We start from the raw sequence: 72,089 nt of genomic DNA, 5'->3' as shown, positions 1-72,089 counted from the left end.
ATAACTAACAATTTTAGGAATTCTTTCGTTGAATTAAAAGCAGATAAAACAACAATGGATGAAACGCTTAAAACTGCTTATAATATAATTAAAAGGAAACGGTACACACACCATTTTTGTGAAAACATTGCCTTCACTACAGCACAAGAAAAGTACATGATAAAATTAATCAGAGACGGGCTTGAATTACCAACAGCAGTTATTGACCATATTTCTGACGGTGGCTGTAACGAAAGGTTTCATATTCTAAATGAAGAATACGGCTGTTCATGTGGGTACATCATAAAGAAGACAGAGCACCACGATCATTGTCGATGCACAGAAGATCATATGATTAATAATGATCTGAAGTGTTACCATGGAAACGTATATTTTCCTGTCGACCTTTGGGTAAACCCCTTTGGAGAATTTCAGCCAGAGGAAATCCCGAATAAGAAAAACGTCGAAAAATTCTATGAAATAATGGAAGAGAAACGGAAGAGTTTTCTCAAATCTGAAGTTCCTGCATCTGACATGTGCAAATATACCACTTATTCCGACAGGCATCTAATCAAATTAATAACTGAAGATGCTGATATAACAGAAGAGATCATGAACCATGTTGCTGGCCGTTGTGATCTAAATATTCATACATTAGACGAGAAGTTTTTGTGCGCCTATGGGTTTGTCATCAAAAGAAGCGAATTACCACCGACACATGACTTCAGACGTTGTGATCGTGATCATATGATTAGCAATGTACTGCTCTGTCGTAAAGGAAAAATAGCATATTCGAATGAGGAATATAAAAAATATTCTTCTGGCCGCTCATTGTTCTTTTATCAACGTAATGATTTTTTCTCATTACGCGATTATAATATTTCCAACTTAAATTGGCAAAGACGCAGGCGCAAAGACATGATGGACGGATCAAAACTTAAAAAGAATCATGAGAGGAAGCCATATGAAAGTCCAACTGCTACGAAACTACCACAGGAAGAATACCTTTCACAATTACTCCGTGATGGACAAAACATCACCATCGAAATAACGTCACATGTAATATATGGTTGTCATATAAGGGCACATATATTGGATGAAAACTACGGCTGTTGTTATGGCTACATTCTAACAAAAGAAGAATTCTTATCACATGATTTTTCAAAATGTAATTCAAAACACAGAATCAACGAATGGCTTCAATGCTGCCATGGTACAATTGATATCTTGAGCATATGTGTAAAGAAGCCGGGGGTTCCGATGAAGCCGATGATGCGGCCGATGGTACCGACTATGCATCGTTCAAATCCTTCAAAACGGCCGAATTTGCCAGATGATGAAGAAGAACAACCAAGAATAATCGTCCCTGCTCAGATCCTTTAGATTAACGTGTGCACAAGAAGTGTACTGTAAATCGAATTACATTCCTTTGATCTTTATATCGCGAATTCCCGCACCCTGAATTATTTCGCGGATTTATGCATTCGCGACTGGAGGGTCAGAAATTTAAATTCGCGAAGGTTCTTATCTAATATTAGCGAATTTCCAATTTCGGAAGTCGTGATTACATTTAATTTTAATGTCCATTCATTTGTACCGTACAAAACTTATTCACGCCAAATACTCCTTAAATATACATGGCCATTAACGGTTTTCGTATTAGTATTTTATTCACACAAATTGCTTTTCCTCGAGTTAAATTGATTGAATAGGGCTTTTTAATCTTTTATTCAATTTACATTCGATTATTCTTATTACATTTAATAACTGATAAAAAATGTTCAAAGTTTGTTACAGTCTTTTTATAAATAATTGTAACGTACAAGTATATATTACAATGGTGTGATAAATTGTCCACTAATCCCTATTGTTATCTAAACATAGATAAATGATACGGATCAAACAAAGTGCATCAAGGAGATATTCTAGCGTAACCTGTTAAAAACGAAGCTGTCATGTTATATACATCCCTGCCAGCAGCTGCATGTAAATCCAACCTCTAAACCTTAGCGTTAATTCTGTCTTTAAGCGGTATATTATACATGAAATGTAGGTTCGAGAACTTTTATTATACTTATTCACAACATATTTAAATAAATTAGAATTCATTCAATAAACATCGTGTATAGGCGGCTTGTCTTCATTGCTGAACTTGACCGTATTTCGGACATTATTTTCCGGATATGTCGGTATGGAAGGAAACTTACGCGGATTAATGAATTCGCGATGCACCCGATTCGCGAAAATTAAAACACCGCAAATAATACCAGATTTAAAGTACTCTGCGTTAGACTTGTACATAGTTTTTGTCATAAATAAATATTTCGTTGCCTTGATGAAACGATGCTTCATCTTCCATTTAACTGTTTGATTTAACGAATCCCATAAGTTTAGTGTGTGATCATTTCTCTTGTTCTTTTTGGCAAAATGATAAATGTATGTATCTGTTCCTGTGATTTGGTGAATGACATGTACGTTTTTGTAAACTTTCATATTTTGTTACTCTGGGGATATAGCGACCAATTTCAAAAAAGGGCAATTGTTAAATACATACAGCTAAAAGGTCTATTGGAAGACATAATTGGCGTATCTGCATCATTCTCTTTCAAAAGACTCGAACATTCTCTATTTAAGCAATATATCAGCATTAGTTTTATCATTACAGTGTTCTAATTCCTTAAGATAAAGTTATTTAATTGTTCAAACAGATTTTTTTAGGCTTAAACGTCACACCAATAAAATTATAGGTCATACGGTGATATTCCAGCATTTAATGTTGGAAGAAGACCCACGGAGCCCCTTTCGTACATTACTTTAGACACGAGCTTACTCCCTTGAGTAGAACAACGGACACTCCGTAATGCATCCGATGGAGGTGGCAATTGCTTCTAAATCAGCGACCTTCACTACCGGGCTACAGAAGATATATTGAGCAAAACAGTACCTGAAATCTTCCATAATGATGTCACAGTTTGTGTGTTTGCTATGAAGCCATACGGTAGAGCTCGTCAAAACCAACGAAAATATATCAAAATCTCATACTCAAAATGAGACAGAGCACTGTAAGATTCAGGCGATGGGTTGTCTTGGTCAAAACGTAAAAAAATCTACAGAAACTTCTATGTTTGATATTCCGTTAGGGCCATTGTCTCCGTTTTAGATAATGGCTGTGCGCAAAGCGCGAGGTCACGACGGCAAAGTGCGATACCACGATGGCGATGCGTGCGTTGAAGATAGTGAAGCAGGAACTATTTTACACAGTTTCGACATTGGGCTCTCTCGCGATTCGCTATCTTACTTCAACGCTTTGCGTTTTATAATTGTAAAACTCTCGCTTCATGTATCGCTTGATCTAGCGACACTCGAAGCGTGAGATTATGATGGCAAAGGAAGAAATGTTTGTAATTAATAACGTGATATCTTAATATACCTTAATATCGTGACCTCTACAAGTTACATTCGTGACAGAAAATTAATAATATTATGTATATAATTAATGTTGATGTTTTCAAAAATATAGGAGTACTTTCTTATCGCACCAATGTACAAAAAACTGTTTAAGAAATACTTCTAAGCAGGAAATGCGAGGGATGTTAATTATAGTCCAACTCGTCATTTCATTTCAGTCTGGGTACCATATTGAATGTGAAAACTGAAGAAGGCTATATTAATATAATGTAACCGAAAAATAAAGGGACTTGTTTAAAAAAAAGTTCTGTTTCTGTAGTTTTGATTACTTTTAATACCTATATATAATACATGTACATTTTGTATTACAAATTTCAGAACAAGAACATCATTTAATTATTTAGTGTTTCTAAGGCAACATCGCTACCACAACGCTGTCATATCTCTGGACGCTTTTTGGGGTACGAATAAATTTTATTTTAAATAGCCACTTGTATATCATTTCATTTTCTGATGTTGCCGAGATAATAATAACATTTTAAGATACACAAGGCAGTTGAAACATTATTTTCATTTCTCTAATTTTTTTTGTTCAAGATACATTGTTTAACACATGTTTTTTTTTTCTTTTTTTTTCTTTTTTGTTGTTGTTGTTATTTTTTCATTTTGAAATACGTGTTGCATGTACATATCACCAAATGTGTTAGGACCCAATTTTAGGTGGCCTATAGCCTATTGTATCCTCTTTGAATAATTTGTTATAATAATTATTGTTGTTGTTGTTGTTGTTTTTGTTTATTTTTAAAGTAGCAAATTAAATAAACCTGATTTTTAGTACACGATTGTTTTTGCCTACTTGTATGGGTGCGTTTGTACGCTTGTGAGTCTAAAACGGTGCCGTACTGTGTGCCGTACTGTTTTCTTGTATCTCACTTGTTCGTTTTTCTATGTTATTTTTGTGGATGTTGTTATGTGTTTATCTTTGGTACATGTGTGTCTGCGCTATTGTGGAACGTAGCATCCCCTCTGTATATTCATCCTTGTTCTAGTTTCCCCACCAAATCCCCCCACTACCTGTAATGTAACACTTGTGTACCTGAAGTTTGTCTTGAAACACAACACGATAATGACAGTTGTAACATTTTTATTTCCTACGAGGAGCAGTGCACAGTTACTTATAAATGCTCAGTATAATTTCACAGATATTATCAATGTTCAATTGTGTCATAGCTCGGTGTTTTTCCTTAACAAATTTGATACAGGTAAATCGTATACACTGAGTACAGGTTGTGGTAACTAAAAGTGTGCAGGTATTTAATACCCGCACGCTAGTTACCGCACTGTTGGATAGGAAAGTATGCCAGCGTGTCTGGAACAGTAGACAGCGAAGTGTATCTTATTGATTTTCTGCTCTCGCATTGGTTTATTTTACATGGGCTTTACACATTTGTATAGCAAGGATTTTAATTACTCACTGAACTGCTGTATATGGCAATGTTGAACGCCTACAACTACCATATATGGATGACTATGATACAAAACAGAAAGAACATTAAAACTCTCGGGTAAACGAGTTATACTCAGGGGCTACGCCCCCTCGTACAAATCGTTTACCCGAGAGTTTCAATGGTCTTTCTATTACTTGGCCCTCTAAAACAGTTCTGTTAACAATTCTAATAACACATTTGTATCATAGCTCGGTGTTTTTTTTTCTTAAGAAATTTGGTGCAGGTAATTCGTATACACTGAGTACAGTGTGCGGTAACTAAAAAAATGTGCAGGTATTTAATACCCGCACGCTAGTTACCGCACTGTTGGATAGGAAAGTATGCCAGCGTGTCTGGAACAGTAGACAGCGAAGTGTATTTTATTGATTTTCTGCTTTAGCATTGGTTTATTTTACCTGGGCTTTACACATTTGTATAGCAAGGATTTTAAGTACTCAATGAACTGCTGTATATGGCAATGTTGAACGCCTACAACTACTATATATGGATGACTGTGATACAAAACAGAAAGAACATTAAAACTCTCGGGTAAAAACAGGTAGGTGGGAACCTCCTCCCGCTGGTGGGGGTATGGAGGCCTCCCCCAGAAATTGTTTTAATCAAGAAGTCATTTCGTGCGATTTGGCATGTATTTGAAAGCTTACTGATTGGTAGATATGTGACTCAGTTTTTCGCTTTTTTTCTGTACATAATTTATTAGTAAGCAGTAAGTTTAGATAACGATAATAATACAAAATAAAGTAATATCAAGAAATACACAATATGTTTTAAAAATATTTGACAATTGTGATTTGCATAGAATAACGTCATTGTTGTTTATGAAACAAAGTTTACATTGTGTCATTTATTAGAAAATCAATGTATATTTAAACTGTCGTGAAAAGGTATATAGCTATACATAATCATTTTCGCATAAAAGTACAGATCTGGGCTTTCTGAAATCATAGTCTATGATACAAAGAATAATTACATGTATATGTACACAGCTGAGAATATTTGGCAAGTAATGCCTAGTTCACTTTTTGCCTGCGATGCGTCTGCAGAGCGGAGCCCGTGGACTGCCCGTATCCTCCCGGTTTCCGTGCAGAAGGCAGCAGTGTGTGGATTCACTTGCTCTGCAGCCCATACAATTTTGTTTAGTGAAAATTGTACAAATTAGAAAAAAATATAGCCCGTAACTCGTAGACGTGTCGCAGATTGCATTGTACCATCCCTGCACGGGCATCTTGCCCAAAAGAAATCGTACGAAGATTGTAGACTTGTGGGACCTCTGCACGGCCCTCTCACAGCTGCCGTAAGCTTGCCACTTACTGTCGTGCGGTACCCGTGAAAACGCACGGATATTAAGCAGTCATCACGCGGAAATCCTACAGCAGCCACATCATTGTCGCAAACATTTTTCAGATGGTTATATATATTGGCCACCTCAAACATGTTTTCATTATTTCGTCGCCTTATTTCCACAATGCACCAAGTGCCATTTTTACAATTTTGGGAAACCCACGCAGTTTCGAGTGGGTCGCTACGCGACGCAATCAAGTGGATGCCGTTCTGTGTCTTATTTGCGAAGTCTTATCCGTTTTTAAAAGTCATTAAAGTCTGAACATTAAAAGCTAAAGCCGTATTTATTCGTAACGTTGCTTTATTTCTATACTAAAACTATTGATGTATAGCATTTTGAATAACAGTAAAAAGTTATGCATACATATATTTTTTCAGTCATGTGCACTGTAGCTTATCTTCGTTAAACTGACTAAGAATCAGTATCTATTTTTAACACATCAGTTAGAATGAACAAGATTGAAAACGTAGACATCTTCCTAACAGGGATGACTTGCTTATTTACAGTCTTTCTTGTGATAACGATGCTCTGTGGTTATATTTGTTTCTACATTTTTTTTTGGCACTCATAAAGTTCAAGTTGTCTGTGCACACACAACATGTTTTTCTTTTATAAATCGTTTCTGTTTGAATTTTCCCATAAATTTCATATTCACAATGCATGTTTAGTCCGCATGACGTGATGTGTTCATTTCTAAAGATGTATAGAGTGCTTGGAACATTTGTCGCACTTCTTTTTCTCTTCATGAACTTAAGAATATTTCCTCAGAGCTGATGACGTTAAGTGTTCATGTGAAATTTGCTTGAGGAAATGTGGTGCAGCCATGACTGCATCCCGACAGGAAATATATCTTGAATAAAATTTCATAAAGAAATGATTTGAGAATGAATAGGTTGTTATAATTACGTCCTATTATATATCAAATTGGCAACGTCATGATAGGTCAAGCGACAGCTCAGGCGTAGGATCAAACTTTTCAGGCAGGAGGCCTAGGGCCTGCTGGAGTCTTCCACGGTGGGCCCGAAGATCCTAGAGGCCGGAGGCGATTCGAGGCCTCCTTGAACTCCTGGGTGTTAGCAACCACTGTTTGTTCGTTTCTAAACTACAAATATATTGTTAGGAAAAGACAAGTACTTTTTTCAGTACTTTTTCAGTTATAAGCATTTACAATTTCTGACGGAAGGACGCACGGACCAAAAGCCGGACAGACAAACAAACCCTTTGAAGTGAAATAAAAACAATGGTGGTACATTTGGAAAATTCTTCCCTCCAAAAGGCATTCACAGTACTTCGCGCTTTAATGGTCAGCCAAAGTAGTATAGGGGCCGGTTTGCAGGCAAACAAACGGGCGCCATCTTGGATGACCTAGTTACTATAAATAGTAACTCATTTGCATATAAGAAATGAATTCACTGCACATGCGCGGCGGCCATTTTGAATTTTATTTTTAGAATGACATCATCTTCCTATGTTAAGAATGACCTCACTCTGCTATTTATATCTCCCAGAAGTATATAGAGCTGACTTATATACCTATCTAGGGCATGTTCGCGCACATTGAGGGTCAGGTGCTCAGCCCTAGACGGGGAGATAACTTTAAAACAAAATATTTCAAGAAAATCAAATACATATTAATTATGTTTGATCATATAGATTTTTCTATAACGTAAATGAATAAATATATTGTATGGTATACAAAGAGCTTATTAAAATAATTTAATGCAAAATATTCATTATATTTGTAATTAAAACCATTAAGCTTTATTTAAAAAAGATTTGAAACATTAAGCTTTCTTTCAAAAAGTCACGTTAGAAATAGCATTAACTGAAAATAAAGTATTACATTTTTGTCGACGATGTTTCCTCCTTGGCGTCCACTGACAAAATGACTCCAATCATAAGCGTATTATTCCTAAATGCGCATGCTCGGACCTATTTTTCATAATGACTTCATAAGCTATATTTAGTTAAGATCATGAGTGAATCAAACGTGATCAGGGTCAGAACGTCTAGCGTGTGTTGATTTAAGGCCGGATAGACGGACAATAAAAAGTAAACATGTCAAAGTTAATCCCTTTAAAGTCGCCACAAAGTCTGGCGTGTATTTATTTAAGAGCGGATACATGAACAATAGCGTATTCAACTGTCAAAGTTAATCCCATTAAAGTCGCCACAATGTCTAGCGTCTGTTGACTTATGGACGGATGCATTAACAAAGGCCTATTGATCTGTCCGAGTTAATCCGTGTATTGAGTACGGGAAGGGAGGCGACATCAGGTCTGGGTCGCATATGGACCGAAGTGCCCCTTTCATACCATCAATGATATGATGTTAAAGAACATTTTTCTTAAACAATTGCCAACATTTTTAATGACCATCCAGAGTTTTAGAACCAGTAAAGGGCTTTTTTAAGAAGGTTGCTAAAATCATCAAAATAAGACGTTTTAGGGTCCATTTTTACATTTTGGGTATCTGACATTTTTGAAAAGCCCAAAGGGTGTACTTTACCATAAACTAGGTGCCAACCGGAAATGAAGTCATTAAAATTTCAAAGTCATTGTACAGACTCGGGACCGGTACCTTTAGAAAGATCTTTTCGAGTAGGTTCAGAAAATATGTACAATTACGGGTCTATCTCTATCCGTTTTCCAGATATTGAGGTTTAAACCAGAATCATTCATCCGGAAACACCCGGCTTCATGCCTTTATTATTAAAGATAACCTAGGCATATTGGGTATCTAACCGAAGGTCTCGACTAGTACTATAAGTTGGTACACTCAAACCGGAAGTGAAATCAATCACGCGTAAAATTCACATTTTCTGCGCGTCCCTAGACTCGAACCTGGTCAAGTAAGGTACCATGGGAAAGGTCTTTACAAGACGATTCGACACACAAGTACGCACACACACACGCACACACACGCACACACACACAAGCACACACACACCACACACACAAGTAAACACGCGCGCGCACACACACACACACACACACATACATGCACGCACGCACACACGTACGCGCCATTAAACAATATATGTAACATCATCAAAATATTCAAAATTATTAAAATCATTCGGGCCTATTACCCTAGTACACAGATTGTGTCTGCAACTTCATTAACAGGTATCACAATAATATCTTCCTTTGTAACTTTACATTTGTCATCTATAGTTATTACAACAACATCATAGTCTCAGAAATTGAACATGCCAGTTCCACTACGGTGTAGATACTCCAACACATCACACAATATTTCATATATATAATTTGGAACATTTTTCCAGAATTTTGAATTAACAGAGTGTACACTTCAATATAATCGTACAAGTCTATGCATGAAATTCAACCTTCAGCGGATATTAAGTATTAAAATTTTTCGGCGACGCCGTCTAAATTCGTTTTCGTTACACATGCCACGTGACTTCAGTTTGCAAATCAAACTGCTTGATAACGCATAAAAGATAATTTATCAAAATGGAAGATTTATGCAACACTCCGCCTGATTGGACGAGAGTGTCAGTTTCTTTCACTCTGCTGATTGTGCTACGCTGAGATAACTTTGGCTCAGTATATTTAGCAAGAATATTGATATATCTCAAAATGATAAGTAAGTTTAATAAATATGATAAAAACCTGTTCAAATACCAACATATATCAAATTAAAGAAAGAGCTGAACACGGTCTGCGTATCACATGAATAAGGGTGTGATAAGAGTCTTTTATGTAGAGAAGTGCTTTTTAAAAGATTTTCCTTGTTACAATTGTCGTCTGTATATGAAAAGGTTTCTTGCTTTTGTGACTTATTCAGATTGCATATTAAAATGAGTACTTGTTTGCTTTGATATATTTGTTATAAATCATTTAACTGATTTATTATATGAATATTTTTCTTTAGTATGGTATGCAAATATTGAACTCAGTTGAAATCTGTTTCATTATATATATGCTATATAATGACTGAATCTCATTACACTGAAATGAAGGTACGCTGCATACAGTTTATCTATGTGATATGACTACGGTCAAACTTTGCTTATGAAACAGAAATATTGAAATAATTACAATTGTATGTTTTGCTTGACCTTAACTTTTTTATAGGTGTGACGTCATTGTCCAAAGATTCATGAATAGCGAATATGCATTTGTTAAAGCGGGATCAGTTGGCCTATTTTAGAAATAAATAAAAATAATAAATAAAAAAATCCTTTAATTGATTTTTTCTCACGTATTCTGATCAAACTTGATTTGTAGCATCTTTATTAGGCCCGCAGCCAACTTTGTTCAGCTGTGATATTTGACCCTTTTAGGGGCTGCTAGAGCTAAAACTAGAAATGCCTTTATACAGCGTCTCATGAACAGCTTGGTGGATCTTTGTCATAATTGGTCTGGAGCATCATTATAAGGTCCTCTTCCAAATTTATTTATATAGGAACTTGGGCCCTATTAGGGACCACTATAGCTAAAAGTAGATATGCCTTTCTTCGCATTAATGGATTTTTATCAAACTCGATGTGTAACAAAATCGTAAGGTCTCCTGCTATTTTGTTACAAATGGGGATAGGGACCAATTTAGCTAAAAATATAAACACGTTTAATGACCTCTTCTCATGAACCGCTTCATGAATCTTCATCAAACTACTGCTGTAATTATTCGTCTAAGGATAAACGAAACAAAATTGCAACCCTACGAAACCTTTGCGGAAAATTAAAAGAGAACCATTTAAATTGTTAAAGTGCGGTGTTTAGTTTGCAATTTGAAAAATGTTAGATGAAAGATGAATGTTAGATGAAAAATTCATAAACTTCTTTCCTTATTACAATTCGCCGACCATCATTTTGAAAGATATTTCTTGTTTGACTTGAGATCGGCTTAAGATAATGTAAGAAAGAGAACTGGCCAATGTTGACACTAATACTTTGAAAACTGTAAAAGCGGATTAAATTTCGGTCAATTTTATGACTTTTAGGAGAAACTTATAGAAACGAGTATTTTGTGTTATAAAACTTTTATAGTCCTTTAGGATACTGTCTTAAGTACAGATAGGTTCTAGAAAGCCTATTTCGACCATTCTAGGAAATCGTCAAGAGTTTCAATGAACAGAAATACAGTTAACATTGAACAATCAGTTTTCCCCATTTCGTGACACACTTTCTATTCATCAATTCTGAGATGTTAATTTCATGTGATAGAATTCATAAAAATCTTTCATTTACATCCCCCATTCTCGATTCGATTTTCAACCGTTATCGAGTTATGACGTAACAGCGATTTTTAAACCTTCTTTCTTAAACTTTGCAATAAACTCTTGAAACAGGTAGCATTGGAAAGATCTCCTCGTATAGGTTCAGAAAATGTATATATATTTAACTCAATCTTGATCCGTTCTCAAGATATTGGCGTTTTAAGATTGAAGTGACGTCACCTTTTGGCGGTAAATTCAAATTTCGCAACCAAAATTTTCAAAATGTAATTTCTCCTCTATTTGTGGACCGATTTTGATGATCTTGGTGTCAAACCAAAACGCTTGGCGAGACCTAAGTGTTGGTAGAATACAACCGGAAATGAAATCACTCGTGCGTAAAATATCGATTTTCTCCTTAATTACTCAACCGACTATACCCGTGTTTGGTATCCTACGAAAGGTTTTGACTAGTACTATTCCATTGTTTGCACTAAAACAATATTGGGTCACTCACGCGTAAAATGCGTCAAAGTAAGCTTACCTGATCCATACACTTTGAGATCAAAAATGACAATGAACGAATTCACAGGGTAAAGTAAAATAAATAGAGCCAAAGCAACGTACTGATTAGTCAGTATAACTTATAGCAATGCTCTGATTGGCTAATGATATGACGCATTCTGATTAATCACTCAGGGATCACACGTCATATATAAGTCGTAAAGTAAATTTAACCATGATTGAAGGTGTTACGAGTTACTGTATATACCAACAACTCCTCCTCCACATCTCCTCCTCCTCCTCCTCTTCCTCCACTCCTCCTCCTCCTCCACCTTCTCCACCTCTCCTCCTCCTCCACTTCTCCTCCTCCACTCCTCCTCCACCTCCTCCACTCCTGCTCCTCCTCCTCCTCCTCCACATATCCTCCTCCTCCACTCCTCCTCCTCCTCCACTCCTCCTCCTCCTCCTCTTCTCCTCCTCCTCCACCTCCTCCACTCCTCCTCCTCCACCTCCTCCTCCTCCTCCTCCTCCTCCTCCACCACCATCAACACCACCTCCACCACCACCACCACCACCTCCACCACCACCACCACCTCCACCGCCACCTCCACCACCACCACCACCACCTCCACCACCACCTCCACCACCACCTCCACCACGTCCTCCACCACCACCACACCACCACCATTACTGACAATAATTCTGACAGCAAAATATGTTTAATAAGCGTAAGAAGGGCATTTAAAATTTGTAAGAACACAAAGCAGTGTCTTGTTGTATGAAAATAATTTTAAATCTACTTCACAAATGAATAAGTGCCCTCTATGTCACCAGTCATTCTCTAGGCGCGACGCCATGCTGAGACATCAACGAAATAAGCATTGGAGTGACGACCACACTGACAATTTTTCACCGCCATTACAAACATGGGACATCTCAAGAGAGACGACGTTTCAACATCCATTTTCTATGGTCGTTTCAGGACCAAGTGGTAGTGGAAAAACTGAATGGACAAGAAAACTGCTATCATCAAATCTTGTAAGACCTCAGCCTCAGCGAATCATATGGTGTTTTGGACAATGGCAACCATTGTATGATGAACTCAGCGTGAAATCCCCGGTGTCGAATTTGTACAAGGTATTCCAGACTACTTGGATGATTCCCAATATATAAATGTTAGTCAAAGGAACCTGCTGGTCTTTGACGACTTGATGACTGAAGCTAAATGCGATCAAAGAATTGCTGATCTCTTTACCAAGGGCAGTCACCACAGGAACATATCTGTCGTATATCTCACCCAAAATTTGTTTCCTCAAGGTAAAGCCTGCAGAGATATCGCTTTGAATACGCAGTATCTGGTGCTATTTAATAATCCTATTGATAGACAGCAAGTAGCTACATTGGCAAGAAGAATATATCCTTCGTCTAGTAACATCTTTATGAAACGGTTTGAACGAGCGACATCAAGACCTCACGGTTATTTAGTAATAGACTTAAAATCGAGCACCCCAGAACAACACCGTTTACGTGAAAACATTTTTGAGGCAAACACTCCAGAAAAGAGAAAACGAACAGATGATGAATATAAACAAGAAGACTATTTCAGTGGTGAAGGATACTTATCTGATAAAAATGATGACAAGGTTGAAGATGAGGAGGAAGATTCTGATGACCATGATGATGATGATAGTTATGATGAAACAGAAAATAGAAATAATGATACTTTTGTAAAGAAACGATCTTTGATTAAGGGACCTCCAGGTAAACGTAGAAAAGTTGAGATTATAGAACAGCGATCACGCCGTGAGATATGGGATAAGCGTTTTCAGGATCCTCTCAGACAATCTATTAAAGAACAATTTAAAGCTAACGTTAACAACTATACAGAACAAGGGCTCTCTTTTAAAGAAGCGTACCGTCGCACTGCTAATGATGAATTGCCTCAATTAAGAAAGAGACTGAGACAAAATTATGCCCAATTTCTAATTGACTTTTATGAGCTGCAAAACGACCCTACTCAGCAGCAGATTCTACAGTCGGCTAAGAAACTAAGAAGTCAGCACGGCATGACTGTTAAAGAATCTGTTCGGCAAGCCATTGCCCTTAGAAAAGACCTATTTGATGAGTTGTGGCCCGATCATAAAAGCAAAGAAGAATATTCAATGGATGATAATAAAGATAGTGATGACGATCAAGAATAGGATGATGATGAATGAAAGCTGTAAGAAGGATTGGCGTGCTTTACCTTTCATCATGTCAAAATGGGTTCCATAGAGGTATACGATTATAAACAAGAAAAATGGGTACCGGATAAACCGGACCCGGAAAAATGGATACAACACTTCAAAAACTTGAGGGACGGATATGTGTATCCTGATCATATGGGCCGTTACATCGTGGGTAGCGGTGCTCATCTTAGAAAAATGGCTGAACTAAAAGAGAAACAAGAAAGGGAAGATCTTCCCGTAGTAAAACTTGTGACACCCGTAGCCCAAGCGGTTGATATTGCTAGGTCGGAAATAAGACGGTCAAGAAAGCATAGTGATCTAAAGCGACATAGGGATACATTGGACACACCTTTGAGTCGTGATTTAGACAGACCACGACGTAAGAAATATCGCCAAAATATGACCCAAGATACTCTGGATTGGAACACCTATACATTTTAAAATGAATAACTATGAACTCGAGGAAATGTTAAAAGAGTACCCTGTGACAATATGTGCTGCGGATCAACTTCAGATACGTAGAGGACAATACGTCATCTCAAATACAGACACGAGCCAGGGATCGGGAAAACATTGGGTGGCCTTTTATTTTCCAAAAAGGGGACACGACGAATTTTTCGATTCACTAGGTAATAGACCAGAGCACTACAAAGTTCATTTTGAGCACGTGTTAAAGAAGCGTTACTGGATGAACTTCAGTCAAATACAGGATACAGATTCAAACATATGCGGGCTGTATTGCGTATATTACATTATGAACCGATGTTCCGGGCGAAAAATGAAGGACATTGTAAAACCGTTTGATGTGTATTGCAAGAAGTTGAATGATAACTTTATTTTGTCTTATTTTAATTGATACATGTAACCTGTATTAGTGATACAAGCTTTGACAATAAAAGATTGAAAGAACAATATGTCTTTGTTATTTATAACCCATACGTTTGAATTTGATTTGAAAGAAAAGAAGAAGCGTCAGTAGGTGTTGTGGTGTACACAAATAAAACAACATATTCCTTTATTGTATTTTATTTCTCCTACATCGCTTCACAAATTGATATCATGCTTCGCAATAAGCGTTTCTAGCAGTTCTAAATGAAGAATTGCATCAATAATATCTACAGATTTCGTAAGTAAAATAAGATTATGTTTATTAGTCTTCTCTTGGACTGGAAACCAATCGTATAGAAATTCTTGGCCACCACCTCGTATCGCATCGTTGACATAAAGCACTATTTCCTCGTTCTCAGGAATATAAGTCATCCAGTTACTTTCACTGATCGCCTCAATACTCAAATTCATCTTATGAAATCGAATCATGTCGATCAAAGTGTCTTTAAAAGATATAAAAGTGCTCTTTTGCTTTAACCACTGTTTTGTGCCTTCTTGGGGAAACTTTTGTGCTGTTATTTTACTAAGAACCATTCTATACGGCTCATAGTCCAACATGTAATATAACGGTATGTAGGGTGTTTCTGCACAGTCGGAAAATATTTTTCTACAGAGATCCGATGATAACACATCCATCCTTTATTCGTTATAAAACTGTCTCTTTAGCCTGTCCTTCATACACATTTTGATCAACACAAATCAGCAAAAGATCTGTAAATATCTATACATTTTCTGAACCTATACGAGGAGATCTTTCCAATGCTACCTGTTTCAAGAGTTTATTGCAAAGTTTAAGAAAGAAGGTTTAAAAATCGCTGTTACGTCATAACTCGATAACGGTTGAAAATCGAATCGAGAATGGGGGATGTAAATGAAAGATTTTTATGAATTCTATCACATGAAATTAACATCTCAGAATTGATGAATAGAAAGTGTGTCACGAAATGGGGAAAACTGATTGTTCAATGTTAACTGTATTTCTGTTCATTGAAACTCTTGACGATTTCCTAGAATGGTCGAAATAGGCTTTCTAGAACCTATCTGTACTTAAGACAGTATCCTAAAGGACTATAAAAGTTTTATAACACAAAATACTCGTTTCTATAAGTTTCTCCTAAAAGTCATAAAATTGACCGAAATTTAATCCGCTTTTACAGTTTTCAAAGTATTAGTGTCAACATTGGCCAGTTCTCTTTCTTACATTATCTTAAGCCGATCTCAAGTCAAAAAATATTAATACTTAATATCCGCTGAAGGTTGAATTTCATGCATAGACTTGTACGATTATATTGAAGTGTACACTCTGTTAATTCAAAATTCTGGAAAAATGTTCCAAATTATATATATGAAATATTGTGTGATGTGTTGGAGTATCTACACCGTAGTGGAACTGGCATGTTCAATTTCTGAGACTATGATGTTGTTGTAATAACTATAGATGACAAATGTAAAGTTACAAAGGAAGATATTATTGTGATACCTGTTAATGAAGTTGCAGACACAATCTGTGTACTAGGGTAATAGGCCCGAATGATTTTAATAATTTTGAATATTTTGATGATGATACATATATTGTTTAATGGCGCGTACGTTTGTGCGTGCGTGCATGTATGTGTGTGTGTGTGTGTGTGTGTGTGTGTGTGTGCGCGCGCGTGTGTGTGTGTGTTTACTTGCGTGGACTTGTTTGTGGTGGAATGTCGCTACATTTGAGCGCATGCACACCAACAACCTCGCTACAATTTGGACACTCGCTACGTTTTTTCTGTAGCGACTTTTAGAAACCTGGCAAAATACTTCTTTTCATCAAAACTTTCATTAAAAATAAAATTCAGCTCATGTGTCATTTGCCGGAGTGTGTCGAAAAATTTTGCGCACAGATTTTGGGTCATTTTTAAGCCAAACACACTTTACTCCATTTCCGGTATGACGCATGCGCAGTAGACCCGTAATAAAAACATGGCGGCGATTGTTGTTAGAGACCAAGGTCAGGTCAGTACACATCGTAACAATTACTACAACATATAACAGAGAAAAATCACTGTGAAAATTAAAAAAAAATATGTTTACAAGGGCAGATGTACATGCACAGTGTTTGAATCCGCAGTACACTACAACATGTTTTACAAATGATGATTCAAAGAAAACTGAACACAACAAATACAGTATTCTGTTTCGAGCTTAAGAGTAGCCATTGATGATTTCAACTTCATTTTATTTACAAACGGATTTGCCAAAGGGTGTTGCTTTTTTCAAGGAACACAACGACTTGAAAAATTAATGATTAAATAGATTTAATACAGAAAAAAAAACGCACGGTATACCGGATTGATAACATGTTATGATGTTCATTAGAAAGCTCTGATGTTAACGAAAAAGAAACCTGATAAACGATTCTGTTACTGCTTTAGAAACAACATCACTCTGAGCAAAGAATATTTTATTACAAGTTGAAGCAACAGTGAAGGAGTATAGTGTCCAGCAACCTGTGATGACAACGATATAGTACACAAGTCAGTGCAGTCAAAAGCGGAAATGATACGGACACATCTTGGCAGACATGTTTAAATTTGGATATGGCCTAACTAAACTAAAGGAACCAGCGTGGGAGCCATCTGGTCTAGTCGCGTAATGGCTGCCAGGTATTTGAACACTAATTTTTCACTTGGCATGGCAACAGAGGTCTAAATTGAGGCTAGTTTTTGTTTAAATTTCATTGTGGATGTATTGTTGACATTTTGGTAGGAAAAATGTGAGAGCAGGTTGTATTTGGTGAAATCAAGCTCAATTTTAGTATGAGTAGTACTTCCAGTTCTCAGCAGTGTGATTTTGATGTCAGTTTACAGTAAGTAAATGTGACAAGAGAAATCTCTCTTAGAAGATACATGACCCCTACTTTTCTCTTCATTTTATATCAGTTTTATCATAACTCTTTAAAATGAGGTAAGGATTTGTTTTCTGAAATGGGTCTAGCTATGTTTGGTAGCTCTTTGAAAAAGGTCAGTTTTATATAGAATATATAGGGAAAACTATTTAGGCTATTGTGACCTATAAGAAAATGTGGGCAAAAATTGAGATTTGTCCAGATATTGATATAAATGAACTAGTTTGGTCAGATTTTGGTTAAAAATGAGCATTTCATTGAAATTTTGCTGCAAAAATTGATAAAAACCCAAAAAAATCACATTTTCACTGTTTTGGGGGTATTTTTTTTTAAAAAAATGCAAATTTGCACTCTAAATTATGCCCATCTATACCTTTCAGAGGGGACATTTGGTATATTTCAAAGTGTTAATGTGTAATTTGCTTGCACATTATGGTGAAAATTTATGAAATAGGGCAAAAACCAGCTCTGGCTAGAAGAACTGGTTAAAAATTATGTCGCGACAGCAGTTTTGAAGGAAAATTGGCGCAGGGACCCGCGTTACTGAAAATGCCATAAAACCTGGAAAACTGATTTAATCAAGCTGAAACTTGGTATTTTTCATGCAGATGTGTTACTGGTACTATACAAATGAAATTGAGACTATTACAGAAAAACAGTTTTTCTTATAAGAAAATGTGGGCAAAAATTGAGATTTGTCCAGATATTGATATAAATGAACTAGTTTGGTCAGATTTTGGTTAAAAATGAGCATTTCATTGAAATTTTGCTGCAAAAATTGATAAAACCCCCCAAAAATCACATTTTCACTGTTTTGGGGGTATTTTTTTTTTAAAAAATGCAAATTTGCACTCTAAATTATGCCCATCTATACCTTTCAGAGGGGACATTTGGTATATTTCAAAGTGTTAATGTGTAATTTGCTTGCACATTATGGTGAAAATTTATGAAATAGGGCAAAAACCAGCTCTGGCTAGAAGAACTGGTTAAAAATTATGTCGCGACAGCAGTTTTGAAGGAAAATTGGCGCAGGGACCCGCGTTACTGAAAATGCCATAAAACCTGGAAAACTGATTTAATCAAGCTGAAACTTGGTATTTTTCATGCAGATGTGTTACTGGTACTATACAAATGAAATTGAGACTATTACAGAAAAACAGTTTTTCTTATAGGCCTAACTAAACTAAAGGAACCAGCGTGGGAGCCATCTGGTCTAGTCGCGTAATGGCTGCCAGGTATTTGAACACTAATTTTTCACTTGGCATGGCAACAGAGGTCTAAAATTGAGGCTAGTTTTTGTTAAAATTTCATTGTGGATGTATTGTTGACATTTTGGTAGGAAAAATGTGAGAGCAGGTTGTATTTGGTGAAGTCAAGCTCAATTTTAGTATGAGTAGTACTTCCAGGTCTCAGCAGTGTGATTTTGATGTCAGTTTACAGTAAGTAAATGTGACAAGAGAAATCTCTCTTAGAAGATACATGACCCCTACTTTTCTCTTCATTTTATATCAGTTTTATCATAACTCTTTAAAATGAGGTAAGGATTTGTTTTCTGAAATGGGTCTAGCTATGTTTGGTAGCTCTTTGAAAAAGGTCAGTTTTATATAGAATATATAGGGAAAACTATTTAGGCTATTGTGACCATATCAAAACTTTGACAAGGAGAAACGAATCATTTATGATTTTCTTTTTATTAATATTGGAACATAGATGTGAGATTCTGGGAGGTAGTAGTACACTTCAAGCAATAAGTCTACAGTAGGCATGTTAACTGTTGTGCCTTCCGTTTCGGATAATGGTCATTGTGGACATGGTACAGTATAATTCACTTGCTTATATTTATTAGATAAAAAAACTTGCACAGCATCAAGTTTATATTGTTCAGATGTTATTCTGCTTACTTCTATCAAAGAGCTATAAAAAAATATGAAGTGGCTATAGGTAGCTAGCCAAATATATTCAACTCGGAGATGTTTATAATATTCTCAATACCGACATTACCAGGCTGGTAACATTGCCCGATCGGGCTTTCGACAATAAAACTAATATTTCTTGAAAAATAATGAAGATATTTCTTTCAAACTTGGTCCATTTATTAAGCATTACGTATGATACAAATTAAAATAAAAATAACTTGGTTGCCTTCAGTTTTGGTAGAATTATTTCCCCTTTTCAGATTTTTATGACGCATAATTTCTGAAATCCAAAAACATATGTTCTAATGCTAAGTTTAAAACAAAAAAGGGTTCAATGGCTTTTTTATGCTCTAAATTATTGCGCTAGTACTGAATGTATATATTTTATTGTGCTTTCACTTACAACATTGTAAAAAATGTTAGTTGTAAATAAAGTGTTTGTACATCTGCACAAGAAACAAATTATTCATCCTAAATATATAGAATAAAGGTATTGGCGCACAAGTTTGGAGCAATAGAAAGCCATTGAACCCTTTTCCGTTTAAACATTGCATTAAAAACTATTTTTTGGGGCCGCTTCAAAAATTATGCATCATAGAAATCTGAAAAAGGGAAGTAACTCTAACAAAACTGAAGGCAACAAAGGTATTTCTGTCTTAACATGCATCATATGTTATGCTTAATAAATAGACCAAATTTGAAAGAATTATCTTCATTATTTTTCAAGAAATATTAGTTTTATGTCAAAAGCCCGATCGGGCAATGTTTTCCGGTATTAACCACCAATAAACGCCCGTTCCCGGTTTTACGGTGAGAGAGTATTGGCCATTATGTTACATGGCGGTAGTGTACAGTTTACAGGGTTTTATTTCGGCCGTTTTTATATTCGGCTAAATACCCAATGCCAAAAAGTATGTATTTTTCCCAAAATGAGTGCAAAAAATCCCAATCTACATTCTGAAAAAAAATCATCAATATTGCATATAAATTGACCAAATTACGAACAATTTTGTAACACAGGCACCAGTATCGGACCTGGGACAAAGAATATGGCCTTGTTTTCATCCTAAATGAGTTCAAAATGAAAAATGTGTAATGAAATATGACCCCCCCCCCCGGAAACATTTTCTTTTCTTGTCCAAAAGAAATAAGCAGAATAAAATGTGAGTAATCAATAAAAACAAGCATTTCTTTATATTATAATGTTCATTTCTGATTAAAAAACCTAGCAATTCGCACATTAATTCTGCGCGGTTGACTCAACAAATCAGTTGAGTATCACTTCTTTTACTATTGTCTGACATGTTTTCGTTATTCCCATGAATGCTGATTACCGCAAAGGGCTTTTCGATTTGCCGTCTTCTAAAAAGAGCAGTACACCCCTCCAAATGTCCGAAGATTACTTAAAAAGACGCATTTGGTTCTGTACTGGAACACGATATGTAAGCAGGTTACAAATGATGAACCACATGGAAAAAATCAGTTTCCTGATCTCAATAATTTATAAGCTTTTATCTGTTGTTACGAATGTCACTGAGAACGAATGGCTCATCCGGGCTGTCTGTCTGCATCTGTTGATCAAACTAGTAGAAATTTAAACACATAAGTTATTCTCTATCGTGAAAATGAATAGTCGTCCCTTTTTCTATTCCAGTAAACAACTCTTGTGTAAACCAAATAAAAAAAATGCACGCATTAAAAGTCATAAAAAATCGACTCTTGCAATTCAGGGATACTGATAATTATATCTATTAAATGATGTGAAAATTAGACGAATAAAATGACAGTGGTCGCGCCGGGAAACGAACCCTGACCGCAGCGGCAATAAAGAAGTTTTCCACTGTCGTTACCAATTATAACCCCAAGGGAGGGTTTTGTGTTTAAAGCACTTAAATATACAATTTTTATCGTAAAAATTTGTTAAAACATCTAATTCTCATGTTTTTCCGCAACATATAGCTGTCAGTATACGTAGCATAATTATACACCATTAATACCATATATCTAAAAAAATATAGTGCCGTGCCATGAGAAAACCAAATAGTGGGGTTTTCGACCACATGGATCGAGACCAGCCTGCGCATCCGTGCAGTCTGGTCAGAGACATGCTTTTCGCTTTCAAAGCCTATTGGAATTAGAAAAACTGTTAGCGACAGCATTGATCCTGAGCAGACTTTCGCGGATGCGCAGGTTGGTCTCGATCCATGCTGGTCGAAAACAAGACTATGTTGGTTTTCTCATGGCACGGGTCATTATATATTTTATTTCTGTTCTTTTCGGAAAGATCTGGAGGCCAGTGCCTTGTTTAGTATTCGTTTAAACATTGCGTTATTTCTTAAATTAATTTAACCCCAAGATTGCATACAGTTACACTAAAAATAAAATAATTAATTGTGTCAAATGTTTAATCACCCTTTAAATTTTATTGTGTATTACAATATTGCCTGGGGATAAGAAATATCCGGTCAGTGTTGTTTCAAGCTGGGTCTTAAAAATATTATAACCCACTTACTAAAAGTGATAGGTACTTTAAATTTATGGTTTTATGGTTAACCTGTTAAGTACATCATTTTGCGCCCTGCTGAAAAAAAAGACGTTGTGGCATATTTAAGATTAACAGCTGTAAAATGGCGTAAAACAGAGAACTGAAAAAATACCAGTCAATCGGAAAAAATCGTCAACTTTAATTTGTTAAAAAGTCAAAATGTCCCGTGAAAATCGATTTAAAATAACAGACTAAGCTGAGCATTACTTATTGTTTGTACATGTATGGTCCTGAAAGTAAATGTTGTTTTAGATGTATAATATGTAACGATTTTAAATATGTTAGATACCATATTCATATTACTAAATATTACTTTTAATTTGACAATAAATAAAGTATTATATAACATATTCGACTTGTTCCGCATTTCACTTTAATAAAATTTAAATTCGTTCAAGTACATCGTTAGTAAACCGTTTGCCTGTAAATGCATCAGAAAAAAAAAAATATAAAGACCAAGCTATTAGTTATCGATTCACCCCACCCCCACCCCCGTGTTACAACAAAAAACACTTGTAAAGGAAACGACAAATTGGATTATTGTTCTCCCGCTTTATCGGTTTTAAAGATGTTTACTAAAAATTGGTATGCAAAGATCTATAGATGTATTATTTTAGGGCACTATAAAATTCTATAACTTTCAGATTAATAATCCCAAAAACTACATAATATAAATTGTTTTTATTACCAACCTTTTTTTTATATAATACTTTGAAAAAAAAATACGCATGACAACCGCTTACATAGACTTACAAAGTCGTAGAGAAAAAAATCTGTAATAGTATTATTTCTTCAACTGACACTGATTTTTCGCAGAGAAAAACATTTTCTCTCTAGACAGAGGCAAGAGATTTGTAATTTTTTGCAAAAGTGCCATCTAAAAAAAGCGTTATTTTGCAGATTACCGGGACCCCTTTTCTAAAAATAAAGAATTGTAATTTTTAACTTTATTTAAAGCTTTTCCGAATTCCATTTAATTGAATGAATGAACGTGCCCTGCCGCCTTATTTATTCTTAAAGGTAGCCTCGGCTACCTAGCTTCTACAAATAAAACTTTTATCTGGAGTTGTTTTTGTCCTTTCAACTTTAATCTCGTTTAACCCCAATGGTATTCATCAAAAGATTTTTGCACGATATTTTTTTATTTCAAACACTTGCAACATCAACATTTGGTGACTGACATCCTTGCAGACTACGGATGAAAGAATGAATGAAATAATAGTAAATGATTATTGTGAAGAAATGATCAATCGAATGAATGAATGAATGAACTACTTAACGGCTATTTTGAATTCTTTTTTAATATTAAGATTACAAAATTAAACTGACCTTTTGACGCTTCTGAATTTGTTAAAGCAATAAAAAGCAACCCGTTTTCCGATTAATTGAAATATAATTCATGGGCTGGTTTGTCACAAAAAAAAAAATCCATTTATAAAAAATTAAAACATATAAATCAAAATAAGTACTTACTCGTGACTTCCTTTCCCCCTGAAATAAGCAATACAATTATCGCGTCGGTCACTTTAGCCAGATGTTATCGCTTCGGGATATATGAACGCGTGAAGCGTGACGAAGCGTGTTCTCAACGATTGGATAAACCTAATAACGTATGCATTAAAGATCCCAATTAATTTGCGCTAATTTGTGTTAATTGGCATTCATCGAGTTTCTGATATTGTCAATTTGCCAGCCCCCACCCCTTTTTCCGACCCTGATTTGTAACGTTCATAAACTTATATAGACCTTTTTTTACATTCCGAGCCGTTTGTGAATATTTTTTCTAAACTGAAGAAACATAGTTTTATATTGAAAAGTTACCAGAAGCCACACTTTCTATTTGTTTGCCCGTAAATTTTGACAGGGGATGCTCCCCTGACCCCTTTATACCCCTACCCCTCACACTGTCCCCTTGTATAACATCTAAATTGATCACGCTACGCCCAAATATAGTGTGCACTCGGTGAAATATATATTTCGATCTTACACGGAAACAAATCTATATCATCTATTATAGCAAAAGGATGTTAAATATCTATTTCGCCGCTTCATAGCTATAAGATATATTTATAATAGAGCTAGTTATCCTGATTACAATAGCGGTTGAAATAATTCATAGTATTTAGTGTATTTCTATCTGGGTGAGGGATGATAAATACGACGCTAGACATTAGCAAGCTGTAAAAGATTGAACATGAGAATTTCTTTGAGGTACAGACTGTTTAAATTGTTGACACCATACATATATAGTTTAATGCGCTTGCTTGTGAGCATCCTATCTATCGTTTTTAAATCTGATCTTGATTTAACAAACAAAATGACTAGATTTGTACACATGCAGACTATAATGTAATTTAATTAAAGTTTAATACGTTTCATTGGTTGCACCTGCCAAATCGTTCAATTTCGAATTATGTTGCTCTGTCTTATCAATATTTGGACACAATGGGTAAGTTCACATGAAAGCTCTAGGGTAGAGTAGAGACCGACTCTATACTCGATAACCCATTTGAACGGTATAAGTTAGTACACCAATCATATCTTCCCTGTTGAAGAGCTGAACTCTGCAAACACCATGGCGCGGTAGGGTTTACTTGTTCCTTGCTTTTTATCACAGCGCTCAATGTGCAGGGAAAAAAGTTTTACATATTTCCAGGGCCCAATTTATCAATTACTTTACTGATGAGAGTAGGTATAAGTTACACATCAGCCTACCTGTCTCTAGAGCTTCCATGTGAACTTCCCCAATGTGAATGAAATCAATACTACCAATATCAGACTGTTAGCGAAAGAGTTATGGCCCTTGATAATATAAGAGCTACCGTACTTACACACTCTGCAAATTTTAATTAATGTTGTTAAAACGTATCATTTTTATGTGACATTTGTTTAACACTAAGATCTGTGTCAGGTTTGATAATGGAAAATGTCGGACAAGAAGAATAGAAGTGAAGGCTATTGATTTATCAAAGATGCTGCATTTCACCAAATTCGTAACCTATCACTTTACTTTCTTTACAGCCCTTTTCCAGCGGAGGAGGTCGGAGCTGCATAGAAAATGCCTGCTGTATCTTCAAGCAGAGGATTACGACTCCCCCGGAAATGGAGCCTCTTGTTGGAACGATCAGTAATCTATATTAAGGAATCTGCTGAGAAAGGCTCTAATTTTAGCACAAAATTTCCAGATCTTATTACGTAAAACATAACAATAAGGTAAATCTAAGGTAATATAAAAATATTACATCAGTGTACTCAACAACTTGTCTGAAGTTTAAAAAAGAACATTTAATTATAATAGCTTTAATTAATTTTTCTGGTGTCAAAGATCACAGAACACGACTGTATGAATTTTCACTGGAGTTAAAATATTTCAAACCAAAACCAGGAACTATTTTTATCGGAAGGCGAATTATTGTTGAACGTGGGCGGGCCTTTTTGACTGTTCTGTTATAGGATGACGGAAGGATATCTTGACATATATTTTGATTTTCTGATACTTCCAGAAAGCAAATCAGTTATTTTTGTAGCAAGGTATCGTAAAATGTAAATATAAGAATTGAATGCTATTTTTGTGCGTTCATATGGTTATGAACCACACTGGAAGGCCAAGTATCGCTTTTGTATTCAAGACTTTGCAGAAAGTCCCAATGTACTTTATACCCGTATTTATAAACGCACAAAAATTATCATTCAGTTCTTAAATTAAGTATACATGTGTTCATACGTGTTACAACAGAATATATGCAAAGTATCCTGCAGTAAATACTCTAGAATGCCTATGAACTGATCAGACTGCTGAGGGCAAACTTTGACTTATGCACAATTTAAAAACAGAAAAAATGATGAAGCTATTTCAATAGATTCTTATTTCATTCTTAACCTAAATTTACGGTAAATTCTCTTTTAAATATTGCAGTTAGGAAAATGTTGTAAGCATTATATTGATTTCTAGACCAAGTTATTGTTTGCAATCTGCTGCATGTTTTTGATATCACAATCGTCTTCCTTTCAAAACTTCAAAACAGTTTCCGTGAAATGAATCACTACATTATTGTAAATAATTATACAGAAACAAAGGTCTTGTGACAGGTGTTAAGGCTGAAATATAAAATCTATATCACGAAACAATAATAAAGGAATTGTCTAGACGATATTAGTAATTAAATATTAACTGAGTATGTATTGCACAGGTACTTATAACATGTGTAAAAATGTTTAGTTCTGCTCATATCGGGGCTAGAAGGCTTGCACTGCCACTACCGTCAATCAAACCGAAACAGCAACATTTTCGTTTATGTCGTGTTGGGTGACCTGTGGTTTTCCACTTTTTTCTTTTAAAGAAATCGAGGTATTACCGTATTTCAAACGTATTAAGGTGTAGGACGTATAATCATTTCGCGCGTTACATGCCATGAATATACTATCATTTTAGATTCCCTACAGTTTGTTAACTCAGCGCTAGGTTATAGTGATTAGTACAGCCAGTCTACCTAACCCACGACCTGTGACATTCCGTGCAAAGCATAGTTGTAAAGTCGGTATACTATAGCCTACTTATTAACGGTTAATAATGTTACACACTGATAGCCGCACGAGAGCTACATGCAGATATAGACTTGTCATAGTACACTACTGCGGGAAATATAAAGTGGAAGTACTGGACTGGGAAATTTATGGCATGATTAATTTTGATTGATGTATTTTTTTCTGCAATAGTTTGGGAGATGAGTGTAAGGGCATAAGAAGAAGGCGGCTGGAATTGAAATTTGGTTTCTTTATACTAACCCCTCCCTCGACGGAGTGATGTAGGGTTGAGTAAGTGCTTTGCAGTATAATGGCACGGAAATATATAGTCATAACGGTATGATTTCCATGTAGAAATTAATGAAGTGATAGTTTATATGACAGAAATTGAGTGCTATCGTTGATTCTCTTTGATTATGGGATAGGTAACTTGTTTTTATTTAGGAAATAATGCTTTGGAATTCATAGTCTGTTGTTACAGACACGGTTGCTTATCCTTCCAAATTTTACTAGTGATGGACAATTGCCATTAAGCAAATTGTTCTTATGGTCAATAGCAGCTGTAGTATATATGCATCTGAAATCATGTATGTATTTAGAATTTTAAGTGTTTTCAGATTTAAATATGTATTTACAATAACAACAAGTGTAAGTGGAGCAAGAAAAATAAACAGCAAAATTTATAAATTTTGATCGGAATTTTGACAAAAGAGCAACAGTAATGCGCCGACACAAACTTTATTAGTCAATGACCAAGACAACAACATGCTCATATGCTATGACACTGTCCCTACACCCATACACACTCCTGATCAGTTTTATATTGCTTCTACGGAGTGCGACGTTAACCCCAACCAAAAAATAGATATATTCTACGATAAATCTCTGACACTTGGAAACTTCTTATTTCGATTCTAACACGATGCATCGGTCCATTATAAAACATATTCACATCAAATACTAATAATGAAGATAATACAACAATTTAATGATGCGCTTTTTGACAAAAGTAATTTCATTAAAATTACGTATCAAAATCGAACGCTAATAAAGTTTATTATAATTAAAGTAAAAACCAAAAGTTCGCAACTCAAAACTAGCCGGGGCTTCTTTTTTCTATTATTATTCGATTTACTGTATATGTGTTATTTCTTATATTTCAGAATATGCTTTCATTGAACGTGTATTTTTACGATAGAATATCGACAACATGTTTCATAGTACAAGTTTTCCGAAATCGTCCGAAACTTTAGCGTAATTTTAAAAATACCATCAAATAACGTCGAATTTTAGCTCGGGGGTTGGGAAAACAAAATCGGTCGTACTGAAAAAACGAATTCGGTGACATACAATTTTAGTTAACCAAACGCAAGTAAATATACTTGCACATTTATGATTGAAATTAACACAAAATTCCTCGACCCGAAAAAATGTTATTCTCGAAAAACGGACAACTTTCCAGCTAAATTCTTCGTTACATTTTGTGTAAGTCTGACGTTTTAATGCTTCATAAATTTAAACTTAAGGTACGTCATAGATCATTCACGAAATTTATACCACGGGAAAGGGAATTTTTAATCTTTTAAAAATATATAAATTTCATTCGTGTCCGCTTCCAACTAAAAAAGGGATATGCTGAAAACCTTACAGAAACAATGAAAATGACGCCAAGAAATGACGCCCAAAAAGTACCGTTAGTGGCCAAGTTTGACAGCGCACCAAAAAAATGTGGCTTAAATAAGAGCCAAACGGAAAACGGGAATTAATCAGAAATATCCTCAATTTTCTTTCATTAATTTTTCATAGATGTATTTAAAAAAAATAAAGGTCGCACTCCACTTAAGACCAGGATATCCGCTCGTTTACATGATAAGATATGGTGAATTCTAATTATACCTTTGAATAGTCTGTTCGTGAGAGGAATAAATCATGTAACACCCTGTGCGTCTTCTATTTAATACGTAATATATGTAATTGATATAGATGTAAATGTTTTCTGTCATGTAGTATCAGTTTCATTCGGCTTTATCTTTATATTAATCAGAGCGACAGCCTATATTAAGGGTGCCTTTTATGGACGGGGAATTGGTCCAATATTTGCTCAAAAGTTTAAATGCTATGGAAACGAGCAACATATCAAGGACTGCAAATTTGATGTTAATATACAGTGTACACATGCTAGGGATATAAGCATTGTTTGCACAGGTATGTAGGTGATCTCTGTGTGATTTAAAGTTGTTTTGATTTTACTGTATGTAACGCACAATTGTAATTTATGGTTGTCTCTCGAATATGCTTAACAAAGCATTCACTGTGAAATGAGGTTGTGAGCGTGACGCTACTGCTCTGTCTGGACTGAACATACTTAATATAAGGTTCATCGGTCACACATGAAACTAGTCTTAGAATAAGGTTCAAATAGGTTCCGTTTTTCCATGACTCTAGTCTGTAACATAGCAATATATATTGAGAATCTATAATATTATCATGTTTTCAAATGCTTAACTGTGGAAATATTGTTCGACTGTAAGACTTTTATGTATGACAAATTAATAATTGACATATTTGATATAGAATGTGGCAAAATTGATATATCTAACGGATACGCCAAGTCAATATCAGAGGATGGAAAGGTACTTACTGCAGCATGTAAAACTGGGTTAAGGTCAAACATTGACACAAGTGTCTGTGAAGCAGGGATATGGTCTGTACCGTCAATATATTGTACTGTAACAGCAGGTATGATGGTTCTTTGATGATATTTCAAATAATGATTTAAAGCGTAACTTCTTATTGAAAATCCGTAATATTGAACGTCATGTAGAACTGTTTATATTTGTTAAGTATTTATTACTATGTACTATTAGTGTTAGATAGATACGTTTGTATCTGCGCTTTGTCGCATATGATATATTCATTCGTTATATAAAAAAGTTTATGAATATTACATACTGATAAAACTTAACCAGACTTATATATCGTCATGTTTCCATTTTTTTCAAATGTCCGAATATGCATATTTCAACATTTGAAATGAATAACAAATATATACAGTAGCCCATAATATTTGTCCAGAATGACAGTTACATACAATTATCTGACACGCTAAATCTCATATCCTACTCCAATTCTAATGCTAACAAGTTTAAAGCTACAGTTTAATAATAAACCGTACACAGCAAGAGTAAATACATAAAATTAAAATTGGATTTTTTTATGATCTTAGCTATATCAGGAACTTGTTTTTGAAAAAAATAAAAAAATGATCATGTTAAAAACAATATTTCCAATTAGCGTGAAACCGGAAGTCATAGGATTAATTTGTATGTATTTCCGTTGTATATTGCAGGCTCACTTTGATAAGTCACACATGAATCTAGTCTGGTAATATGTCAGAGAAACCAGCATCCCTTTCAAATAAATTATAATAATTCCCTTAACGATGTATAACAGTACTATATGGATTCTATTATAGTACCTCGGTCGTATTCGGCTGAAATGGATTTTAAAAGGAGTTGATCGCATGAGGCGCTTTCGCCGCATGTGATAATGTCTGGCTAAATCTGCGAGAATAGAATGTATATAATTTTTCAGGTGAACTCACTACTTTAATGACCCATTTACTATATACGTATCAAAAATGCTATATCAGTCACAGTTTACAATATTTTCAGACAATAGTGGCTGACATTTGAGACGTCGAATTTGTCGATGCATGAAACATCGAGACGCTTTTATTACGTCATTTCTGATATAAATATTAACGTCATTTATAAACGAAGCAGTTCAACAATTGATTTTTTTCGTATCCAATGGGAGTTGAATACAATGTCTTGGTTACAGACTGTATTTCTGAATGATAATTCGTAGGAAAATAATAACAGACTATTATCTGATATGTGCATGTGACAGAATATTTTGGGAATATATATCAATTTTGATTAGAAAGAACATCTAAATCGGCAAAAGTAGAGTAAATTAACGGTAATTTTACACAGATATCACAGACATTCGGCTTGTTAATGGCATTGGACTGTACGATGGTAGAGTTGAGGTACTGATGAATGGAACTTGGGGAACAATATGCAAAACGTCATTTTCAGTACTGGAAGCAGGGGCAATATGTAGAATACTTTTTGGTGCAAGACAGTATGTATGTTTCATACTTATCTAAAGGAAGCATTGATGCTCTTTATTACTTTTATTGTCGATTATAAATATACATCTTTTCCATTACGAACCTAGTGTTAGTGTTTAGAAGTAATGAATTTCAATAAATGAAGGTCAGCTGAATCAGATGAGCAAATTTTATGCCGACAATCAGAAACTGGTATTACAGCTAAATGTCTTATGTTAAGAGGAATTATATATATAAAGCCATTGCGTACTACAAGGTATACAAGGCAAAATTGATGGTGGTGTTTTTATAGACAGATTCAGTCAAACAGTGTCTGTTATCATTGTGTTTGTTTGCGTAAGATTATTCTAAAAGATATTTTGTCGATTTTGTTTGTATATTTACAAGAAGTGCGAACTGGAAAACGCTTTGTCTATCCGTCGGCTTTCTCAAGTCTACAGACTTTAAGATCGAAAGTCGTAACAAAAATATGTTCAAATTCATTATTTCAATTTAGTTTATACGTATCAAATAGTTGTCAAATTATATAAAATATCTATGAATCACCATCATCAGTCATGTGATCCTGTCTAATGATACTTCTTAAATATTTGTTATCCAACATACTCAGATTTGCTCAATTTACCACAAAGTTGTTGTGCCTTGCCAGGACATCATTCATCCAGGACCACAATAGAAATAAGGAGTTTCACATTCCGCTTTTTTGTGTCATCCTGGATATATGAATACATGTCCTGGTACATTTTTTGCAATTATTGGTATTTTATGTAAGTTAATGATTCTTAATTGTCCTTCAATATGTTTTAACTCCTAGTCATTCTGTATGTGATATTTGAAATTCTTAATTTATGCTGTACCATACCATGTATTTTATATACTGAAATAAATCGATCAAAAACAAAACAAACAAAAAACACAAACAAACAAACAAACAGAACTGCAATAGACGATGTTTTGTTTATGCTCAGCTGGTATCGAACATTTTATACGACTTCCAACGTCTATGGAGCAGGAACAGGTCCTATTCATATAGACAATCTTGACTGCAAAGGTACGGAGACAGATCTAAATACGTGCACATATAACCCAGATGTGTCATGTACAAATCATAGTCGGGATGTAGCTGTTGCTTGCAAAGGTAAGGGGTAATTTATTATTACAAGTTTACATGCAATTAGGAAATACATTTTGGCACTGCCTTGCTCTTATGTGGTTTTTGCTTTTTTCACTCATCAGGACAATCTGTCCAAAGCAAGCCAAATGAGTGTAATGATAAAATTTTTACCGGTTAAGGATATACGACTTCGTTTACCTGTCACGATGGTAGCTTCAATCTAATTGAAAAAGTAATAAATATTTTCGTGTAAGTCAATGGTGGAGTTGCTAAAAATGGCATTTGCTCGTCCCTGTCAGTAAGAACTCGCCGCTTTAAAGATATTTTACATTAAGCAAAACTTGAAAAATGTTAGACTATTTTCAGTCCGCGTCTTATATGAAGATCGTGCTGTCTTGTCTATATTCGATGCTGCTTTATATACACGTCTTAACTGTACTTACCATTCGCACTTTTTCAAAATTTTATATTTAATAAAATCTCAGGAAAATCAAACTTAATAACTTAATTTAAGGTATTAGGCCCATAATAGAGTACCTCCTTTCTGAAGAGTATTCAATTCCTACCATAAACCTACTTTGACTGCAATTTTCAGGGGGGCGTAGTTTCAAGCCCCACTGGGACCAAATTTTTTTTTCCTTATTTTCCTTTTTTTCTAGTAAGTTTTTACTTCTTTCAAGACTTGTTATTGATTTATTGTACAAAAGTGGAAAAAAATTCATTTGATAAGCGATTTCTTTCTGTTCAAAGTGAATTTACCTCTGAAACAGAAGGGGTAGAGTAAGACATCTTTAAAAATACTGAGTTACATGTGGTAAAAGTTCTCTATTTTGCCTTCATTCTTTAGATTACATATTGTGGAAGAAATGTAGGTAGGTTTTACTTCCGCCCCAATGTTATTTTTGAATGAAGTGTGCAAAATTCAAAACAGATCCGCAGGATTCGACCTTAATTTTTCAATGTTGGAGTTAGAATTCTGTCTCATTAAATCCGTTTACTTGATACACCCTAGAAAAAAATGATATTGACAGTTTTATTTTAAGTTTTATAATTGTTTACCAACAGTTTGATGTTTCTTTCAGAAAAAATAATGGTATAATGAATTCTGTGCAAACGTTTTGGATAAAGGCCGCCACTTTGAAATTTGTCTCTCCTTGAGCTTGAGGAAATACCATAAATTACACAAAATTGATAAAAAACGGCACGGTACAAGTTTTTGAAAATTTGCAACAAAGTGCGAAGAACGATCAACTGTAAAAATATACCAAGCAAATGTCATTTCATAAACATCACTATTAGGGGCCTAATACCTTAAGGAGACCTTTAGGGGACCAATGACATTTTTTTTTACTTTTTATCATATAAATTCGCCATGCTTTCCTCTTTCAGACGCCAAAACAAATAATTTGAAAGTTCAAATTCAAAACCTTTATTTGATGAATTTCTAGATTACCAGTATATATTTGATATGTCTCTACAATAAGACCCTTTTGAAAAGAACAGAATAACAGTGTAGCATTTGATTTCCTGAATCTCAGTAGTTATAATGCTGTTATCCCTGGGAGTTGTATTGATTTTATGTAATCGTAATTATATGGGTGATTTGCAACAAAGTGCGAAGAACGGTCAACTGTAAAAATATACCAAGCAAATGCCATTTCATAAACATCACTATTAGGGGCCTAATACCTTAAGGAGACCTTTAGGGGACCAATGACATTTTTTTTTTACTTTTTATCATATAAATTCGCCATGCTTTCCTCTTTCAGACGCCAAAACAAATAATTTGAAAGTTCAAATTCAAAACCTTTATTTGATGAATTTCTAGATTACCAGTATATATTTGATATGTCTCTACAATAAGACCCTTTTGAAAAGAACAGAATAACAGTGTAGCATTTGATTTCCTGAATCTCAGTAGTTATAATGCTGTTATCCCTGGGAGTTGTATTGATTTTATGTAATCGTAATTATATGGGTGATTTTCATCAGGTAGATATAACTGATTTTAACTTGCTGTCTTGGTGGAGAGGGTTAATCATTTGTGAATAATTTCAATGTTCTAATTGTGGACCTATAAATGTATGGAATGGAAGAATGAAGCAGTCTGATTCGTTGGCAAAATAAGGGAAGTTCATGATGAAGGTGGACCTAAGAATTTATTTTCTTCGTTTTGTCAGACGGAAATTCACAACTTGGCGAGGTGTTGGTTGCGATTCAATTCCTTTATTTATAAAGAAAATTGCATAAAAGTTGGCAGTCAGTTCCTTTGAAGGGTGTTCTATACAGGTGCATCACAGTTTGTTTTCTTTAATAAATGAGCCCATTCTTGTATTTAATCACTTTTACTTCTTTGGAAAAAGCAGATATCCAAAATGATTGAATTGTCTGTAACTCTTTGTGATACACTGGGTCTCCTATACTGTACACAAAAATTGGCTCATTTGAAGTACTGCTGAGAGATTTGAATCTGTTTGAAGATAATAATAGACCTTTACATATTTTATTGTCGTTGAAGAATCGGGATGTATAAAATGGTATTAGAATAGTACCATGGTATAGTTCAGTCTTTCAACTTCAGTTTGGTTGCTTTAAAATTTGTTTACTTTAGAATGCAGAAAAATCATATTAAAGCAGGTCACCCATTAACTTCTCTGGTCCAAATCAACTGAAATTGAAGAAGACAAAAATATTACAGCTTATTGCTGAGAAATTACAGATATTACAATACATAAGAAATGTTGACCCAGTACGAATGTGAAGTATAATTTGGATATGTATAAAAATCAGAATCGAAACTTTTGATTTAGATTGCGAACGTTTATCCTCGCACTTAATCGAAAGTTTGATAAAAACCCTAAATGTGATATATACATAATAATCAGAGGTTTGTATTTCAACGGTGGTGCATTTCCCCTTTGTTTTTAAGGTAGTTCTGCGCGTTTGATAAACCTGAAGAAATGGTGTGACGGTATTTATCCGGATAAGGAAGAATAACTCGGTGTACGGACATGATAATATTTTAAAAATTTATAGACACTGAGTACATTTATTGCAGCGGCAACGCTTCTATCTTCTGAAGTTATAATATGATATTAAAATATATTACCTGTTAAATAATTCCAAAACAAAATGTCTTAAAATCAGCTTGAAATTCACGAATCTCCTTTATCTGGGCAAAAATCTCAAAAACTAGAACACGGGCCTATAGATTTTATCTCACCCTATTTTAGACCATACGTTTAATTACAATTGTGAGAAGTTTCATTGAAATCTACATTGTAGAAAAAACTATTAAGGAAAATTTTATCAAAATTGTATTTTTTCCGTAGTCTCACATTAGGAAAACTTGTGTAAGGAAACATTTTGCAAATCAGTCTAGCAAAACATCGAGCACACGATTTTATAAATTTATTACATGATATATTCTGAAGGTTAGAAAAAAATGATTAAAACGTACTGAACTACCTTATGCAAGTTTTTATTTATAATAATATAGTTTTTAGAGCTTTGTGTCATTTTCAAAATGACTTGTGATAATGATTGAAAAATACCAATTAAGGTATGAATAGAATATCAAAATTTTAACATCTTACCCTACCATATCTCAAAGTCTTTAGGGATTATGGCAGACTTGATCTTTTTCTCAAATTATGAATTTATATTTATAATTTATTGTTCCTGTCACATGTACCTTTACAGCATTTTATTGCTTACTAAGTAATTAATTTTTCTAAAATGCATACGCATATATACGGCTTACTTTCAAACCAGTTCTAAAGTCATGTGATAGCCCGTACGAGGAACCAGGATAGTTAAATATTTGGTTCTTCAGGATCATCATATTAGAAGGTAATTTAATCCGTTGCTTGGGACGATAAAGGGTTTTATCATTTTTTTACCTCTCATGAACTTACTCAATTACACCGATTATTTTGTTTCTTACATAGATTGTCGAACATTCTCAATAACAATCTTTAAGTTGTATTTAGCGGGTATTGCAATGACACCATACCTAGCTGGTTATTTGATCGTTGTTTCTATTTAATATTTAGAGGTTAATACAGCTGGGCCGGGAGGTGATAATCGGCCCGGAAAATGATGGCCCGAGGGCCATTATGAATTCCGGGTCGATTATCACCTCCCGGCCCGCTTCTGGCGTGTATTAATGTCTTTAATACATATGTTTTGTTGCACTACTCAAGGGGAGTACAACTCTGTCGCTATTTTTCAATGGCTGAATAGTTTGGGATACTTTTATCTCAAAATCTGTGTTAAGTCGTTGAAATTGATGCAACTCATGCTGTTTTACACGGCATACCCGAACACTCTTGAAACTCGGAACACTGGCTCCAAAGTAATTTATGTGCATGTTCTGTTTTATTAGTTTTTACAAAGTAATTTATGTGCATGTCCTGTTTTTTTAGTTTTTACTTATAAAACAGGACATGCACATAAATTACTTTGGCTAAGCATTATAATTCTGCGATAAACAACGGTTTACCGTGTCAGTGATAGACCATTATGACGTCCATGATGACGTTTTATGTGGCCATTGGTTTCACTCGCACGTGTTCACCGGGCCGATTATGATTATGAGTTTTCGGCCCGGGCCGATATGTGATAATCAGTGTATGAAAGCAATAACCTGCTGAAAACACATTCATATCTGTTACTATATATATTAGCATATGTATTAATAAATTATATAAGACGACTTTGGGATAGGACAGAGGAGATGTTGCATATTTGAAATACACCCAGAATCATTGATTCGTCTCAAACATCTTCCTTTTCTAATTTATACTGCACAAAATGAACTTTTAGCGTACAGTACATTGTGGAACGAAGTTCATTACAAAATGGATATCATGAGAGCTCTGAAATCATGAGCCGAGTCTGCAAATATTTTAGAAACTCGTTTATATTAGCTTTACTGTGTGTAAAGTAATATTTTGTCTTTAAAGAAAGCGCTTTTCACCCTTTTGTATTCGTTTTAAACATATATAGAAACCTGTATACCTTTTACTTCCAGATATATACCTTTAGCACATTGGTCAGGTCATTGTTCTGAAGGAATAGTATCGATTTCTTAAAAATTTGAATCATACTGAAACTTACATTTCACAAATTTCGGTCGTCAAGGAAAGCAAATATTTACCGTTTAATAAATTCATTAAGTCATATTAAATGCAACCATACAAGTATTCACGACATGTAATCGTCTCTGAAAGTGAAACAAAAGCTAAAAATCTACATTAACAAAACTTTAATGTTGCATTTCTTACAGTGTTTCCTTTAAATATTACCAACACAAGACTCGTAAATGGCACTGGAACATACGACGGACGTATCGAATTACAAGTTGATGGTCACCACTGGGGAACAATAGATAGAAGATTTGTAGATTTATATGATGCCCAGACAATCTGCAAAACACACAATGCAAGGTACATACATTGAGAATATTAGGCTAGTCTTATAAAGTTAAATTTATTCGGTTAGGCAAAAAATAAAAGTCGAGGCTTTAGCCGGAACTTTAATCTATTTCACAAAAGAATTTGATTTAAATTCATAAAGACAGAAACCGAGTGTTTTACCTATCCCACCTTCTGTTTTAAAATCATTTTAGATAAAAACATTACCACCAGCGTTGTATGTTTCTGCCTTATATTCAAAAACTAAAGCGCCCTAAAAATACACACACAATCTGCATTTAAGTTACTCTTAAAAATCCCAAACACTAAAAGATGAAAACGGAAAAACAAAGGCTTACCTTGTATTTTGTACCCGCCTTTGTACTGCTGAACATGAATGACGAATTTCAATTGTCTCTCAAATGACGTTTTTCCCGAAGTTCAGTTGCAAGTCGGATATGTATTCCTCCCAAACAAACGATAGACGTGACTTAAATCTATACAAGCAATAACGCCGCTTGACATTAAAAAACAAACAAACAGGTAACCGTTTCGTCGACGATTAATAACAATTCCATTCCAGATGCAATATTTCCTTATTTTTATTGTGCAGGAAGTCAAAACCGTGGACAAATTCAATGGCTGAGACATTTTCCGTTTCTCCGAGCGTTTTCGTTATAACAATTTTTGTGGTAATTGCAAATATGGGAGGCAAATGCGATACAACACTGACATCATTTCAAGAACATTTTAAGTGTTCATTTTTATAAATCATTGAGTAGATATGTCTTTTAAGCAGGTGTTCTCAAAAACAAGATGGCGTCGTTTTGAAAAAAAGAATGAAGTCCGGCAAAATTTTAATTAATCACTGAACTGATGAAGCAAAATTCATTATACCCCTATATTTGCCCTTTATTTCGCATGAAGGTAGAATAGATATAGATAATTAAGTCTTGAAATAAATGAATTATTCAAACAAAATTAAAATATAATGTTACTTTGCTAATAATTTTCCATTTTCAGATCTTCAAATACAATAATAGTGCATGATTTTTTTTATCATGGATACGAAAACAACGACCTTGATCTGCTGGTATTTTGTAACTCATCATATTCACCTGTATCAATTATCAAGTGACATAAAAAAACAAGGATTGTCAGAATAAATCGTAGTCGCTTGGAAAAAGTCATTTTTTGACGCCTGATTGCAGTGAACTTGCACACATGTACATTTTGTCTATTTCTATAAATAATTTCTATTATAAAATATGTTTGCAAAAATGTTTTGGAGTTTCTTATTGAGATGCGATACATGGTGGGTAGCGCAACACTTAAAACGAACAAATATGATGCGTTTTCAAAACTGTCAACATTTTCGCTAAATATCAATATATCCGTTAGCGCAAATCATGCTAAAAGTTACGCTAAAGTTTTGAGATGGATTCCTTAGACATTGAATATGAATTGTGCTTACAGAAAGGACATTTAAATCACCCTTAATGTGGTTGAAGGTAATGACGTTCTGACGTGTGCCGGTCACCGCCATGTGCCCTAATTTAACTTTATGTAGAATCATAAATATTAAATACTTTTTATGGTTATTTTCGTAGAGTTCTGAAAAAGCATAAATTTTCGCTATATTCGCGAGTCCCTACATCTCGCGAAAAACTGATCCTCGCGTCAATATTCACAATTAGTATAATTCTAATTCAAGTAGGACACCACTTGTACAACTGCACAGTATTGAAACTCGTGAACATACTCAAATTTCAAATTCGCGAAAGTTTGACCCAGCAATATTATGTGCTTTTACAGTATTTCTAAATACCGTCTTAAATGAAAACATCGTGCACTGAATTCATATTTTGTTCATATTCTTCTCTATATTTACGAATAAATTGAACAACATTTAAATGATGAGCAATAGGAATATTTGATATTTCAATATTCGACCGCTAACGCTTTGGTCTAACACCAGAACTTGTTCTACATGCAAACTGAACAACCTTTAAACACTAAACTATTTTCAATTGAGATATATATGGGACAGTGTCAAAAGTAATTTCCGCCCGGTTAATCACTAAAACATGCGATGACAACAAAAGGCCTGTCATTTAAAACACATGTTTATATTAAAGCAAACCCTAAGGCCAAAACGCATGTACTTCAATACCTTTGCAGTAGACGGACTGTCAGAGAAACACCCTTAAAAGCATGGCAAAATAGGTCAGAAGACAGAAAACAGTTTAGCCCCGGTATGATTCAAAAAAAGATCACATATTTATTTTATTTCTTTGTTGACTTATTCTTGACTGATATATAATGTTTATAAGTTACTGTGTGTGGAAATTGTTTATCTTAATGCAAAATAAACGGAAAATATATAGTCATGCAGTGATTTCTTTCGTTATAGCTTAGCCGTGTATTTTAACACAGCAATATATGGGAAAGGAACTGGGCCAATTCTGACACGTGAAATGAATTGTTATGCAGAAAAGAATACCATAAATAGCTGTACATTATATGCACCATATCGTTCTGGAAGCTCTCACCTGTACGACCTATCCATAGCTTGTACACGTAAGTAAATACATGTACATTACTTTTTTGTTATGTCACTGTAACATTTAAAACAGACGAACTTCGACTAGTATAATAGAAGACAGAACTATGGAAGAAATAAAGACGAGTTTCTGGGTTTGTATAAAAGTGATGTTTAAGTACGTACACATAGCTTGTTATTTTATCGACAGAGAGCATTGAAGTTACATTTCAAGGCTCCATATGTATACAAGTAAATATTGCATGTATATTATTTGAAGTTGTTCATATTCAGGCTACTGTTCTGTAATGATGTTATGTTGTTATGTTGTTAAGTCCGATAGATACAACCGTTGTACTATATTGATTGATATAACTACGATGCCACAAAAAATTCTCAGCAAACAAATAATAAACAAAACCTCAGGTTTACTTAGGATAAAGCATTTTTACAACTCAATATTCTCAGCAAACAAATAATAAACAAAGCCTCAGGTTTACTTAGGATAAAGCATTTTTACAACTATATATTCATTTATCAAAATATTACAGGGTGTTTATTAGCTTAATATTTAATTGATTTTATCTTAGTAGCAGATCGCTCAGATGCTTAACAGAAAACATAAAAATGCATTTATCAAATATACTACACTCAACAAAATTCCTAATCGGTCAGTTTATATTTGTTTTACTATTTTGTCAATAATGCAGGTATTTACACGAAATTTCACATGCTGACATTTGAATAGGTACTGCAGCTAATTATTAATTTATTTTTGGTGACTCATGGCCAAAGTAACCGCATTAGCGTTTTGCCTAATATTGGATATTTTGCACGTGCAGTGCATGTGCACCATGCACATCGTTTACAATTTTGGCATTACTGACGAAAGTCCAACTAGAAAAAACACATATTATGGTGAAACTGACACAAGAGCAATGGGATCGAGCTGTCGGAATGTTGCTAGTTGGGACATATTTACGGCACGTGTGTTATTGTTTTTACAATTTCAATAGAATTTTGATTTTATTTGTTTGTAACTGTTACTTTGATGGTTATTTCCATTTGTAACCTTATTTCCGTTTACTAGATCCTTCACTCGTTAGTTATCTACCATCTTTTTTCCAAATTTAACCAAAGTACAAATCATTGAAATGACCGATTTTGAATTTTGTTGTATAATTCTGACAGCCCGGGCGCGTTGCGTCAATTTAACGATGATATGTGTTTTTCTAGTAGGACTTTCGTCAGTTATGCCAAAAGTGTTCATTAACACGTGCATATTGGTGCACATGCCATGCCCGTGCAAAATATGCTAAATTGGCCAAAACGCCTAAAGCGGTTACTTTGGCGGTGAGTCGATCAAAAATAAATCAATAATTAGCTGCAGTACCTATTTAAATGTCTGTATGTGAAATTTTGAGTAAATACTTGCATTATTACCAAAATAGTAATACAATAAAAACTGACCGATTAGGAATTTTGTTGAGTGTATTTTGGCTAAGAGAATGTTGTAAAATATTCATATGCGTTTCGCAAGTATTTTATTACTATATGTGGCGATGTTCTGCTTTGTTCCTTTTTTCAGCTTGTGGTTTACCAGACATTTATAATGGTTATCCAGAAGCATTCAATGGAACCGAATTAACAGTGACATGCCATACAGGATTCTACCCAAACCAGATAAAAATGAAATGTCAGAATAATAATAGTTGGTCTGAGGAGCAAAGATGCACTCCACTTCATGGTATGGAGCGTGATGTGTTTATTTCGATCTTCCTTGTCATCGTGTTGTTTGTTTGTATAAACAGTTCACCCATCCCAAACCCCTCCGTTTTGGAAGCGTGCGTATTCTAATTGAATGCGAATGTATATACATTTCAAATGCCTAAACATTTGTCACTCTGGGTGATTTATTTCGAGTAGAAATTTTACTGTCTGTAGATTTACACCAGAAAGTATGCAGCGTTTGTAATACATTTTGTAGCTTGGATTGTAGAAGGTATAGTGTTTTGAATGATACAAGTAGTGTTAACTTAGTTGAGCGCAAAAGTAGCATCCTGGTGGCTATTAGTTCAAATCTGGAACGAAAGAGGTTTATCTAATCCCTTCAGTAGATTGCATTCCCAGTGTAAAGTGAATATCCTTTGGTGCAATAGATACAAAGTCGGCTCCACTGGCACCAGAGCAGAAAGAAAATGCCTCTGTACACGTTATATCCTACCCCTAGGTATTCTTAAGAACCATGGTCATGATCGGGAAGATACACTAACCCGTTTCAATCGTACATTTCCCAACTTAAACGCCCAGTTCGGTGAATGGGTACCTAGTATATTGGACAAGTGGTAATTTATCTTCCAACGTGCACCAGTCACATTGTCTCAATATTCCATATTGCTGAGATTATCAACATATTTTATGCTTTCGTCAACGTTACAGAAAAAAACTTGCGTGATCTTCCCTAATGAACATCCGGTCTAGAGGTCACGGCAGTGTGCACATATTAGGCGAAACGTAAACAAACAAAATTAGAATTAAAAAAAATCACAATTTTACACTAAAACTCGAAATGATGAATGAAATTCATCTTGTATATGATTTTTAATTTGAAATCATACACTGGTCTACATCTGTTCTGTTTATTTTATTCATTTTGCACATTTATGCTGCATTTTCACGTATTAGCGAACACGTATAATAAAATGACGATTGACATACATTTTCACAACAGCAAATCAGAATGGTTTTGTAATCTAGAACGGAACTTCACCAGGGAAGGTCAAGCAAGTTTTTTGTGTAACGTTGAAAAAAACAATAAACTACGCGTCGTTTTTGTAAGATAAGAAGTATTGAAGAAATGTGACCGGTACACAATTGAAGATAAATTACCACTTGTTTGATATCCATAGTACACATTTACCGAACTGCGTGCTTTAGGTATGAAATCAGGGATTGAAACGGGTTAGTATATTTTCCCCTTCTTGACCATGGTTCTTATAGAATACCTAGAGGAGGGTATAACACGTACAGAGGCATTTTCTTTCTGGTCTGGCGCCAGTGTTCGGCTCTTGAAAGCAATTGCACCACAGGATCGCGAAAGTGTAGCTAAAATGAATATCATACAATTCTGTGTACATTAATTGCTCAATTCCATTAATGGAACATATCTTCAGATGACAAACAAAATGTAAACAGATAGGAATTAATATATGGATTCGAAAATGATAAACCCGTGTGTGTGTGTGTGTGTGTGTGTGTGTGTGATATAAAGTACCTACACTTACCTTGTGTTTATATCAAATTTTAACTCCTTACGCTTGTTGTTTTGGTTGAATGTGATTTTATACATACTACTAGATACAATGTATTCCATAATAGCACATAACATAACATTTGTTTCTCTATTGCCTAATGACAGCATTATTTAAGTAAAAACCTTTTTAGAAATAATATAAAATATCTATTTTGGTGAGAAATATACCTTATCTAGGGACAGATCTCACGGTCATCTGATCATTAAAGAATTTATTACCTATGCGGGTTAGACAGCAGTAATCAACACTGTTCCAACTGTCCGAACCTCAATACACAAAGCATTGAGACAAAGTTCTCCTAAACCAACTTGAGTCATAGTGACTTTTTCAAACTCTTGGCCAGTATCTTTATGGTCAAGGTCGAAATGACAAAGTGACCTTCTAATTGAAAGGGCTGTTTATCTGTACTCAGTAAGTAACCTCTATTGTTTTACGAACGAACCAAAGTGTCTGTAAAGTCGTTGCTATCATTTATTTCAGTTTAATATTTCAGTGTATAATTATTTCAGTGTTTCCACTCAATATAAGTGACATCCAGTTAAAGAATGGTTATAGACCTTCCGAAGGACGTGTTGAAATTTTGGTCAATGGAACGTGGGGGACAATTTGTGACACTAATTTTGATTCTGCAGATGCAACAGTTATTTGCAAAATGTTTGGACTAGAGTAAGTATGTATTATATTTTTCATTTAATAATGTTGTGTATGATTTTTGAAACGTAACAGAAAGGTCTTTGCTAGACGATTATCAGTGGTATTCACATTGAAATAGTGTAAACGATAATAGTTCTTTCTTTTTGTAACATACATTAATCTAACAATACTTTAGTATATCGTTTACTGTTAAAGTAAACCGGAACACAACTTGAAAAATAATGAATTCGCTTATGAGTGTATTTTTGATACGAGCTTACCTGATTATTTTGTGAGTTTGGAGATTAAATTTAGATATAAACATACCGGATAATACTCTGGAACATTATTGATATGCATATTAAAAAGTCTACGCAAGACATATATGCGGTCTCTGACAGCAGGTAAAGGGGAACAATTGAAGAACATTGGTAAGGCCGAATCTATGTAATGAGATACCGTTTGGTTACTATTTAGACGTTTTATATTGAAAATAGTAAACTTTATTCCATCAAGAATGAATGAGCATATTTCTTATGTAGATTCCCAAAGTTAACTTGTTTTATTAATGTTTGTGCAGAAACAACATTATTGGGCCCTGCGACTGTATCTTTAACTTAAAAAGTGTTTTAAGCTCTCACATTGCATTGTTCATAAAGATTTACAACCATTAATTCATGCCCGGATCAAGTGTAAAAAGTGATTTTTGTTTCAGAAGGCAAGTTTCTTAGATCTATGTTGATACATTTGTAAGATTCTTTTGATTAAGTATAACATCGCTATATATACTTGCACAGATATAGCAGTTTTATCATAAAGGCCAAGCATTACAGCGGAAAAGGCAGTGGTCCAATATACGTCGACAAGTTGAATTGCACGGGAACAGAATCTCATATAAACCTTTGCAGTTATGAGATTTCAAATCACTGTACCCATTATGACGATGTAGCTGTTGTTTGTACAGGTATTGGTTTAAAATAGTTCATTAAGCAAGTTATACTATTGTGACTGAATAATGTGGACATACATATAATACATTTGATCTTTAAAACCCAAAGTATGCTGAATCAATGTACAATATTTTCAAATTAATATACTTAAATATGTGTTACAAAATGCTGAAAGTCGTGACAGCTTGTCGCAAAATAACGTACGAATCGTTAATGATGGCAATGTTATTACAACGTCGGCTTTTATAGCATTTAGGTACTAAGTAACTTGTCAATTCCGAATTTGGCCTTGTATTTAAAGCATTTCAATCAGTTTAACACCGAAAATTAAACATTTTGTTTTCGTACATAATAATTTATAGTACAAAAAATAGTACCTTTGACTTGTTGCCTTGAATTTCGGAGAATTGAGAAGAAACACATTTGGTAAGGATAAAGGTATCAAAATAGATTGAGACTTTCATGTTAAAAACGACTGTGAAATCATTGATATTCTTAGGTGACTTATTTTCGTGGCTTTCGTGGTTGAGTCAATCCACGAAATTTAATCCTAACGAAAAAGTAAAATTTCCATTCATTTTATATTATAATTCAATATTTGAAATCCACGAATTCATATCCCCACGAAATTGCCGTTTTGACCAAAACCACGAAATTTGATGCCTACAAAATTAAATGATTTTACAGTACTAATTTAGTTGCAAACCTATGCAATTTGCCACATCAAAAGTGCAATTACATAAAACATAACATCTCCCACAGGATATCAGTTACCGATAAAGGATATTAGACTTGCTGGTACTAATGGACCATATCATGGGCGTGTTGAACTAAAGGTCAATGGTACATGGGGAACAGTATGTCAAGATCGATTCTACGCGTACAGTGCAAGGGCCGTATGCAAAATGCTGGGCTTGACGTAAGTAGTCCATTACTTAGTGAAATAATATTTGTTGTGATGTCAGTGGCTCATGCTTTTATATTAGGTTACACATGTAATGAATATGGGATACACTAGAAGCAAAGTGACGTATACTTTTGGAAATAAGTATGATATGATTGCACCTTATGTGGTTTGCATGCGGTGATAGGTTGTGTTAAACATAAATATCCGGTAACGCTTAATTCTACGTTTTTCGGATAAATGACGTTACGCCATCACTTCCAGTTTACCAAACATGCAGAGCTACTTTAAGAAGACCCTTTAAAAGCATGGCTCTCAACCACCAAACAAAGTAAAAGCAAACTCGTGTTGACCGAGTCTGTTCAGATGGGCAACAGTTGGTATGACCCGTACCCGTTATTTCGCAGTATTATAAGAGTAAAACACAAGCATTCGACCCTATATATTTTAATTTTCTGAGTATGTATATTAACAACAATAATTAAGTTCATGTTCATTTTCTCGCAGTCAATAATTTTATCTGTTTGTACTATTGACAGATACAGAGGTTATTTTTACGGAGCTAGATATGGTCAGGGTAGTGGGCAGATTTATGTAGATAGACTTGAGTGTCCAGCTTCGACTAATACTGACTTCCCTCCATTAAACGACTGTAAATATGCTGTTGATAACTACTATAACTGCGGCCATAATAAGGATGTTTCTGTAATGTGCTACGGTAATTATTTCAATTCATTTCTAAAGTTTTGCTAACTTGACTTAGACAATATAGTTTTGATAACGTCTTTGAGACAATATGGTTTTGATAATTTCTGAGACAAAATATTTTAATAACTTCTATGAAACAGCATGATTTTCAAACGTCCTCTAAGATAATATGGTTTTGGTAACTTCTATAAGAAAATATGGTTTTCTATTACATAATATGGTTTTGATGTCTTCTTTGAGACAATATGTTTTTCAATAATGGTTTTGATACATTCTGTATGACAATGCGGATATCTCTTTTATTTTAAGGTTCAATAATAGTTTTACGTAATTTACTAATAATTTAGATATGTTTCACTGTGATTAAAGTTTGGTTTATATTACACATTTTACAATTTTAGGACCAACCTTAAACATTACCGCTGCACGTATAGTCAATGGAACTGGCCCATATGACGGACGCGCGGAAATCAACGTAAACGGTATATGGGGAACGATTTGTGATCAAAACTTCAATATCAAAGCTGCAGATTTATTCTGTGATTTGCTTGGACTAAGGTAACGTGTGAATTGATTGTTTATGTATAAGTTATACTGCTGCGTTTTTTACTTTGACGAAAATACTTGTTTTGGTTTATTTAGAAATCTACACTGGAAACTAATTAATAGTATAGAACTTTATCAATCAGTTTTGAAAGCTGATAGTACTCTGCAGTTCTGACATTTTATACAGGTTAAGGAAGGTCACCACCAATAACTTGGTTGCTTCTTAATTTCCAGGGCAGCACAGTATTTTACTGGTGCTATATACGGCGAAGGAAGTGGTCCAGTTTTCATTGATCATCTCTTTTGTGAAGATAATGATTATTCTCTCAGCGGCTGCAAATATTTGTTCCTGAATGAGTGCAGTCACGGAAGAGACATATCTGTTGTTTGCAATGGTTTGTGGCTTTTATTTATTTATTTATTTATTTATTTTGGTTTAACGTCGTACCGACACAATCACAGGTCATAAAGCTACTTTCCAGCTTTCATGGTGGTGGAAGATCCCATGTGTCTCTCCGCGCATTAATTTATCACGGGCCGGCACCTCAGTAGAACCACCGACCTTCCGTAAGCCAGCTGGATGTCTTCTTCACATTAAGAATTCAACGCCCTAAATGAGGCTAGAATGCACATCGATGAGAGGCAAGTGATTTGAAGTCAGCGATTTTAACCACTCGGCCATGGAGGCCCTTTTGTGTTTAAATAGTATATTTCCCCAAAGCAGGGTTATCATATTTTTAAGCTATTCTATAAAGCTAAAGTAAAAACAACAAATTATACTCTATACAAATCATTAATTTTTTCTCATGATTATGTTATTTATGTCTTTTAGATGTAAGTAATATAAGGGGAAAGTTTTTATGATATTTAAGTTGTTGACAGAAATGAAATTGGTCATAGAAAACATTTACGCAATGTAATAACTTATAAATTAAACTATTGAATCCTGATAGATACTTTGTGCCTAATTGGCAAACTAAAGAATGATGAACTATTTAGATAAGTCTGAAAAGAAATCTGAATGTTCACTCTTAATATACATTTTGTGTAAAAAACAGAATAATTTTTCATTCTAAACTATAAACCTTTCTAATCCGAAAACCCCTCTAATCCGAACTTTTTTTCTTGGTCCGAGCATGGTCGGATTAGACAGGTTCCACTGTATATAGAGTTCGTAAACTTTACACCATTTTTCTTGTATATCTAATTTCTTTAGAGTGTGGACAACCAGATATCTACTTCTGGGGTGTTGATTTCTTCACCTACCACGGAACTACTTTGTTTGCGGACTGTTCCTACTATCGGACATACGTTGGAAAGCTTAAACTGACGTGTGATAACCAGACACAAACCTGGATCAAAGAGGGAGAATGCCAAGAATATAGTTCGTATAACTGTCTTACACTTGTTTGGTTGGTGCGATAAATTTGTTAATTTGCTCATGCAAATATTTAAATTTATTTAATTCAAACGTTTTATTACAAGTAAAAATAATTTGTTGGAGAAGTATAGGTATATATTTACCTAAATATTTGCTTTTATCCTCTGTGGAATTATAATTTTCAGTTTGGTCTTAGATTTACTATAATAACATCGTGAACTCTTTATTGGAATTAGCATTTCCGATATATATTTTTTCCAGTCATCAAACTTTTAAAAATCTACGTATATGAAAGTCTTTTCAGAAATACGTATCATTTAGTTTTCTAGCATTTCTAAGATGCTAGCATTAAAAACAATTGTTATATAATGTAATATAAAATATGTCTAACTTTATCTTTTATCTAAATTCTGCTAGATTTCATGTAACGTTTACATCTTTACTTAAGACGCCTCACTCGAGTTCGTTTTATACAGGTTTCCCATTGGATGTAACAGAAATAAGGATGGCTGATGGTCCAAATTCAACAACTGGAAGGGTCGAGCTGAAATCATTTGATACATGGGGAACAGTATGCGATGATGGTTTTGGAATGCAAGAGGCTAATGCTATTTGTAGCATGCTAGGATACCCGTAAGCAAGCAAGGCTTTTTTAAAGATTTTAACAATAATTAATTATTCTGTTAATAGTTGATCAAACTGTATTTCATAAGTTAGTCGAGATATCATTTTAACACGAGCAAACGGATCTACAGATGATTACAAATTTCAAATATAAGTTTTCAAACACAAAAATGTTACTAAAAGTCAGCACTCACTTTCATTCATATTGTATTTGTATTCAAAGTCCAGCAGTAGCGTATTATGCCGGTGCCCATTATGGACCAGGCACAGGGCCAATATTTGTGGACGATCTGAGCTGTGAGAGAGACGCATCACATATTAACAACTGCTCCTATATTACATATGACAACTGTAACCATGACAAAGATGTTTCTGTTGTTTGCACAGGCTCGTATTAATTTACCTTGTTGATGTTAATACTTACACAAATATATATTTACCATATGTTTATTCTAGGGCTGTTGTGCCTGTATTCATTTACTAGCTAAATGTCAATTTGGGAAGGGAGTTGATACGAATTGATTTTTTTTAATCAAAGAATGTAAATTGTCGGTATCTTTTTAAAGTGACTGAACTCTCTTTGCTAAAATGATCTTTCTTTAAACTTGAAGTTTGGTCATATTACAAATAGTATAGCATGAGTTTTTGTTTCTTAACTATATTAAAAAATGCGAAATAACGACAGAAAAACATTTTCGAGTTGGGAGCAATACGCCACAGAAAATCCACACTTTACCGTCGTACAATGTACTTTTTTCCATGGCCTTCTTCCACCATCAAAGTATGACCTTTAACTGTGTCGTGCGACGTTAAACCGAACAAAATAAATAAAATAGGTTGACTTTGCTAAATACCGGCGTGGCAGAAAGAAACCGACGGCTATTCAAAGGTTTTAGAATTAAGGGAATTGACCTTTGTGCCCCATTTCAAATGCTTATCAATTTTGAATATGGACAAAACAGTAAATCATTTAATTCTTATGTGTCTCCAAAACATATACTCTCTCTGTCATTAAGCTTCAATGATTTCTTCAGTCATATAGCATAATTTCCTGATATCTATTGTTTTCCTTTTTTCTTTGTCGTACTATTTTTAGGTCAGTTCCTTCAAACCATTTTCTTTACGCCCCTTAGCAAAATCCGTCTTATATACATAAATTGATTCTGCTAGAAACTTATGTATAACACTTGGTACCATAAAATAGGCGACATGTACATGCAGAAAAAGTATCTTCATATTTGCAAAAATTGCCATAACAGCCATATCATGTATTTTAAAATGTGATCAATATTTTTTTTTTCATTTTTAAATCCAAAACAATTGAATTGGTCTGCAACTGTAGACTATCATACATTTGTAGTTGGCTTATGAAGTATTATTGCCTTATAAGACTTCAAATAAAAAACAATTCAAACATAATATCATGAACAATTACAATTTCTTAACATAAAATCAAAAAACATATATCTTATTCCTTTAAACATAAAGAAAGTCCTTTCCACAAGGGTATAAATCACATAAAAGGTACAGCAAAAGAGCAGTTAAAAGCAATATTTCTCAAATCATCCAGACATAAATCATACTAAGTCCCTAAGTCCTTGGGCAGAAGTATATATCCCATAAACCAGACCATTGTAATATAAGTATGCTACGTACTTTTAAGTATGATGCGGACTTTAAATTTTACGAATATTTTTTTTCTTGTTGCAGCATTTCGGTTATTTTGAAATCAAAATTATAACCATCATTATTCAGAAATCTATTGCACTGATATTACTCAATTAAAACCAAATCATTTTCACCCTTTTTCCAGGAAAGGAAATGGTTGATTATATTGCGGACTACCTACAAAACATACGTAATCGCCGAGTGTTGCCGAATGTAAAGCCCGGATATATGCGCCATCTGGTTCCTGACACTGCCCCGCAACTGGGAGAAGACTGGAATGTAATTATGGATGATATTGAGCGTGTAATTATGCCGGGCGTAAGTATAATTATGCTTTATACTCCCAGGGAGAGGCATATTAAAATCGCACCATCTGTTTTTCCACCATTCTCTCCCAGTTTTCTAGCCCAGTGCATAATTGATAAGCGAATATATATAGGAATTTTGAAAACATCTGTACATTAAGGTTCATCATAACTTATAAACATGCCACGCCTTGTCTTAATAAGTGATGAGGAATATGTAAGAATATGTAAGTCATTCTTCCAATTATTTACAAAAAAACCCAACTTTCTATCAATATAAAGTGGAAAATAAAATGAAGATGCATAATAAAACGGGCTCTCTCACAAAAATAGATCTTCAGTGTTTCTGTTTTTGTTTTAGACAAGGGAAATTGACGTTAAAAAATCTGATAATTCTTATCTTAACAAGAGGTTTCCTTATTTTGTTTAGAACCATTAATAAATTAATAAAAGGACATCCGTAGATACCAACTGTTTACATTGTTCTTATTCAAGCTCAGGTCATAGCTCTTTCATATATAACTTGGCTTTTTAAGATTATAGGTAAGGGTAGATTCCTCGGAAGCAAAGAGCACCACAAACACATCCTCACGGCTAGTTTGAACACATCACATTATCATATGCCATAGTGTATGTGTTAACATGTTTGACACATAACCTGGGTCTTACTCTGCTTAACATGACATTACTTTATAGAACGCCCAAAATCAAGAACGAAAACGTTAAGTACGCACATTCGACAAGTATATTTGAGTGTAATTTTACAAATCGTTGAATTCTGTTTTGATCTTTATACCCATTGCTAAGTTTTATATATTAGGTACACACATATATTATTTACTAAAGATAAAAGGTAATTGATATTAAAGAGTATAAATTTTATGCGCTTTCAACCACTCTAAGTGTACATCATTAAAGGTCAGCATGCATTTTTATCTGCTTCTAATTTCAGATCACACATTGGCAGAGCCCATATATGCATGCCTATTTTCCCGCCCTTAATAGTTTTCCATCATTATTAGGAGACATGTTAGCGGATGCTATCAACTGCATAGGTTTCACGTGGGTGAGTAAAGATTTTCTTTACTTTTATGTCGATTTAAATTTCAGATATATTCTTTCAATAAATCAAACGGGTTCAGTACATTTTGAATAAAATTACCCCTGCTTATCCTACATATCCAAATATTGTGTTATGTTATGAATTTATATACTTTTTTAACTAAAAAGTCTTCTTCTATTTATATTTTTCTTTACCAGGCTGCTCTGTTCCCATTCACATTAATTAAGAACTAATATATAGCGGAATCGTGTTTCAATTTATTTAACAATGAACAAATGTACAAATATCCTATTACGTGGCGTAAATACGATTTGGAGTATTTGATTTAATGGACAGTTCAAGATTTTGTCGATAAATTTCACTTAACTCCTCCCCCTATTGTTATTGTATTCATACCAAGGTCAAGTTCTCAGCAGTATCACAAACTTAACGCACGTGGTCTATTGTGTAAACTAGGTCAATCGTATTTGACAGTCTCGATCGGATTGTCTATTTTATGTAAACACTAATGATAGACAGTTTTGGGTCCGTCCATTAAAACTCACTTCTGCTGTTTATTAATATGGTATGTTATAAAAAATGTATAAATTGAAAGAGTGAATCAAATTTCTTTGCTGGGTTTTCGATGCGTATTATTATATCAATCGGGCTTTGCCTTCGTGGCATAACCCCTTCTCGACTACATTCTAAACTAAACTTCTAGACTACATTCTCATTTGTTTATTGAACAACAAATTCAGTTTATTTAAGACCTTGAAACATACCATTGACTAATTTCGCTCTTTCCAATGACATAAGAATTTTCTTTTACATGCAAGACGATTTGGTGTTTTGTATTCCCTCGCGCGTACTTTTGAACCAGCATTACCGTTACTTTACATTCTCTTCACACACCAGTGTTTACCAAATCCAATTTGCTTTGCACTGGCTATTTCTTTACTGAAAGAAGCTTGACACTCAGCTATTATATGCACAAATAATTGGAGGTCGCTCATATTGCACAAATTAAATCAGTTCCAATTACCAGTTGACATTTGTCTGTTGGAAATCTATTAGACGTGACCTGGGATAATAGTGACTGCCATACAGTTCTAGTTTAGGCAGTTTGCCCGTGTTGATAATCGACAATTTCCGTGCTATAACGTTTCAAATGTAGTTCAGTTAGAACATAGCTTTTCGTACAAACCGGATAATGCGTAGTCTACCGGAAACTACCGATCGTCAGTACGGACTTTCTACCTTGAACTATAACTGTTTAATGCAAGGCAAATTCCTTGTCCATTTTCTTTTTTTTACATAGTCAGCACGATGTCATGTGTATCTGTTTTACTTTTCAAACGCGTTTTCTATCATGTAGCTTTACACTTCAATTGCATTCAATAGCTGTTATAACCTTAGAGGGTCATAACTTTGACCTTTTGACGGTGTCATATGGAATTAGTATATCTTCCAGAATTTGACCTGCGGAAATACAAAAATATGTAGTCGGTTTAAATGCAAAGACAGAATGTGTGCTGTCCCACCAAAAGCCGCTAAGTGTCTATGTCGGAGCGATTATGTTCTCCCCACTTAATCTATAAAAAATATGTCTATGTATAAACTACTTTAATTTCAATTTTTACATTTAGAATTAACAGTGAACTTACTAATTTAACCGCAAAAATAATCATCAAAATCAACTACAGGCGATTCAAAACAATTCAGACGTTCACTGCAGCGCAGGTGAATTCAATACCTAGTTTAGTTGTAAAACATTATTTTCTGTGGGAAGAATTTGACTTGAACAGTAATGTCGATATCTTCCTATAAAAAGACAATAGGTTTTACAGAGTATGGTTACATCTAAGACCTTTTGATCACACTAAATGTCGGTTTTGACGTCAAAGTAAACAATATGATGAGATTAATCATACGTTACAGACGCAAAATAAACATACTGGATATTGAATTATTTAAGTAAAACACTATTACATATACTTATATTATTATCGTACAAGATCATGCGACAGCAGGCATAAATTCAGGCAAATGAATATCAGATATATTGACGAAAAAAGGCAGAAACACTTCAAGTTCTTTAGAGTTGACACAACTTTGATCGTTAATTGATACTGGTCTGTTGAAAGTCGTGACAAAAATATTACAATGTACCTATACTCCTCTACCTAGAAAAAGTAAAGCATTCGAAAATTAACCAACGCAAACACTGAATACAGAAGGAAGTGATTCTTCTTTTAGAGGCAAATGCTATATTACTCCATTCCGTATTTGGAATAGACTAAATTGTGTTTGCAGAATTCAGCTGCGGACTCATCTGATATTTACTCTCACAAGAAGCGCCAATGTATATAATACGTACACTCATTTTTTTTATCACTGCAAGGTTTATACTATGTTTTGTTTGATTCATTGGAACATTTTAAAAAAGATCTACATTTATAATACATTTTAGAACTAGTATACACTTGAAATTTGGTATCAAATATTCAATCGAGAACAAAGGTAATGTAGTCGTTAATATTCTACTGCACTTGGAATATTATCGCATTTTAGATATTAGCTATGGATTCCAAATACGGATACAAATGTTTTAAGTGCCATATATTCACTCAGTGCAACTTTTATAAGATTAATTGTGTTAGATTAAACATAATTTAGTACTATCAAATTGTAAAATCCATTTAATCGAAAGTTGATAGTGAAACAAATTACAGTAAGAATAGCAAATGTTTCTCTGAACAGAGGTATATCTCGTGTATCAATCACATTATGCCGCTTGTTGACGATAAAGCAAGAACAAGTAAGAATCTTAAATGCTTGATTGAACAGAACTATGTCTCGTGTATCAATCACTTTAAGTTTTGTCCCAGATAAAATTTTCTTTACAATTGATTTTGATCATTTGATTTAAATGAAACCAAAGAGAGATAGTTCCTTTTACTTTTTAAACAAAAACATTTAGGTCAAATAAGAACTTTTAAAACGAAAGATATTGAAAGTGTAAAATTGCTGGAAATTGCTGATCATTTCGCATCTTGATTCAATTTATCCAATCCTGAATTCAGTTGTATGATAAAGAGTTTGTGTAAATTTATGATGGTATCTTACAAGTTTAATTATTTTACTTTGCTTGGTTGCATTCTATGCTTCGAAAGATTTTTATACTTAAGTTACTTTAGATTGATTAAATATCAAAACAGAAATCTTTTAGTGCCATGGAGGATGTAAAAGTCTCCCTGAACTTGAATTCTGTGTTTTTATATTTTCTGGTACTTTGGGAGATTTAGTCAATTTAATGTCTATGTGATAGAATTCCGCTTAAGTCGGTGTAGGGAGCGTGAGGGGTGTTGCACTTTCCATTACCTCTCATGAACAGACTCAGTGAAACGGAGTCTACTACTATTTTGCCTGGTTTCAAAGGATTCTCGCTGGTTTTATTATCGTGTTTGATTTATTGTTCAAACTTTCATGTATCAGCGTAAGAAACAAATCATTTCTGGATTTCATAAAAGCAAAACAAAGTGATGTATCATTAAAATAATCTTAAATTAATATATCTCTATCTTCAATCACAGTAACTAACAACCGTAAAGACGGATGAATTGTGACAACTTTACCAATTAATCTAATTATTACAGCTCGAGAACAGGAGAGATAACATGTAACAATTCTGGAATTCTGAAAGAGAATGCTGAAGCATTCTAATTTCATGTAACACAGCTGTTAAATATTTGTCATACATTTACAGTATCACAATTACACCTAGCAAATTGTATCGCTAAATAATAGATCTCACTGGTTTTATTATCGCGTTTGATATATTAAGCTTTCATGCATCAGCGTAAGAAACAAATCATTCTGGATTTCAGTCAGGGGAAAACCACAAAAGCAAAACAAAAAAGTATTATGATATGATAAATGTTTAAAATCAATCTGACTTGAGTGCAGCTCCAATTAACGCTACACACATAGGATCTGAAGACGTGCTAATAATAGCCTCGTTCTGACGAACCTTACGATAGCCAATCAGAAAGTAGATGTTTTAAAAAATCTATATTTAGCCTGGGTGTTTCATATTTAAAATTCTTATGGCGACCACATCGCGACTACGCCTTTTCGTATTTTGAGAGAAATCATATGTCATGGTACGGACCTGGTCACGTAAGGAATCAGACAGCCGGTTAGCTCAGTTGGTAGGGCACTCGCCCTGTAAGCGAGAGGTCCCGGGTTCGAGCCCCGGACTCACTGCACATTTTTCTCACCCTTTGACATTCGACGCTATTTTGATGGTTCAGCCAAATGCTTGTTGAAACAGGCGGTCTGATTGGTTCAAATAAAAATAGATTTGCGAAAAAAAAATAATAGCAATATCGGAAATCCAAAATATACAGAAGACGAATGTGAATGGGTCATTAGTACTTTAGTCAGATTGCTTTAAAATAAGATTATTATCTCTATCTTCATTCACAGTAACTAACAACCGTAAAGACGGATGAATCATGACAACTTTACCAATTAATCTAATTAATACAGCCCGAGAACAGGGAATATTACATGTAACAATTCTGTAATTCTAAAAAGAAAGAATGCTGAAGCATTCCAATTTCATGCGACACTGCTGTTGAAATAATTGTCATACATTTACAGTCTCAGAATTATACCTAGCAAATTGTATCGCTAAATAATAGGTTCGTAATGGATTTGTTACATGTTGATGCAAAATATGAGAAAAGTGCTCAATGTTGGAGAAGCAATCATCATAATTAAGTTAGTCTCGAGCAGTCTCGAATGTTTCCTTCAAGTCTCGTCCGCTCGGACAATAGCTCATGTAAAACCAAACTCGTACAGAAGCAAGTTTTATAGCAAAAAAATCAATATAAATGTAATCAATACAGTCAATTTGTCAGTTTAAATATCAAAGGCTACTTTAGTAGACTGGAGACCAGTCCCTTATTATCCATATCAGGACGACATGTCTTTTATAGTTTATCGGTGTAGTAAAAATACCAGATGCTTTTTCTTCCATAACCTTCCATAGTCCAATAGAAACAGCAACGGTGAAAGAACAACTCACCCTCACAATCACTTTTACAATAAAACCATGTGGCAACATGCATTTACCTTTGTATTTTCAGACCCGCGTACCCAACTTGTTCTTTTTTTTTCTTTATATTTACCATCTATATGTCCATTGTCTATGTATTTTTTTTGTGTATTATTTAACCCTGTATACATCCATGCATACACCTATGGAAAGAGGACTGCGTCCGTGTTCTCCTACGACACAGTACTCTTGTTTTGAAGATAATAACCTGAGTGAGATTTTTACATTTATTTTACTCTCTAGCGGAAGTAGACATAAAGTTGTCGAAGAGAGCTAGTATTTCTCAAAATAAAATGAATTTCTTTGCAGGCTTCCAGTCCAGCCGCTACAGAACTGGAAACAATTGTCATGGACTGGCTGGGCAAAATGATTGGCTTACCTTCCGAATTTCTCCACAGCAATAAGCAAACAATGGGAGGAGGGGTTATTCAGGTAGATGTGTCTATAGCGAATTACAATTCAGAGTTAAATATATTTACAAATATTAGAGCCGATTGCTGCATTTCTGACAACAAGAATAATTTAGAACACCAGTGGAATAAACCATTAATTATCATAGGCATCATGGTTGCTAATATTTTCATGCATTAGATACGAATACTGATTCATTGATATTCTATTGTACCACATCTAAGAATATACATAAATAAGTATTAAATAACAGTATGTGACTACAATGAGATGAATTTTAAAGTTAGGAAAGGTGACACAATCTACCTCAATTTGATTTAACGATGGATGATCCTTCAGTTTATGAGAGATATTTATCCATTTCTCCACACCGACAAGACTATTAAAGGCATAGTTCAACAATAAAAGACAATTGAATGTAATTCAGCGATTTCTTGGTTTCGTTCTCAGACAACTGCGAGTGATTGTACCTTTGTAACGTTATTAGCGGCGCGTTCGGATGCAATCAGACATTATCGTGCTAATAACGAGGACTTGGACGATGCGGAAGTTAATGCACGATTAGTGGCGTACTGTTCGGATCAGGTATGAACATGATAAGTGAGACTCAATAATTAACTGTATATATTGAAGTGGGGACATACTATTATATATATTAAACATGCAACAAAATTATCACTTTAATTTAGAATCGTATTTGCCAGTGTAAAAATCTGAACCATGGCTGCCAGTTTCGATTTTGCCTGTGGGACCCTTATGATGTGAAGTAATAAGCTAATGCAAATTATGCTATAAGTGTGTTGGAAAACATTTACTTGTTCATGTAAAGTTTCTTACCTGTCGAACAATTACTTTAACCAAACAGATATCTCCAACATCTTCACGCAGCTGGTCTTTTGTTTATCTAAATTTCATTGTTTTCAGACAAAACGATACATTGCTTTAGATTATTAGCAGAATGTACAGGGTTTTGCAATAGTCTTTTTAAAACAAATTCATTAATTATAAATAATAATTCTTCTGTATGCAGTTATTGGCTTCTTCGTCGTACATATAGGGATTCAGCTATTTTTTCAGATATTGTTTAAAACCACGATTCCACTTACAGGCCCATTCTTCAGTAGAGAAAGCTGGACTGATTGGTTTAGTGAAAATGAGATTCTTACCCAGCGATGAAAATCTAAGTTTGCGTGGTGACACTCTACAGAAAGCCATCAACGAGGACCTTAGTGCTGGGCTCATACCATTTTACGTGTGTAGTCAAATGATCTTACATCACTTCTATTTAAATGTATAACTGGTTATTTTGGCAGTTACAAATCTTTATACCTTAAGAGATGGATATTTTATATTAAGAATATAGTTGTTTGCTTATTCAAGTTGTCTCACAAACAATTATTATGAATTATAACTGTACCCTTCTTTATATGATGGAATTCATTCCGAAAATTCTGCATTCGAGCATATTTTGCAATTTTGACACTGGCTTAACGGGAACATTGGGATGTTTCAGAGCAGTTATATACACCAACAATATTTGGGCTGTCCACGTCTTGAGGCGTATGTTTTAACAAAAAAAAAAACAACAACAAAAAACAACAAAGACCTACCCATATATATAACTGGTAGCACGATCTTGATCCTTTATATACATATGAATCAAATTCAAATTACTCTGTTGATACACTTATTCCATTCCGAGGGATTTAAGACTTGGGATCGCAAGAGATATTGGATGTATTTGAACCTAATGATATAAAATAAAATCTATCTTGAATAACTTAATAAGTGTACTAGAGAATATCAATAAATTTGATTTCTGATATGGCAAGCATGTCAAAGTAATGTCTTTTCGAGCATTCACTTTTCAATTTTGGATGAAACATTGACATTTAGTGCCGAGATATATTGCAATACTTCGAAGGGATGGAAATATCTATAGATAAATTGCCTTTTAATATTTTAATAAAATGGTTTGTCTTCCAAATAATGTGAAAGTTGTTAGGCCGTTTCGTACTAATAGTTATTTTTATTGATATTTGAACTTCGCAAGAAATATGCATCATTAAAGAAAATGCTCAAACAAAACAAAGATATGTCGTAACGTTCGTTCTAAATGAAAATAAAATATACTTGTTGAGATTGAATATATTTACAAAGTATTGTATTCCAGCTCTGTGCGACGGTTGGAACAACTGGAGCATGTGCGTTCGATAATCTTAAAGAAATAGGTCCAATATGTAAGTTTTAACAACTTTAATGTAAGTTAATGAATTTAAAGCCATTGCGAACTGTTTTCATGGCCAAATGTCCAAAATTACAAAGCCATTACAAAACAGTTTATATACTCTCTCTTTCTCTAAAAGGGACGCGATATATATAATAGTTTAGAAAAATGTTAGAGAAATTGTTAAAAAAAACTATACAAACTGCTGTTTTCAATAATTTGTCGCCTGAAAAAATTCAAGAAGATGTAACAGAAATGAAATGTATATTTTATCGATCCAGATAGGATCATGCTTTTTACGTTTTGTATCTTGCTTTTGTAATTCAACCTAAAACCTTTATATAATATTCTGAAATCAAATTTTATCATACTACTTGCGGCTTTCTCTTCAAGGCGAAGGTGAAGGAATATGGATGCATATTGATGCCGCGTATGCGGGGACTGCATTCGTATGCCCAGAGTACCGCAGGTTCATGGCAGGAGTTGAGCATGCGCAATCATTCGCTTTTAATCCGTCCAAATGGATGATGGTGCATTTTGATTGCAGCGCAATGTGGTATGTTTTTTTTTTTTTTTTACAAAGTATAAACTTTCATATCGACTTTCCTTACGATAGATAAACGATCTGATTTAAATTCTTGTATTATTGAAAAGCAAAGGAACTACATTTTGGCAGACTCATTAAGGTATTTAGAAATACTAGTTCACAAGAAATAGAGAATATTAGGTTACTGTCTTTCTTAACTTAAGTTTATCCATCAAGCTGGAGAAAGATTTATCCAACCCGAGGCTTGCCGAGGAGTGAAAACCTTTCGGAGATGAGGGGACGAGGTTGCTAGGTCCAGTTACACACGATTCCTTATAATAAAACATAAATTTTTCTCCTACCTGATGCTTTGCCTTCTGAAGTTTTGTGTATTATAAATCATCGGTGCTTACAGGGCATTCGTGTAAAAACAAGCAGAGTGGTTTTGACTCGGATAAAATACAGCCGAAAATCATGCTTGAGATGAATTCAAATGCCCGCAGTCTATACTTTAAATTTATTTCATTTCCATGCAAGATAATGTGGAGTAAATGAAATTCCTTCCACCATGAATGGTTTAAATCCAAAAACTACAATAAACGACTGCTTAAATCTGGTTAATTGTGTAATTTTGAACTAAAAAATGAGTAAACGCTACAATACACAAAGTCAAGGTCAAATCACCCAGACTTTAAATACCACCACCGTACCATTCCGTATTGCGGTTTACTAGGGTATAGTCAACTATTGTTTTTATTTTTATTTATTTTTACTGTGACTGTCCTCATAAAATGCTGAAATAACTAGCCTCGAACTCTTGGTCCTGTTTACACTGCCTATAGTGCATATACTTGTAAAAGTAGTCCGTGAGTTGAAGTGACAGTATAAACCTCTATTGACTGAATAAACCTCACATTTACACGGCAGGTAGATATCGGCCTAACAAATGCATAGTGATAGGATAAAGATACAACTTAGACTTAAGGGTAAAATTTTAGTGATTGTATAAGCATAGTTAACTTTTTTACTTTTTTTGTTTTTATTTTTAAGAAAGAATGATACTAAGCAAGATAAGTACATACTCGGTTTGTCTGTTCATGAAACTCCAATTTTGGCATGTTCTACAAGTATGCCGAGTAAAACTTCACGTCGATGTTTTAAATACTTTGGCTCTATTTTTGATAGTCGTTTTTTTTTATTTTGGATTAACGTATAAACAATACATTTCTGTGAGAAAAGGGATTTTTGGAAAAAAAAACATATACGGAATATATACGTAGATGTTTAGGTTTAAAAATATATGTAGGCTAATATTATATTAGAAAGAATGATCAGTTACAATTAAACATACAATACCTAAATTTATTTAGAAAAGTAGTAGTACTTGAGTTAAGGCTAAAAAGATTTAAAAAGGTATAAGAAATCATAATATGAAAGCCACTAAAATCTGGAAATAGCATTTAACTCTAGAGTATAGATCTACATTCACATGTAACCAGGTTAATTATATTAAACGAACATTTTCTACATCTGAATCAATATGACTTGTAATGAAAAACTAAAACTGAAAGCGGCCCATAGTATATCTTTAATCAGAACAAATCATTGTTAATATCATTACAGGGTCAAAAACAGCGGTGCTTTGCACAGGACATTTAACGTCGATCCTTTGTACCTAAAACACGAAAACTCGGGTAAGAAAAAAGTGCTTATATCCTTACATTAATTAAAGACAGCCTATCGTATTGTCACAATGTTTCAAATACCAAAGTATGCTTACAATAATACATTAGAGAAAATTGTTTACAAATAAGAAAGTCATATGCCAGTTAATTGGTACAGGGCTGGATTATAAGATTTTGATGATTTGAAGGTATCTTAACAGTAGATATGGTTCCCATTCTGTCGCTGTTGATATGTATCAATAGTATCATGAGCATGTAATTTGGGATATGTCTGTAATGTGTCGGAATGTTTAGACAAACGGACACGAAACCTTGCTTTAAACTTTCCTTAAACAACTCAAAAATGAGTAAATGTGAAATGTCTGCGAATGGTATTATTGAATCATGATAAAAGTCCACGGCAAAGATTTGAAATACTGCTACTCATCAATGCATTTATAGGCCCTATATCAATGGTTGTTATAAAATAGCTTGGTTTCAGGAAAATAAAATCAAATAAAGACTTTTCTACAATGAAACACATGCTATTCGGCTCCATATAGTTTGATTCTAAAGATCGAATTAAGGAACAAGGAGCTGTCTTTACTGTTAAAGACGTCATTAAATATTTACAAAACGCAATGCCGAACCATAAAGAACAACTAATTTTAAAAACAGTTCATGATGCGTCTATAAACAAGACGGCAATGTCCATATATAAACCCTCCAAATCAGATTATATACTCGTGTTTATATCTGGTCTCAATCACCCTGTATTCTTTCATTCAGAAATCCGAATTTATGGGCTTTTTATTAAGGATTACAGTCATTTAACGACTGAATGGTGACAGTTCAATTAAGCAATTAGACGTAAGAGCAATTCTCACGCTTCTGCTCTTCTACTGATAGATGGTGATTCCGGTTTAATGGCTGATGCATATCTGTTTAATTACTGCTAATGATTTCATTTCCACACGCGGAGACAATTTGTCTCTTATGATGAATAGGAAATGAAGCTTTAAATGTTAAGAATTTATTTTTAGACGTGGGACGTAATAAAACAAATCCACTGTTTCTTTTCTATTTCACTAATATTTTCATATAATTGCCATTCGGACATTTCTTACGATATCAACGCAACAAACGGTACATAAACAAAAAAGTTGTTTTCTAGAAAGGACTCGCAAAGTATAAGGCTATTTTGAATACAAGAAAAAATCAAACAAAAGTTACTTTATTGTCAGTATAAGGTTTCATTACATACCCCATATCGCTTTGGTGAAGTGCAACAATAAAAATTGATAAGAAATTTACTTAATCAAATTTTATCCCTGGTTTTGGTAATTGTAATATAGTTTGATTAACAATTCGTTTAGTTAAGTTTATACTAATTTGTTTTAGCTCGATTGTGATGAAAGATTTAAGCTTGTTGTTACCACACTCGTGTCCACTTCCTGGCAAAAGAACTATTACTGTTGTCATTTGAAAAGTCATGGTCGTGACTCCAGCGCGGCTCGAACCCATGACCCCTGGATTGAGCGTTCGACACCTTATCCACTAAACCACCGCTCCCCTTAACAATTACACAAGTAAAGAGTGAAGAATTATGTTATTCATAAGCAAGATTTCTGTCTTGTGTGCGACAGTAAAGTTGATTTTTTTTTTGTATTTTTCAGGCGCGGCTATTGACTATATGGTAAGTATCACAGTTATGTGCTTCCAGTGTAGGCCTTAAACGTTCTCTGTCAGAGCGGCATGTCATTCAAATCTTAGTAATTATATAACGTTACACAAAGAAAGTGAATGCCGCAAGAAATGTTGAACTGAAATGAGGCAGCCATGTGTACTTATTACATTTTCAAATAAGCCTGAAAACCCGGCTACTTAAAACGATTTTAAATGAACTTAATAGATCGATTTTCAAATTCCCACTTGCATATCTCGCTTTAAATCATTACGTTCTCAATACATGCATGCATATAGAATTAATTCCCTTTCTGCAAAGATGGAAAGCGTCGAATTTATTTGAATAATAAGAAAAATAATTTTTTTCTATTTTTAGCACTGGCAGATAGGACTCAGTCGAAGATTCCGGGCCTCAGAACTTTGGTTTGATAAACGGTCATTTTGGTATAGAGGGACTGCAAAAACATGTCCGGGAGGTACTTTAATTTTATTTTTATTTTATGAAAAAACGACTACTTGATTATAGTTTTCGTAAACGAATTAAATACATTATGTTAAAGGGCAAGGAATGCCGCCTCACAATAAGTTAATTTCATACGAAAGCCATTTTCAAGTCTAACGATAAGGGAATTTTAAATTTAAATTTAATATAGGGCAGTTTGAAATTTCAGAAAGGCTGATCATGGAGACAGTTTATGACGTCATTTACACATAAATGAATTCTTTCTTTAGCAAATAACCTTAAATAACCTTTAAATGTAAAATGATTTTCGTTTCAAAAGTATAAGATGTAAAGCATGGTAATTTCTTTCATTATCGCTGAAAAAAATAGAGAAGTTATTTTACAGAAATAATTGAATACAGTTCAAAGATGTACCTAGAAATGTAATAAACCCACCATTTTTTTTTCTTTTCTTTTTTGCCACGGAAACAAAATGGCCTCTAATTTGATTAGATATATTTAAATGCTCATATTTTTTTAAATTTAAGCCGATTTCGATTTTTTTTTTCACTTTTTTTAAACAATTAAAGAAATGCTAGCCGATGGAATGAAGTGTTTGAAATAAAAGAAAATTGTTTTACAGGGTGTTCGATTAGCAAAGTATTTTGAAGAAAAGGTCAGAAATGATTCTCGTTTTGAAATTCCTGCAGAGCGTCATCTTGGTATGGTTGTATTTAGGGTCAAGGTAAGTCACCACATGTTTCTGCAGTGTTTAAGGCCTAAATGATCTGCTTTCTATTTATGTTATATAAAGTTTACAATGTCTGCATTGCTGTACCATATATATGGACCCAGTTTTAGAATTTTAATCCTTATCTCATTTTAAAGAATAAAAGTGAACATTAATGCAGGGAAATGTTGGGGTCACATATATTTTTAGAAAGATTTGTATTGTCAGATCTGTTCATATTATTGAGTCCTTGTTTTATTACTCATACTGGAATTAAGTCCTACTTCACTAACTAAAGCCTTGTTTTTTATATTCTCAAAATTAGCCCTAACAGATACTTTCAGTAACGTACTATAGTGACCAAATCATAAATCTGCCCGAGTATAGATTCGAAGGGAGGAGCTTTGAACGCAATACTGTAGTAACTCATTTTAAATGCAAAGGTGTTAATACGGTGTTTCGTTCAACACTCGAAATGCTATTGATTTTCTAAAGATACATTCATGCAGCCACTCTAAGGCGATTTTGGAAGAGTACTGACAGCACTGAATGGTTGGAACCCGCATTTGATGTGCAATTAACCACTCCGCTGTAATGGTTCAAGTCATCTCCATGAAACAGTATAACATTCAAACCATAATTTTTTGCATCCGTGTTACATTATATGCTTTAAATTCTGCTCTGAATAAAACCATCAAGTGGCTTGAAACACACTGACGAGCTTGCTAAGGCAACCCTGTATCGGCTTAATTAAAATGTATTATTATAACATCAATGAGAAATACACTGTTTCATTGAAAATACAAATTATTTAAAATTCACAAAGAGAATATAGATAATAGAAATATTAGATATACAAATTTAAAAGTTAAAGGCACAGGCTTCCAGGTCGTTCGACAACAAAAAAAGAAGACTTTAAGATATTTGGAAATATGCTTTGAATTTTAATTACTGACAAACTATATGTTACGGAAACACATGGAAGTTAGTTGTTTTATTACTTTTTACAATGAAAGTCGAAAAGCTTTTACTCGAAGGAAACTGTCTCAATTATAAATATCTATATTCAACACGCATTTAACACTAAAGCCGGAGAACTTCTTTATTGTGGCGGCGGTCCGGGTACCATTCCTGACGCGGTCATCTTTTTTTTCTTGATTTCGCATTTTTAAAATAGTTTAGAAACAAAAACTCATATTTTAATGTTCATAATGCAACAAAACTTCAATTTGAAAGAAAGATGTGCATTGAAATGATTGTTAAACGTGACCATGTACTTTTACATAGAAATTATGGGAGATAAGCGGTCGGTATACTCGTAAATAATCAATACAAGTAGTGCGGAAATAGAACGGCAGATTAATCTGCTTCAGTGAAAACTGTCATCATTGAATTCTTGCAGTATCCAGAATACGGTTATAGTAGGTTTCAACTGCTTCGCGGTTTCAACCTAAAAACTAGAAGACCAATTCTTTTAATTTATATTAATGCTAAGTTACAAAAACAATTGCAATGACATGTGCATTCAATCATTATTCAGTGTGATTCAAAGTAATGTTTCGTTTACAAACTACTGTACTTTAAAAGTTATCAAGAAAAACATAATCATTATGGTAATTTTTCATTCTATGGAACTAAAACCAGTTTTTGAATTTGTTCTTGCTTATTTTCTATTTGTGTCTATTTTATTAGTTTAGGTATATATGATCCCCTATAAAACACATTTTCCTTTATTGTATGTGTAGGGTGACAATGCTCTTACTGAAATTCTCCTACAAAGATTGAACAGAACGGGTAAATTACACATGGTACCGGCGGCCATTAAGGGGAAGTACATCATACGTTTCACAGTGACGTCACAATATACAACTGAACAGGACATCGACCGCGATTGGAAAATAATAAAGGAAATGTATTCAAAAATTCAACGGGATGAATCAGGTACATTTTAAAATTTAGAGAGGGTTTAGAGTAAAATTTATTTCCCTGTCTTATTTGTAAGTGCCCTCATTTTTAAAAAGATTTACCTCTAGTATGTATTTATAGAAAAATGATCGAGGTTATCCGTTTAATTGGCTCCAAGCAATATTGAAGAGATTTTGTGGCACTGTTAAGACTTTCTAAATAGACTTGGAATTTTTTATTTCATGTCAAAGTCAATGATTTTATTTTTCATTATTATTTGATGGCAATTATTTTGATGGATTTATATTTTTTTTTTTCGAATTTATTTTACATGTCCAAAAATGTAAATTTATTATTGTAGTATGCACGTACATCTTTCAGAGTCATTGGATGACGACGTCTTTGTTGAAACACACGAGAAAGAGGCTGTAAAAGAAAAAGATCAGACATCTTGGAAGAAGTCTAGAGAATTTGGAATGTCTTTGGTTCTCAGTAACGTCGTACCAATGTCCCCTAAATTAATCAACGGAAGTTACGCTGCATTCTTTGATAATATGGTAGAATTCGCCAAGGTATATTTCGCCCAAACTGGAACCCGTATTGACAATCGGCAATTTCAGTCTGTTTAATTTCCCCCGTATACAATTTCGACGTTCTGCAGTTGCTATGAAAACGTTTTCTTATTAGTTCCAATAGATACCGAAATCTCATACGGAGGATATATAATTGCATTGAAATTGTCGATTATTAAAACGAGTTCATAACGGTTACCATAGACCAGATTAGACTTTCCTAAATGTTTAATGTTGTGCCTGCTTTATGCTGATTTGTATTGTTTTATGTTATACATTAATTTGTTACTTAACTGGCAAATGTTTCGTTATTGTGTTTATATTTTGATTGCCTTTTAGACCCACTTGTTTAGAGTTAGTTATCTGTAATTGCTTGTTCTTGTGATTAAACAGTGCACATTACCTCTTTCCAGTCAATACTAGCCGTTTTTCGTTTTCGTCGGATGAAAAGGAATAAGGTAAGACGGATATACCTTGATTTCGTGGTGAGGCAATGAATCTATTTTGGAACGCTTCATCAAGCAGAGATTTATTTTTAGTAGTCTTAAGTATTTATAGTGTTAATACTAAATATAGAGATAGTACCAAAACATTAGACTATAAAAACATTTAAAAAGATAATAATGGTTGCGTATACGTAACATTTAAGACTGAATATGATACTTAAGTCTTGATTTGATCATTTTGAAGCATATTATTTAAGATTTTCTGAAACCTTATATCAAATTTCTATGTACTAGTATCTGCTCTTACAGATAGTCCGACCGAAATTATTGATACATATTTAATCCCCAATTATACCTGGATTTATGCGAGAAGAACTTATCTCAATGCAAAAACACGTTGTCAAATACACGATTATTGTGTGACTTTAGAAAATGTTAAGTCTAATGATAAATCCAGGTCCACTATTTAAGCTCAGACATAATATTATTTGTACCATATCACTCATCATATATAAAACAAGAGCAAACACTTCAGTATTTACCATGAACAATGACATTACAACGAAACGACTTATCACTAACTTTTTAACCATATATTTACTTCATTATTCCTATTAATTTGTGTCATATAGGTGAAGAGGTAATGCAGGATAGGATTAATATTTGTATCGATGATTGATCTCTAGTACTATGTTTACTGAAAGAAATAAACTTCGCTAAACGTAATAAGTTTTTACCTAACTATTCTATTTATAGATCAATTGCCATTGTATCATCCTATTGTTTAGCCTGTTTACAAAAAAAACAACAGCGGGCTGACCTTTTTTGACCTTTTGTGTTAAAAGCTCACGCAAATTGTACATCTATCCGTAGGAAATCACGAGTACAGAACACACAGGAAGACCTATTCGACTATCACCAAGGAGGCGCGTGCACCTACGCGACCAGTCTAAACAACAGAGTCTTGATATAGAACACATTTCCGGCAATAAGAACTACGGCTGTTTCAAACAAGGATCACTTGACAGCAAGGTCGAAGAAATTCTAGAAACATACTCGAACGGAAGTTACGTCATCAAGTAAGAAAAATATGATGTTTTGAAAGAAAAGTTTCGTAAAAAAGGAATATTAGTTTTATGCTTGATTTTCAAATGACCATTACGCACAGAATACTTTGAAAAATGGTTGTAAGCATAACCAAGCAATCAAACTTAAGATAAATATTGAAAATAATTCAAAATCCATTTTTGAGTAGTAACTACTAAGGCAAACAGAAACATGTGCAGTTTGTGGACTGATTGGTCGTTACACGGGATTTTGCAAGATGATAAAAACTACTGCAGAAAGAAATAAGAGTTGATAACTGAGATGTTTTATCTCTACGGTCAATCGTTGTACCTTAACAGTCAGACAATACAATGCATGTTACCGATAGCCAAGTTTGATTTATTTTTATATTAACCATTTAGATGTTTTGAAAGGACCTTGAAACTCCCTTTATAGAATGACAAATATATCGCCCCCGATATCTTCTTAAAAAGAACTACGGCAAGCGAATCTGAACCTGGCATTGAATCGTACGGACGAGTGTCTCATGTGCGACAAAGTCAAGTCAAATTTTTAAATCAAGTTGTCTAAAACTTTTGAATGAAATAGCACATCTGTTCTAAATTAGAGAAAATCTCTAAGCATTAATGTCTTTCGTTAACTATGACGTTTTACTTTTTACCACCATCCATCAAAATGGTAAAATTAATCAGTTATTTTCATAATCTCTTGGTGCATGACGGAATCATTTTGCTCGAAACTAGATTTTGCCATTTTGACAATGGATTTTGAGATGCTTGATTTGTTGTCTAGCTATAAAGATTGGGTCAATATTCTTCAATACATGACAGACAGGTTTTTTTTGAGAAACACAACGCTGACGGACTAACTGATTGTGCAGTTCTGATACACTAGGTGCTATGAAAGATTACATGTACATTATGATTTCTTCTGAAATTCTCATAATGATTTTTAATTTCGAAGGGGCGTTTTATTTTGTTTTTATTCCTTTTTAAAACAAATCTCTAAATCTTTCCTTAAAGGTGTTATTTACCAGAAAAAAAATGTATCAAAATGAATTTGATATCACTGTTTCACTGATAACACGTTTCACTGATAACATTGACCTGTGTTCTTTCATTTTCGTATGATATGTCTAGCATTCTAGTATGATATATTTTCTGTGTCTAAGATATCTTAGTGGGAAATATCGAACAGTCGCGGCTAAGCATTAAATGTGTATTTTATTTTAAAAGCTGTTTTAAAATGATTTGTGTAATGGCACTGTATTAATTAAACGTAGAAGAAGTTTTGTTATATTTTAAATAACCATAAGATAACTTTCATACCATATATTCTTTTCGAAAAGTCGTTGTGCAGAAAATAGAGTACACATTTTGACTTCTCTTAGGGTAACTTTTCTCTTATATCAACAGAATTTCGATTACCAGGCAATAACTGATTTCAATTTGTTTCATTGAAGATATCCGAAAGACTTATCCGCTCTAAGTGAGCACGAAGAGGCGGAGAACCAACTGACTATCGCGGTACCAGATCGCCAGATCATCACAAATGGAGAAATTGAAAGGAAGAAAAGGGTAGAGACTAAAGATGCTTCGAATGGAGTAAGAATGTTTTGCAAGCATTGTGGGCATCCAGTTGACGTTGATGAATGATTATAATGGAGTGAAGTGTTTCGCAAGCATTCGGGACATCTGATTAAAGTTGAAAGTTTCAAACTGATTTAGAAGGTTTTACAAGCATTGTGAGCATCTAATTAACATTGATGAATATTTCGAATGGAGTCAGAATGTTTTGCAAGCATTTTTGGAACCCAATTGACGTAAATTAGGAACAGAGTGGATTTGAAACGTTTTGCGAGTGTTATGGACATCCAGTTGACGTAAATGAATGATTTATCATATAGGATAAAATATTATAAATACAGTTTTGATAAAAATGGTAACACATACAATACACTGCTGAACGTATAAATAATCAGTATTGCAGAAATTTGATATATTATCAAAAGCTATTTAATTTAATAAATGTACAGATAGAGGTTAGCTCCTAGATATATAACTAAACATCGATGCATCATTTGCAAAGTTTATCAGTATTTATTTTTCGAAAAAATCGAAAAATGTACTGCTTATAGGCATAAATGAAGTACAATATTGAAATTATGAATTTTTATCTGTAATTGTGTAATAAATGAAACCCTGATCTAATACATTATTTCTAAATTGATTAGTTTTATACTAACATACATAAATTACATAAAAGACTTTATAAAGTGTTAGAAATCGATGTATCCTTGTAATATTTTTATTGAAGCAAACCTGATTTTATTTATTTGTTTATTTAAACTGAACATAAATATGAAATTGTTACTTGTTGTTACAAAACATTTCTGCCAGATTAATGCCAAAATATGACGAAAAACAACAAATATACCATCCTGCACGGAAGGAGTGTAACAGTTGCTAATTTAAATCTTTGTCTTCACACATTTTACTACATCTTTATTGTATAATAGTTTCTCTTGAATATATCGTTGTATAAATTATAAATAGTAATATACTGATTTGTAGATCCAAATGATAATATTTATAGAATATAAAATGGATATTGCTTGTTAACAAGTATTATGTCAATGAAATGCTGGTGTGGATTTTAAAATTGCAGTAATTGTTTTGAAATTGTATCATATTATTATTATTATTAAGCTCACCTTGCGTGAAAACTGAATAGGGGGATTTCATATTAAGCACCTTGCGTGAGAACTGAATAGGGGGATTTCATTTAAATGCTCACCTTGCTGAAAACTGAATAGGGGATTTCATATTAAGCTCACCTTGCGTGAAAACTGAATAGGGGGATTTCATATTAAGCTCACCTTACGTGAAAACTGAATAGGGGGATTTCATATTAAGCTCACCTTGCGTGAAAACTGAATAGGGGGATTTCATATTAAGCTCACCTTACGTGAAAACTGAATAGGGGGATTTCATATTAAGCTCACCTTACGTGAAAACTGAATAGGGGGATTTCATATTAAGCTCACCTTGCGTGAAAACTGAATAGGATTTCGTATTAAGCTCACCTTACGTG

The 72,089-nt window shown here is 34.0% G+C and overlaps 1 protein-coding gene and 1 pseudogene across 1 annotated transcript; both read left to right on the top strand.

Moving 5' to 3' along the window:
• The first annotated feature begins 24,829 nt into the window (after positions 1-24,829).
• Positions 24,830-49,577, top strand: LOC128551033 (deleted in malignant brain tumors 1 protein-like). The gene is made up of 18 exons (XM_053531304.1): positions 24,830-24,833; positions 25,406-25,511; positions 28,953-29,113; positions 29,483-29,647; positions 30,907-31,057; positions 32,015-32,184; positions 37,451-37,610; positions 39,991-40,157; positions 41,708-41,866; positions 43,943-44,099; positions 44,864-45,030; positions 45,779-45,935; positions 46,460-46,638; positions 47,030-47,186; positions 47,409-47,569; positions 48,391-48,558; positions 49,032-49,188; positions 49,403-49,577. The coding sequence occupies exons 1-18, from the start codon at positions 24,830-24,832 to the stop codon at positions 49,575-49,577; spliced, it is 2,721 nt and encodes a 906-aa protein (XP_053387279.1).
• A 1,260-nt stretch (positions 49,578-50,837) lies between these two features.
• LOC123542374 (histidine decarboxylase-like) lies at positions 50,838-71,740 on the top strand (annotated as a pseudogene).
• Positions 71,741-72,089: the final 349 nt, after the last annotated feature.

This window comes from Mercenaria mercenaria, chromosome 19, assembly GCF_021730395.1.
Source record: "Mercenaria mercenaria strain notata chromosome 19, MADL_Memer_1, whole genome shotgun sequence".
In the NCBI taxonomy this organism is placed as follows: Eukaryota; Metazoa; Mollusca; class Bivalvia; order Venerida; family Veneridae; genus Mercenaria; species Mercenaria mercenaria.
The sequence above is the reverse complement of the archived record's forward strand: the minus strand, read 5'-3'. Positions and strand labels throughout refer to the sequence as shown.

What these genes read in the sequence shown, in the direction of transcription:
- LOC128551033 (XM_053531304.1), top strand. An exon ending in ATATTGTACTGTAACAGCAG is followed by an intron (nt 29,648 to 30,906) that starts GTATGATGGTTC and finishes AATTTTACACAG; the next exon opens with ATATCACAGACATTCGGCTT. An exon ending in AAGATGCACTCCACTTCATG is followed by an intron (nt 41,867 to 43,942) that starts GTATGGAGCGTG and finishes TAATTATTTCAG; the next exon opens with TGTTTCCACTCAATATAAGT.